The 60948-nt window shown below is 46.6% G+C and overlaps 1 protein-coding gene across 1 annotated transcript; it reads left to right on the top strand.

Annotated features, from left to right (window-relative positions):
• Positions 1-9127: 9127 nt before the first annotated feature.
• Positions 9128-47442, top strand: LOC142817500 (uncharacterized). The gene is made up of 4 exons (XM_075894516.1): positions 9128-9331; positions 36955-37294; positions 39479-39905; positions 47203-47442. Exons 1-4 carry the CDS (start codon positions 9187-9189, stop codon positions 47440-47442), a joined length of 1152 nt encoding a protein of 383 aa, XP_075750631.1. The 5' UTR covers positions 9128-9186.
• The last annotated feature ends 13506 nt before the right edge of the window (positions 47443-60948 follow it).

The following is a 60948-nucleotide window of genomic DNA, read 5'->3' as shown; positions in this document are numbered from 1 at the left end:
CCCGGGTCCAACCCAAGTGTCCAACCAGAAGCGCCGCTGGTCGTGAGGTTAGAACCCTCCAATGGGGTCGCCGCTGGGACGCGTCATTCTTTCTCATCGAATCTGGAGAGGCTGCGCTGCAGGTGGCTGCACCCAAGGACGAGTGACGTCGCCAGGCATTGCGTCACCCCCCCCCCCCAGACAGGAAGACGCCGGTTGTTTACTCGACGGTCTCGCTGGCTGCGCTGACTCACTGCACGTGCGCGCCAGAAAGGCGCCGCGCGTGTTTACGCCGTTGAGTTGTTCGCGTCAGGTGGGCTGGCCTTGACACAGATTGCCTTTTTCAGAGGCACGGACGTTCGCTGTGGACTCGCAGGCATAACACCACCTAAGGTTCTTTAAAGTGCACCCAAATCTGAGCACACGGGCCTACAGCATTTCCGCCTCCATCGGAAATGCAGCCGCCCCAGCCGGGATTCGACCGCGCGAACTGCGGGTGACGGGATGCTTAGCCACTAGACCGCCGCCGCGAGGCTGTATATTTATGATTGTTGTTACACCTCTAGAACAGCAAATTATGTACTCGTACATTTATGTAGCTATGGTATTGTTCGTGTGCATGTTTGCAGTGCTTTCAAGAGTGCTGTACATTGCATACATCTCACGGAGGTACCCTTTTTGTTACGGTCCTTGGTGTGACTGACAGCGCTTCCAAAGAAATAAATGAATTAATAAATACCATATGATAGCTTTGCCCTGGTACTAAGCCTGAAAGGAGAAAAGGTTAGGGATGCCTTCCTTGCTTTTTTACTCTTTCTTTACTCCTCGCTTTTTTTCTCTTTCTCTTCATGTTATCTCGTTTTTCGGCATATTTATCTCTACTTCTTTATCCATTTCTCACTTTCTCGCTCCTTTATCTTCTTTTTTATTCTCTGTCTGTTTATCACTTCCCCTTCCTTCACCCTTTAACTCATTCTCTCTCTCCATTTATTTCTTTTTTTTCTATGCCAGTCTTGTTCCCTGTGTTTTCTAACTATTCGTGGTGGTTTCTGTATATTTTTTGTATATCATTTCTGTCTATCTTTTCATGTCTTTGTTACCTCTCTATCTTTCTCTTCCTTTCCGGTTTATTTCTTATCTTGCTTCTTCATTTTACCCCTTTCTCCTTCTGCCTCTCACGTGTCCGTTTTCGTTTTAACGCCCTCCCTCCCTACTGAACTTGGTATTGGGGCTGGCTCAGTTTCTTTGGCGCATACTTGCCCAAGTATTTCTTCGCGTTAAAGATCACACACATACAAACACACGCACGTACACGCACACGCAACGCGCACACACACGCACCTTTGGCACCTGACTACCATAAAAGAAGCGGGACGCTCGCAATTTCGGCATCACAAATGCTCACGCTCTTCGATGTGTGTCTCCGCGAGAGAGTCTGCTCCGTACCTGCTGCACCAGGAGAAGAGTGTCTTCTCGAAACATAGCTCCGCAGGCAGCTCATTGTGCATGCAACTGTTTTTGCAGGCCTGCAGTGTGGTGAACCGATTGGGCGAGCGGTTGCACACTTGCACATGATCCGTGCGCGTCCGAACACACGACCGAGTCCCGTGTCGGTAGTAGACGTCATGGCGAGTCTCCGAGCAGTAGGTGTAGAAGGCCACACCGCACCTGTGGCGCGTCTGAACCAAGTAAAACAAAATGAAATAAAGCTCTCATAGCACGTAAGCAATTCGGATAACTTGGAATAATAGCAATAATAATATTTGGCGTTTTACGTCCCAAAACCATGATATGATTATGAGAGACGCCATATAGTGGAGGTCTCCGGAAATTACAGTAAGGAAGTTTTGTACGCATGATATGAGCACCACTCTAGTCTAGAGGCCCAAGTTCATTGTTGCAGGGAAGCTGGTTTCAAGGACTCGTCCTTGTGGGTGGATTACTGAGAACATTGAAACCATCAAGGCGCTACATATACGGAGGAACGCAGCAACACGGGTGATCAAAATCGGAAGGTAGCGGTAACGCCCTAAGTGCATTCTATTTCCCACAAGTATCGGAAAGTAGGGGCCACGTATGACGTTAATGTACTGTTTTCTGCTACTAATAAAGCAGTCAAGATAGGATCCGCAGTTCAAGGAAAGCTAGAGGCACCGGGAAAAAGCACATGCTGCCAAATAAAATACATGAGCAACTTTGTCCCATGTCAAACTGCTGCCGTGTACCAGTTGCATTTGTCCTGCGGTCGTAGATATATAGGGCAAATGGGCCGGTGCACTAATGTGATGCTCCCAGACCACAAGAATTCATTAGAAAAGTCTTGTCCAAACATTGTTTTGAGTGGTAGTGTGTACCGTTTTTGGTTGACACAGAAATATTATTTGTGCATAATAACACCTACGCAAGAGAAGGGTATGGGGCATTCCACATATCTCGAAAAGCTAGTGGTTGCTTAGTCAACCTTCTCTGGCATATTATCGTCAAAAAAAAAATGGGCCTGTTAAACGACGGTCACTAGGAAGCTTACACGAGGTTGTGCCTTATACGGTTGTACAAGTATATTATCTTTGACAATGGGCATACGCGCTCGCTTTTAAGACACGTACATGCTGTTTTTTCAATAAACGAATTGCAAGTTCAGTGCCGGGTGCGTCACTTCTCTTCTTTGTCCTGTGTCGAAGCGCTGTTTTGTATAATGATCATCCATGGTACGTGTGGAAATTTTGGCACAAAATTATAAATTATGCTTTCATTTCGATTTTCACATCTATTAGTGAGCCTATGAAGGTCAAATTGATGACGATGAAGATATTGGAGAGTATTTTATCAGTATAAACTCATCACTATTTATTAATTGTTCGTTTAATATTAAGAGCATACGTTATTTGCGTCGCTGATCGCACCTCATTTCACATTGTCTTCTACACCTCATTCAGTCAAAGAACTTTATTTAATCCTGAGGAGGCGAGATCACACCGTCAGGGGGTATACCGCCTGCGGGCCGCCCTGACGAGGTTCACGTTCTCGGCGACTTCGTGGGCTCTCTTGACAGCTCTAAGCTGCTGGTCCTTTGAGGAGCTGGCGAAGAGCTGGAGATAGTCTTCCTCCGCAGAGGGAGACCCTGAGCCCCAGTGCAAGTCGTGACACTGCCACAGCATGTGCTGAAGTGTGCACCTCAGATGTGTACAGTTCAGACAGCCTGGGTGTATTCGTTCTATCGGTTTTGAACATAAAAACGAACATGGATACGTGTTCGTCCGTAACACTCACAGAGTGATTTCCCGCAGTCTGTTTAAGTGTGGGTGTGGAAGTGAAAACTTCCGACAGCACAGTTGATAGTGCTTACAGACGTCGTTAAAAATTAGAAGATCCCTTTGCCAGTGCCCTCCCTCACCTTCCGAGTGCCCACTTCTGGCGTGGTGGGTGGGACCTCGCGCCCGGGAGTGTGCAAGTTCGTTGACGTTAGGGATCGTTTCGTGAGCATCACTGCCCACGTGACCAGGGGACCTAATTAGATGCTTTCACCTGTCCAAGATGCAAGCAGAGAGATCGCGAGTGGCTTCCTTGCACACCGAGCCTTTCATGAATGCTCTATAGTGGCAACTGGCGTGTCTGAGAAGATAGTGGGACCTTCTACACTTGAGTTTGTAATACAGTGAACCTATATTATACAGCAGTTCGTGTACGCTGCAAGTATGCCTGGTTGTACTTGTCAACTAATACAACCTAACGAGTGAAAGCTCGTAGCGTAGAGATTACTCACGGGCTTCTGTATTGGAGCCAACAGAGCGCGTGGTCGAGACTTGGATGCAGAGGCAGTGGAGGTCGTAGTTACCGGGAGCCGACTATAGTTGGTGTACCGAAGTTCGGGAGCAAGGGCGGCTGTTAGCGTCACTTCAACGCGCCCTCGTTTCATCGCTCTCATGAGGTTGACGGCGTCGGTATCCGAGGAAGCCGCCACCGATGCTCTGTGCTCCCGCAGATTTCGACTTTCCAGAGGAACGACACTACTCGGTGCGAAGTATCTCCTCCTCAGCTTGCGCGTGGAGGGCTTCGATGTCGTCGTTGAATTCACATAAGCGACCTCGCGCTGTTGGGCGCTGCGCTTGGTAAATGCAGCGGTTGCAGGAGCGTTGACGCGGCCGATAGTCGTGCTCTGGTCACTGGCTTCCTCGGCTCGCCGTTTGATGTCGACGAGGACGGCCACGACGCAGACCACAGAAAGGGCAATGAGGAACGTAGACAGTGCGCACCGAGAGCACGTATTCGGCGGATCGGGTTGGTGGACAGGGGCAACCCCGCGTCGCGCTCGTGAGGCCCACTCGAGCTCGCCTTCGGCCTCGGAGTCAAACGCCCGTTGTCTCGCGTTCGGCAACTTCGAGGGGAACTCGCTCGATGACGAGAGTAACTTCCGCTCGTCGCTGTAGGCCTCCACATTGAACTGCGAGCCGTACGGCAACGTCGTCATCGGGTGGTGCAGCCAGTTAGGTTCGTCGTCGTTGTCTCCGAATGCCTTGTCGGCGACATTCTGTTTCGCTCGCTGTGTCCTGACCTTCGCATCAGCTTCGTGCCTTGGCGGCGACCGTTGATCACGCACGCCGCTTTCGGTGGACCAGTAGCCGGGTTCGTTGCTGGACTCTGACCGAGCTTCGTAAGCCTCTCGAAGAGTGTATTCTTCCGAAGACCGTTCGCTGATTGCCGTGAGGTCAGGGTGAAAGCGAGCCGGGAACCGCGCTTCTGGCCAACGTTCTGAATCCATGGGAGCGTCAATTTTGTTTTGCGAGAGGCGATACACCGACGACAATCCCAGGAAAGCTCAATCGATCAGTTCGCTAGTCGCTGTTGAAATGGTAAGACCCACTGTCAGATATAAGTCAAGTCAAAGCCTCCTAGATTTCGCTTGCCTGCCGAATTATCGGCGGTCACGTGGAAAGCGGCCGTCGTCGTAACTATGGTGATGGCGCCGCCTAAGTAGGGGTGTCTTCAGATAAGTTTTTACGTTTTTGGAGCTTAAATGAAACAAAAATAACGTAAAGAAGTTTTAAAATGCGTAAACGTAATTATAATTAACCCTACGTAAGTGACGCCGTCATTCAACTGGCAACTCCTTCAATACACGGCGTAGCCTCTAAAATTAGTAGCAAAAGCCAAAATTGCTGATCTCAAAGGCCAAGTACAAAGACCCTTACCGCTACGTAGGCAGCGTCACGATAGGTGATGGGCGTTTTGCGCTCAATTGGCAGGCAATGGAAATGTAGGAGGCTATGGTCAAGCCTACATGCTCTGAAAAATACAAGAAAATACACAAAAAGATGAAAACGAAGAAAAAAAGTCCAACTAAAGAGGAATAGCAGAAACGGCCCCACTAACACGTTAATGCAAAATTCACCTCAGGCAGTCGCATAACTATACGAGCCAAATTTTGACGAAATGCTCTGTGGGGAGGCTGGATACACGAAGATGCTGCAGCATTCAGCCGCGTAGTAGTACGTCTTGAATGAACGCTGTTACTCATTAGAATCGAGGGGCACCCCTCGGGACATGTTTCACTTACCGAAAACATGTTGTTATCGCCTTCGTGAACACTGTACGCCTGTATTTATATGCTAGCCGCTATTTTGAGTCATTTGTTACTCAATCAATGTTCATTACTAGTGATTTACTCTACAACAAAATTGAAATGTAAAGCTAGTAACTAAACATTCTCCTTGCTGCAGTCAAGGGAGGCGAGGGCGATGGAACTAGCTCTCCCGGAACCCTTCTTCTTCAGGCGGTGGCCATACTACATCTGCTAGCCTTATCCTCATGTTTTGTTCCTATACAGCCCTCGAAACAAGTGAAACTTGTTTGCTGCTTCACTTAATAGTCAGCGCACCCAGTTGGTTTACGTAAAACAGCGATAATAACGTTATATATATATATATATATATATATATATATATATATATATATATATATATATATATGGGAAATAAGTGCATACTTAAGGGCTCGTTTTTTCGTGTTTTGACACATTATGGAGATCTAACAGACAATAATGCCAAGGAATGTATAGGAAAAGTTATTAGATTAATTGTAATGTAAATGTGAAAAAAAAAACAAAGTGGGTGAAAAGATAACTTGCTGTGAGCAGGAATCGAACCTGCGATCTTCGAATAACGCGTTTGATGCTCTACCGCTGAGCTACCATGGCTGCTATCCCCCCAGCCATTTTATTGGGTTTATATGTGAATTTAAACGTGGGAGTGTCAGTCAGCGCCACCTGTAGCCATGGAGGCGAGTGTGGCGCACTCTTTTATGAGCATGTGTGGTGTCACGTTGCACGTCACGAGCTGGCAGCTGACCAATAGCTCCTCGTATACATCCTAACGGCACCAACTCTGCCAGTACGACACCCTCGTTAATGAATAAGGGAAATAAGTGTATACCTAAGGGCTCGTTTTTCCGTGTTTTGACGCATTATTAATGAGATCTAACAGACAATATTGCCAAGGATTGTATCACATTTACGTTACAATTGGTCTAATAACTTCCCCTGTACATTCCTTGGCATTATTGTCTGTTAGATCTGATTACATACATACATACATACATACATACATACATACATACATACATACATACATACATACATACATACATACATACATACATACATACATACATACATACATACATACATACATACATACATACATACAGGCTGCCCCAGCTATATGCCAACACGCTCCGCCGCGGTGGTACAGTGGTTAAGGCTGCTGACCCACAGGTCGCGAGATCAAACACCGGCTGCGGCGGCTGCGTTTCCGATGGAGGCGGAAATGTTGTAGGCCTGTGTGCTCAGATTCGGGTGCACGTTAAAGAACCCTAGGTGGTGGAAATTTCCGGAGCCCTTCACTACGGCGTCTCTCATAATCATATGGTGGTTTCGGGACGTTAAACCCCACATAATCTATCAATCAGCTATGTGCCAATACACGCAATTACGACGCGACGAAATGCATGTTGCTGGCCGTTGCCTGAAGTTAGTCAGAGTATTTTTTGTGTTGTCAAATATTGTATAATTAGATGTGTTTCATCAATTGACCTCTGAAAGAACAAAGATTGATAAAAAATTTCAGTGAGAAACTTGTATATCAATTAGCAAAACGTCCGATTATACAGTTTCGAACTTTATATATGTATTTATAGGTGTTTTTCTGCTAACTACGAATGCCCGCGATATGCAAAAAAAAAAAAGAACAGCTCGTGACAAACCCATTCTCGAGCCAGTGCGCACGATCATTTTAGTGCTCCCTAACGTTCCCTGTACGAACGACCACAACATGTGCCTGATTGTGCAGTCTCGACAGGCCCGCAACGATAGTGGTGGCTTGGCGATGAACACGTTTAGTTATCAGCCCCCAAACGCGATGACCGCTTTGACTGCTTATCGCTGTCATGAACCGGTGCGAGGGAAGCATACGCGGAACGTTATGCAGCACCAAAATCACGATGTGCATAGGCACACCAGTGGGTTTGTCCCGCAATATTTTTTTTTATTTCGCGGGCGTGTGTAGTTAGCAAGAAAACACTGAATATTAACATATATAAAGATCTAAACTGTCTAATCGAGTGTTCTGCAAACCAATCTGCAACTTTCTCATTGAAATTTTTTATGTATCTTTGTTCCTTCAAAATTTACTCAACGAAACGAATGTGTTCAAAAAATATTGTAAAACACGGAAAATAGTCTGACTCCTGGAAACGGTGAGCAAGATGCATTTGGTCGCGTCGTGATTGCGTGTGTCGGTACATTTTTAAACTTTGGCTAAAGATAGCTTGGGCATCCTCTATATACATATATATGACGATGATTTGTGTGGCTATCAGTCAGAAAATTTCATAGACCACTTGGTATTACACGGGGTTCAACAGAAACAAATTACTACTGGCGCGTTTGGTACGCAGTATCGTTATCGGGAACTATCTGTTTGCAATTATGTTCCAAATAGAAGAGTGAGAAAGAGACAGAGTACCCGGAGAAAGGGAAAACAAAATACCGCTGGAATTGAGCCCATCAAAACAGCAGCGCTGTTTATTCACGGGGACGCCGTGTCAGTCAGTTGCGAACGGAAACTATCGCCATCATGATCGTGCACGCGCTCTCTTTTTCCTTTTTTGCTTCGCCCCCCCACCACCCTAAAAAAAAAAACCGGCACCGATTTTACTGGGTGGAATGTTGTGACTCTGGTGGGCGCAAAAACGAGGGCAGGGAAAAGAGAGAAACAGAAAGAAGACTGATTGATTTGTGGGGTTTAACGTCCCAAAACCACCATTTGATTATGAAAGACGCCGTAGTGGAGGACTCCGGAAATTTTGACCACCTGGGGTTTTTTAACGTGCACCCAAATCTGAGTACACGGGCCTACAACATTTCCGCCTCCATCGGAAATGCAGCCGCCGCAGCCGGGATTTGAACCCGCGACCTGCGGGTCAGCAGCCGAGTACCTTAGCCACTAGACCACCGCGGCGGGGCAGAAAGAAGACTAAAATTCTTGTTGCGGTGGGATTCGAAGCTGCCTATCCATGAGGCGAAGGTGATCGACGTAACCACTAAGCTATGCAGTCATGCTAGCAGAGCATACCGTAGCCTTGTATAATATAATATAGTATGTTATAGTATAGTAGTGGAGTACTGCATGACATGACATAGCGTGGCATAGCACAGCATAGCATAGTAAAGGGGTGGGAATGAAAGTGAGAGGGCAGAAGAAGAGAAGAATGAGGGAAGAAAAGAAACCCTCTAATTACTCGTTTACTGGCCAATCCCCCCATATTGGGCAGGAGCCAAATATTTAGGCCTTCATCATCATAAAGCATAAAATTTTTTGTATAATACGATATAGCAAATGGGTGCGAAAGGGAAGTGAGAGACAGGAGGAGGGAAGGCAGAAGGCCCGAATCTATTGTTTTCTTAATTACACAGCCACTATAGAGCGTGGCTGACATAATTTTTGTCTTCACAATTAGTGACATTGTTCTATGAAGCCATACCAATAGTTCTTTTTAATTTTTTAAGGAACTATTTTTATTCTTTTTCTTTCATGGGATCGCCATATTCATTGTTGTGGGTTGCGCCATTCCACGTTCGTGCGATTCCAGCCAATCGACAAAAAAGTCCGTTCTCTTCACGTTCAGCGATCAAAAGGTCAAGAAGACACGAACATGCCTTTACCCCAGGCCTATTTCTTTCAGCCGCATGATAGCAAGTTTCTGAGGGCTATGCGATCTGGTTTGCCCGCTCCGCTTTCACAGCAGGGATCATTCGCAGACACGGAGCGAAGCCTGGCCGGCGTCACCACGAAACCAGGTAACGGCTTACAGTAACAATATAGTGCACTAACTTTTATAATTCAGCCTCTGATGTACAGGTAGGTGTGCGATGGTATGCTTGGCAGCAGTGGTGAACAAAAAAATAGTTTTTTTTTTGTACAATAAGCTCTAAGCCTGCCCTTTTCAAGGCTATCACAATGATCTTACTTGTAAACACTGTGGTCATCCCTCCGTCCACTTTATAGTGTATGTACCATCAGCGTCAAATGAAATCTGAACAGCGGCAAGCCTTTGCGATAAGGTGCGAGCCGTCCAGTTATCCCCATTGACAGGCGCGCGCATCCTGTTCGGCAGCTCTGCTGATATATGCGTGCCTGTCCGTAGTGATAAGTGTACGGCACGCACTATACCATCGCAAATGCTTGCCGCTGTTCAGCTTTCATTTCACGCTGATAGTAAATATGGGCACTTAAACGTGGTAGCGTCAGCCAGCCTCCACCAGAAGCCATTACCGCGTATCCGGAGCATTCTTTTTCACCTGTTGGTGTCGCGTAGCACGTAATCTTATAAATTGGCAGCTGACCACCCGACCTTGCCACTTCTTGCTATCGTTTCCTTTCATGTGCATAGGAACATTTAGATATGTTCCTGACCGTTTCTCTATACAGAGAAAAAAGGGCGAAGAGTAGCAAGTTAGGCCCTGCAGATGTGTCGGTAAAATTATTTGTATTGCGCTAATGAGCCCCCTTCCTTTGTGTCCATCAAGTCGCGAAAATTCCGCTAGATGTGGTTGTTAATCTGGTTAATATATAAAACCGTGATAACTATATCTAGTTACAATAAATTAGTACTTATATATACCATTCGTGCATAACCAATGATGTGTTTTAATTTTCTCACGTCACGCTTTATCGTCTTCAATTTTCGGACACAATGTAGCCTCCATTGAAGCCGACAACACGGCTGCGACCTATTTTGATACAATACTCGGGAGCTGGGAAAAGTGGCGTCATGGTATATTGTCGCAACAACTACAACTTCACGGTCTTTGGCAATCTGGATAACTGACACAATACATCTTCACAGTATTATATCAGTTTCCTACAGCAGCGTACGCGTGTTTGCGACGAAAGTTTTAATCAGGTCTCGCGACTCCTGAATGCTGACAAAGAACGCCCTTATTTTGGTCACCATGGAAGATTTAAAGTAACGTCTATAGTTTTTACAAAAAAAAGTGCAAATGGATGTATTCGCAGGTATTCCCCGCCCTAATTAGCTTTCTTTGCGTCTGTGATTGCGATGCATTATGGTGAAGCTGATCTTGCTACTCTCTTCAGGTTTATGTCACTACTGTAGCAGCTTTATTGCATAACTGGTGCAAATAATGTGTATACCAATGAATGTAGCTTGTATGGAGTTGCCAGTGGTAGTACTTCACTGTACTTTCTCACACATCGTGCGCACACAGGGGCCAACCGTATTATTGTAACACACTCACCATTGGGCATTTAAACACCGACGGACGTCCACTGGACAACCGCTTCTGGATGTCTCGGTTGCCCACTTGTCGTCCACAAATCGCCGATAGGTGTACATCCGCAGGACCATAAGGCACATACTAATTGGCAATTCAGAGGGTATCCTGCGGGTGTCCAGGGAAGATATGCGGATGTTCAACGGACACAATTCTTGAGAGGCACAGCTGATCGAACAGCGGCGTGCGGCAGACTCGCAGGGTACCAATTTACGCTTCGGCCTGCGGCGCCTGAAAGACCCCCAAGTGGTACATTTGAAATTTGTTTGCACGAGCAGTGATGTTTGGGCCTGACTGACGTACTCATAGAGCAGATACGGACGTTTTTTAAACAAAAACAAAAGCATCCAGAACAAGTATTTATTTGAAACAAGGGCAATAGAGAGGAGTCAACAAAAATTAACTAAGAGGACAAACGTAGAATTACGCGCGATGTGAAGAATAACTACAAAAGAAAGTATCCTCTAGACGAACAAAACAACAGCTACAAGTAGACACAACGCGAAATGTTAATACAATAACTGCACATAATTGAACGATAGGAGATACAAGGATGAATTACAAAAAAATTACGGCATATTCACGGGGTGAATGATGATGAATGGGCGAAGCTCCGGAGGGATTCATCGGTAAACTGTGAATCTTCCGTGTAATTCGCCCAGTTGATCATCATGTAAAGACGTGAGAAACGCTGTGTGTGTATATACACAAATCAACTTTTATTTGTTCTTAGACGATGGATGGCTTGCGATGTCCCTTGCCTCGCGTGCTCGCACATCGTGATTCTGTCTGCGAGCGCGCGCTGCTGCCGCCTTGCGCTCTGTCCGCTGTGCAGCCTTATCCATCCGGCGACTCCGAGCGCGCGCCAACAGCGAACGGATGGATGGATGGATGGATATGGCTGTACCCTTTAGATCGGGCGGTGGCTAGCGCCACCAAGCCGTAATACCTAATGAACCAAAAACTATATTTATTTTTTTTTCCTTAAAAAGTGAGTTTGAGGATTCGTACTTTGCAGTGAAGAGTTTAATTTTCACTCGTGTCTTGACTTTAGCCACCAATCAGATAACCTCATTCTGGTCAAGTCTACCCGCTTAAAGTTTATTTTGCCCTCCCGGTCCCTAAACCCCAGTGCTTTGAAAAACTCTGCGCCATCATCCTGAACTATAGGGTGAAGCCCTTTACAGAACATTATCAAGTGTTCGGCAGTTTCTTCTTCCTCTCCACACGCACTGCATAATGTGTCTACCCCTTCGTATTTGGCCCGATATGTCTTGGTTCGCAGTACTCCCGTCCTGGCCTCAAACAGTAGAGAACTACCCCGAGTATTATCATAGATCCTTTCCTTGGCAATTTCCTGCTTAAAAGTTCGATAGATCTCTAGTGCGGACTTCTTAATCATGCCCATTCTCCACATGTCAGTCTCCGTTTCCTTCACTTTCTTGTTAACCGATAGTTCTTTTTGGTTTGGCCACCTGCTGTTTTCTAAGTATTTACCAGTCAACTTCCTGGTTCGCTTCCTCCATTTTGTATCAACATTCTTCATGTACAAGTAGCTGAAAACCTTCCTAGCCCAGCGCTCTTCCCCCATTTCTCTCAATCGTTTCTCAAATTTTATCTTGCTGCTAGCTTCCCGGCCCTCAAATGATGTCCATCCCATATCACCTTGTACTCCCTGATTTGGTGTATTCCCGTGAGCTCCTAAAGCAAGCCTACCTATTCCACGTTGCTTAATTTCTAATCTTGCTTGAACTTCTGATCTCATGCACAAGACCGCATTGCCGAACGTCAGCCCAGGAACCATGACCCCTTTCCATATTCCTCTCACAACATCATACCTATTGTAATTCCACAGTGCCCTATTTTTCATGACTGCTGCATTCCTGTTACCTTTAGTCGTCACGTATATTTCGTGTTCCCTCAGATACTCGGTCCCATTGCTTATCCATACGCCCAGATATTTGCATTTATCTGTTATCTCTAGCGTGACCTCCTGTATTCTAAGCTCACTACCTTCGTTGTCATTGAAAATCATGACTGCTGATTTTTCCTTACTGAATCTAAAATCTAACCTATCTCCCTCATTACCGCAGATGTCCATCAATCTCTGCAAATCTTCCTTGTTGTTGGCCATTAGCACTATATCATCTGCGTACATTAATGCTGGTAGTGCCTGATCAAAAAGTTTTCCTTGTTTGACTAAAGAGAGGTTGAAGCCCAGTCCACTTCCCTCTAATTTTGCCTCTAATCCTTGTAGGTACATCATGAATAATAAGGGTGACAGGGGGCACCCCTGCCTAAGCCCCCGTTTTACCTCTGCAGGCTTGGATACCTGTTTTTCCCACTTTATAACTACCTTGTTACCTTTATAGATACCCTTTAAAAGATTAGTGACTACATGTTCCACGCCGTGTGTGTCCAGAATTCCCCACAATTCCTCTTGAACCACGCTATCGTACGCTCCCTTGATATCCAAAAATGCTGTGTTCCTTTTCTGTTATTTCGATGCACTGCGTCAGTGAGAACAGATTGTCTTCCAACCTCCTGTGTTTCCGAAACCCATTCTGCAGTTCCCCCAGCACCCCCTCATCCTCTATCCACGCCTGCAGTCTTTCCTTTATAATTTGCATCGCCAGCCTGTAGACCACTGATGTCACTGTTATAGGACGGTAGTTGTTTATGTCAGCTTTGTCCCCCTTTCCTTTATAGATCATGCTCATCCTGCTAAGTTTCCATCCATTGGGAACTTCCCCATCGATTATTATTTTGCTCACTGCCTCTCTCAAAGCCTGCTTAGACTTCGGGCCTAATGTCTTTATCAGCCTAATTGGAATGCCATCTGGGCCTGTTGATGTACTACCAGGAACCCTTTTCTCAGCCCTTTCCCACTCTTGTTGTGAAAATGGAGCCATTGCACTACTTGATTCGTCCTTGTCTATTGTGGTGCATAAAGTACCTCTTTGTTGAAATTTTTCTGTCACCCTTGTTCTTATATATTCAATAGCTTCGTCCCCTTCTAGCCTAGCACCTTGGGCTGTAGTTATAAAACTCTGATCTAGGCTCGTCTCATTTCTTAGGAAGTTTAGATGGTTCCAAAATTTCGCAGCTGCCTTTCTATCTTTTTTATGTACTTCTGCCAGCCACTGAGCTCCCTTCTTTCTAATCTTTTCATTGATCAGAAGGGATGCATCCCTTCTACAGCTTAGAAAGGTTGCCCATTTTCTTTCAACATCATCTGTCGGTTCACCCCGCTGCTTAGCATGTCTGTGTTCCTTAGAGGCTTCCTGACGTTTTGCTATGGCTCTCTTAACTTCCTCGTCCCACCAACTTTTGGGTTTGTGTCTTCTTTTCCGGGGTGATTTGTCACGCGTCTTAGCAAACTCTAGCTCAAAGAGCCTAATTATATTCGTGTATGTCTACACTGTCTTATTATCCTCCGTGATTACCTTCTCAATTTGTTTAGTGGCTACTTCAATTTGCCTTTCTGGATAAAAATTTTCCTGTAGTTGCTCATCTTGTCTCCTTCCCACTTTCACTGCTCTTCCAAAACTTAGCTTGATACGTTTGTGATCGCTACCCAGACTTCTGGAGCCACCTTCATCTATGTGCATTCCCCTGAGCTTATCATACATCATATGTGACATCAGTGCATAATCTATCGTCGACTGAAGCCTTCCTACCTCCCATGTTATTTGCCCTTCACACTTCTCGGTACTGTTGCAAATGATCAAATCAAGCCTTTCACACATATCCATGATCATTTTGCCTGTCGGGTCGGTATACCCATCTATATCTTCTATGTGCGCATTCATGTCTCCTAGTATAATTATCTCGCACTCTCTTCCTAACTCCTGAACGTCCTTTGATATACACTCTACCATTGCCTGGTTTTCCTCTCTGGCCTTTGCTCCCGTCCACAAGTACACGAAATCAAGGAGTGTCATTTGACCTGCCACTTTTCCTTTTAGCCATAAATGTTATGTTGCACTCCTGCTTGACCCTTTGCCAGTCTGTACTTTTATGAATGAATGCCCCAATACCACCCCCCTTTCTGCTGCCTTCTGTTCTATTACAATATTCCCACGCGTAGTCCGGATTGTTCGGAGGTTGTTCCATGTCCCTGAGATGTGTTTCTACAAAACCGTATACCATCGGCCTCTTTTCCCTTAGCTGTTCTTCTATCTCTTCCCACTTCAGCCTGTTCCTACCACCCTGCATGTTAATATACCCTATGTCTGAATTGGCTCGGCGCTCGTGGCTCCGTCTATTTATGCCCCGGACTCTACCTATCTTAGATATTGGTGCCACTTTGGAATCGTATCTGTCCATACCACCTGTCGAAGAGTCTCCCTCGTTGTTTTCCTCGTTACTAGCTATCCTGCACCCCGAAGGGCTCGCTTGCCCCCCAAAAAAGCTACTGCGCGTCCTGCAAGTCGCCAACCCACCTCATGACCTAGCCGCCCATCGTAGTGAATTTTGTCTCGTTGAAAACCCCCCCACCTATGCACCTCTCTGTTTATTTCCACCACCTCAAAGCCTTTCTCTCGACTCATCCGCCATATCTCTTGGTTTGCGTTGACCACCGCTCTTTGCAGGTTGCTATCACGCACCGGTACCTCCGGTATCGTGCATATAACTACCTGTACCTTAGGAGAAGTGGCGCGCATGTCATCGACGCCTTTCGCCAGTGTGGCTGCTAGTCCTTCTGCATCTTCATTGAGGACATCGTTTAAACCGCCTGAAATTATCACGAGGTTTCGTCTATCAGCTGTCGTTTTGAGCTTTGCGCTCGCTTGCCTCATGTCTGCTTCCAGCTTGCGTCCTGGGAACGCCCCTACCGCAACCCTCTTGTCACCTCTTACCCTCTCTTTGATGGCTTCTGTGCATCGATTTAAATTCGAGTCCCCGGCTATTATCACATGCTGTGACTTTTCAGCTGGAGCGTTCTGCACCTGGGGGCTACTTGCACCTGTGACGCCGGCTGCTTTGTTCCCTCCTTGCCCCACCACTACCTCGCTGAAGCTGGGCCTTGCGACAGTTGGACCGGCTAAACCTGTTTTTTCCAAACTTGCTTGCTTTTCCTTCTCCACCGTTCTGGTTGCCGGTTCCCTACTGTTCTCTCGGTAGGTCGCTTCTTTGTTCAGCTTCGCTAGCGCTTCCTCGGCGGACTTCAGTCTTTCTCCCATTGCCCTCGTTTTCTCTTGCTCTGTCACCACCGCAGTCTCGAGCTCGGCGATTCTCCTCAGCAGTTCACTCTGGACAACCATCATTTTCTCCATATTTTCCTCGACCTCACATTGCCTACACTTCGCGTCAGCCTCTTCTCCTTCCGCTTCTACGCTTGGACCACGGACCCGAGCTAACGGGGGAGTTTCTACTCCCTCCCACGCCTAGCCGTGCGTGGCTTTGCCGTGTCCGGGGAAAAGGGGATCCTGGGGGTTGAGCCGACGCTGGGTGATTGGACCGTTAAGGCCCCCCGGCAGAGGCAACACACCCCTTTGGCCCCGGCTTCACGTAGACGGCACCCCTGGGCTGACCCACCCAGGGGAAATCGGCAGTCGCCTTTTCCTATCTCTCTCTCCCTACATCTTCGTCTTTATCTCTTACTGTTTATCTGTCCTGTCTTCTACTCTCTTCCGTTTACTTCCAAACTTCCTGGCGGCTAGGGTTAACCCTGTGCAAATAGCCTACCTTGGTCTAGGCGCATTGGGTTATAGTGGCGTTGTACGGCTGGCGTCTGCAGGTTTCAGCATCTGTAAACCTGCAGCGTCCCCTCGTTGGGCTCCGTGGTGGGTGGCCGCCAACGCTACCGAACAACATACAATTAGCATGCACAAAGCATTCCCTTTACTAAGTGATCGTGCCTCCTCAAAGCGGGTACGCACCGAAGATATCAACTTTTTCATGCGGCCAAGACAAACCTTTCCTCGATTCCATGTTATACACTGTGAAAAAACTAACAAGCAAGCCAGAACAGTATCCCCCTTCGTAGTGGCTAGGTCCTTAACCGAAACTCTCGGTGCCGGGTACAAGGTTACCAAAATGGCCAGTGGAGATCTACTCCTTGAAATACATGAACAAAACCAATTCGATAAACTGAACACCCTCACAACGTTTGGAGACACACCCATCAGTATTACGCCACACAGGTCCATGAACTCATCTCGCGGGGTCGTATCAGACGTAGATTTGCTTGAGCTGACGGAAGCTGAACTTCTGGAAGGATGGAAGAGCCAGAACGTGACAAACGTACAGCGTATTAGGATCAGAAGAGATCAAAAGGAAATCCCAACCAAACACTTAGTACTGACCTTTGCTTCGAGCGATTTGCCGGAAACTATTCAGACTGGGTACACAAAGACATCCGTGAGACCATATATTCCCAACCCCCGCCGTTGCTTCCAATGCCAGAAATATGGCCATGGCTCCAAAACGTGTCGTGGTCGCCAGACTTGTGCACAATGTGGAGTTCTAGGCCACGTGTCTGAGAACTGCAAACAACCACCACACTGTGTAAACTGCGAAGGAAACCATGCCGCATATTCACGCTCCTGCACATACTGGAAAAAAGAAAAAGAAATAATTACGTTGAAGGTGAAGGAAAACATTACATTTAAGGAAGCACGGCGAAGAGTCGCTCCATTCTATGGAGCTACATACGCTGATGCGGCGCGTCAGGGGGCACCGCCGCACCAGCCCTCGCCACTCCCTCGGCCCGCGCATACCGAGCCGGTGGTTGTGGCACCTGCCCCCAAGGCGGCTGTAGCCCAGGCTACACCGCCTACTCCCAAACAGAGACCGGAGACTCCAGAGTCCTCCAGTCTCAAGGCCTCACCTCCGCAGGTGAGGCCCGAAATTCGAACTAGCAGCCCGCACGTGCGGGCATCCAGTGCCTCCGAGGAGGCAATGGATACGTCGGCACCCTTGGTGCCGAAAGAGCGGCGTGGCTCCTTGGAGCGCGCCAAGAAAACAAAAAAGCCGATAACAGGGCCTGGTGACGGCCCTGTTAAGTGAAGTCAAACTCTGTCTAAACAGCCACTCGCTTTTCGTACACACAGCACTATTTTACATTCACCATGAACACTCAAATTATACAATGGAACGTCAGGGGCCTTTTCAGAAACCTTGACGACATCCAAGAACTCTTACACGAATACTCACCAAAAGTGCTGTGTGTACAAGAAACACACCTTAATTCAAAGCACACAAATTTTCTCCGTAAATACGTTATATTCCGAAAGGACCGTGTTGATGCTATGACATCATCCGGAGGTGTTGCCATCATTGTGAATCAAGGAATTGCATGCACACACTTACAACTCCAAACATCCCTTGAGGCAGTGGCTGTTCGAGCAGTTCTTTTTGATAAACTGATCACAATCTGCACTATCTACATTCCTCCTAGCTATCAGCTGCAAAAACGTGATTTACACTCTTTAATTGATGAACTTCCGGAGCCCTATGTTCTCCTTGGAGACTTTAATGCGCATAGCAGGCTATGGGGTGACTCGCGGTATGACGCGCGAGGTCGATTGATAGAAGAGTTCCTTCTCTCCTCAAGCGCGTGTCTTCTAAATCGAAAAGACTCAACGTATTATAATCTCGCCAATAACACCTACTCCTCCATAGACCTAAGCATAGTATCCCCATCTCTTGTGCCCCTACTCCAGTGGAAAGTCATCAGTAATCTGTACGGAAGTGACCACTTCCCCATAGTTTTGAGCACAAATACAGTAACTGAGTGTCCATCACGTGTTCCCAAGTGGCTCATAAACAGAGCCGACTGGGAACACTTTTATACCATCGCTCGTCTAGGTTGGAATGACATAAGTACTTTGAACATTGATGTTGCTGTCAACTACTTCACAGCATTTTTGATTGATGCTGCAACAAAATGCATCCCACAAACAAATGGACACCCTGGAAAACGGCGTGTGCCATGGTGGAACTCTGAATGCCGAAACGCGCGCAAACAGCAAAACAGAGCTTGGAGGCTGCTTCGGAACTCACCGACAGCCGAAAATCTTGACACCTTCAAGAAAATAAAGTCTCAAGGCAGGCGAACGCGTCGGCAGGCAAGAAGAGAAAGGTGGCAGAAGTTTTTGTCAGGGATCAATTCATACACACAGGAAGCTAAAGTCTGGAACATGGTCGGTAGGATAGCAGGAAAACAAGTACACACACTTCCACTCGTAAACACTCAGGGTGACACCTTGGAAGATCAGGCAAACTTCCTCGGTGCACACTTCGAACAGGTGTCCAGCTCATCCCACTATACTGACACTTTCCAAAAATACAGAACAAGAATAGAAAAGCAGAAACTCGAACACAAATGCACTGGATACGAGGCATATAATCAAGCGTTCAGTCTAGCTGAGCTCCGAACATCCCTAAACTTCTGCAGTACTTCTGCCCCAGGTTCTGACCGTGTCGTTTATGAAATGTTGAAAAACCTGCCGATCGAAACACGAAAAACCTTACTTTGTTTGTACAATGCTATCTGGTTTTCTGGCACTATCCCTAACTCCTGGAAAGAGGCTATTATAATTCCCGTTTTGAAAGAGGGCAAGGACCCTTCCTTACCTTCCAGTTATAGGCCTATTGCACTCACAAGCTGCTTGTGCAAAATCTTTGAAAAAATGATAAACTGCAGACTTGTACACTTTCTTGAAATAAACAATTTGCTCGATCCATTTCAGTGCGGGTTTCGAGAAAGTAGATCCACCACAGACCACCTTGTTCGTATCGAGGCACAGATCAGGGACGCCTTCGTCCATAAACAATATTTTCTCTCTGTATTCCTCGATATCGAAAAGGCTTATGATACAACATGGCGTTTCGGAATTCTAAGAGACCTGTCCCACCTTGGCGTGCGCGGAAGAATGTTTCACATAATCGAAAGTTACCTGTCAAACCGGACATTCCGTGTCCGAGTGGGCACGGTTCTTTCCCAAACATTCGTCCAGGAAACAGGCGTGCCACAAGGTGGTGTACTTAGCTGCACACTTTTTCTCATCAAGATGAATTCCTTGCACTTGTCCATCCCTCGCAATATGTTCTATTGTACATATGTCGACGACGTTCAGCTTGGCTTCAAGTCATGCAACTTGGCCATGTGTGAGCGGCAGGTTCAGCTTGGTTTAAATAAGGTCTCCAAATGGGCAGATGAAAACGGATTTCGACTTAACCCACAAAAAAGCACATGTGTCTTGTTCTCTCGAAAGAGAGGCATGCACTCGGAACCCGACATTCAACTTAACGGGCAACAACTGTCCGTCAAAGCCGAGCATAAATTCTTAGGCTTAATCTTGGACAACAAGTTGACCTTCGTACCCCACATAAAGTATTTAAAAACAAAATGTTTAAAAGCCATGAATGTTATAAAAGTGTTGTCACGTACTACGTGGGGTAGTGACAGGAAATGCCTCATGAACCTGTATAGAAGCCTTATTCGCACCCGCTTAGATTATGGGGCCATTGTTTATCAGTCAGCGACTCAAAGTGCTTTGAAGATGCTGGATCCCGTGCACCATTCGGGCATCCGCCTTTCTACGGGTGCTTTTCGCACCAGCCCCGTAGAAAGCCTTTACGTTGAGTCAAATGAGTGGTCCCTTCATCTGCAAAGAACCTACATGTCCTTTATATATTTCCTTAAGGTGAAAGCAGACAAGAGGCACCCCTCATACTCTACTATTAATGACTTATCGAGCTCCATTCTTTTTCAAAACAGGCCTTCAATGAGGCAGCCCTTCTCAGTTCGCCTGAAGGGTCTAGCTGAAGAAACTGCAGTATCACTTGAACACAGTTTAATGGCTCCTGTTGCATACCCGCCACCGTGGCAGTGGCAGACTATAGATTGCGATGTGTCTTTTTTAGAAGTTACAAAACATGCGCCTATTGCCCATATTCGAACATACTTCTTGGAACTTCAATACAAATACACACGTCCTGAGTTTTTCACAGATGCCTCTAAGTCTAACTCTTCTGTGTCCTACGCTGCTGTTGGCCCTTCCTTTTCGGATGCTGGCCCTCTACATCCAGGCACAAGTATCTTCACAGCGGAAGCTTACGCGATACTTGTGGCAGCTAAACACATCAAACAATCACAAATACAAAAAGCAGTAATTTATACAGACTCCCTCAGTGTGGTAACGGCTCTGCACAGTCTTAAAAAACAAAAAAACCCTGTCCTCGTTTCACTTTACTCCATTTTATGCACCCTCTACACACTCAACAGACATGTTGTTGTGTGCTGGGTGCCAGGGCACCGTGAGATTCAAGGCAACGTGATGGCGGATCAGCTTGCTGCATCCGCCCACGAAAGCACCGCCGTTACACCGACATCAATCCCGGTCCTTGATCTTAAGCCGTCTCTCAAACGAAAACTCAGGGACTACTGGCAGAGCAAGTGGGATACACACACACAAAACAAACTACACGTTATCAAGCCACACCTTGGCCATTGGCCACCAGTATCAAAATCGCGTCTAACAGAGGTAACACTAACAAGATTCAGGATAGGACACACATACACGACACACACACACCTTTTGTCTGGTGGCAATCCACCATTGTGTGACAGATGTGGGGAATACTTAACCGTCCTTCACATGTTAATTCAGTGTAAACACTTAGAAACTCTTAGAAAACAACATTTTCCAATACTCTACCGACAACATATACCTTTACACCCTGCAATGTTTGTCGGTAGGGAACCACTTTTTAGTCATAATTCATTGTTAGCGTTTTTAAAAGAAATTCACAGCTTTCATGTCATATACCCGGGCATACCGTAGTGGGACCTCTCCAGAGAGGTTTTTGCTGCGGTGGCTACACAAAAAAGCACATGCCTCAGGGCCCTTGGACGCAAGGGTTTGAACGAGTGAGGCACTTGTGCTATTGCCATACATATCCACCATCGTCTTTTATTATCACCAACTTTTGTCATCTGTTCACATCACACACACCTTTCACGGCATGGTCATGATTTTATTACCTGTATGTTTTTACCCGCCTTACTGCGAGGAATTTTATGGCCCTTATACAGCCGCTTATCACAATCATTGTCCATATTTTTTAGTAAGATGAACTGGCGCTCTTTGGCCGTGAATCGGCCCTTGCGCCATAAAACATCAAACATCATCGCTTCTACGCTTGGGTCCACTTTCAAACCCACTCCACATCCTGAACACTTTACAGTCTTTTTAACCATACCTTTCTTACACCAATTGTCCCTATACTCAATAATTACTTAACTCGATCCCTGCACTTCGAAGAAAAAAAAAAGGAAAGTCTAAGATCTACTACAAAAATTTGCGTGTTCAATGAACGCGCACCTCCCCCATGGGGTGGCAAAAAAAACAACAAAAACAAAAAGTTTCAAACACACACACCCGCACTAACTAATAAATACCTGGTGTCTGGCCCCCGAAAAAGCCGTACCATAAAATAAGTACTTTTATTACAACGCTCCCCCTAGCGTACGTCGCCGCACTAAATCGAACGATTGCCTTCAACCAATGACACGCGCCATAAGTGACATCATTCCTATTTTATAAGATCTTGCGTCTTTCATCAACTACAAGTACCGCTTTCTAGTTTATAACATCTTGCATCTTTTCATCATCAGCTACAAGTATCACCATCTAGTAAACACTACAAGAACTAAACGAGAAGTGGCTACATACAGGAGACGGTACCGCCATCTAGTGAACACTGCAAGAACTAAACTAGACGTGGCTACATGGATGGATGGATGGATAAGGCTGTACCCTTTAGATCGGGCGGTGGCTAGCGCCACCAAGCCGTAATACCTAATGAACCAAAAACTATATTTTTTTCCTTGAAAAAAAAAGAAAAAAAGTAAAAAGAAAAAAGGGAAAAAAAGAAAAAAAGAAAGAGTTTGAGGATTCGTACTTTGCAGTGAAGAGTTTAATTTTCACTCGTGCCTTGACTTCAGCCACCAATCAGACAACCTCCTTCTAGTTAAGTCTACCCGCTTAAAGTTTATTTTGCCCTCCCGGCCCCTAAACCCAAGTGCTTTGAAAAACTCTGCGCCATCATCCTGAACCATAGGGTGAAGCCCTTTACAGAACATTATCAAGTGTTCGGCAGTTTCTTCTTCCTCTCCACACGCACTGCATACTGTGTCTACCCTTTCGTATTTGGCCCGATATGTCTTGGTTCGCAGTACTCCCGTTCTGGCCTCAAACAGTAGAGAACTACCCCGAGTATTATCATAGATCCTTTCCTTGGCAATTTCCTGCTTAAACGTTCGATAGATCTCTAGTGCGGACTTCTTTATCATGCCCATTCTCCACATGTCAGTCTTCGTTTCCTTCACTTTCTTCTTAACCGATAGTTCTTTTTGGTTTGGCCACCTGCTGTTTTCTAAGTATTTACCAGTCAACTTACTGGTTCGCTTCCTCCATTTTGTATCGACATTCTTCATGTACAAGTAGCTGAAAACCTTCCTAGCCCAACGCTCTTCCCCCATTTCTCTCAATCGCTTCTCAAATTTTATCTTGCTGCTAGCTTCCCTGCCCTCAAATGATGTCCATCCCATATCACCTTGTACTCCCTGATTTGGTGTATTCCCGTGAGCTCCTAAAGCAAGCCTACCTATTCCACGTTGCTTAATTTCTAATCTTGCTTGAACTTCTGATCTCATGCACAAGACCGCATTGCCGAACGTCAGCCCAGGAACCATGACCCCTTTCCATATTCCTCTCACAACATCATACCTATTGTAATTCCACAGTGCCCTATTTTTCATGACTGCTGCATTCCTGTTACCTTTAGTCGTCACGTATATTTCGTGTTCCCTCAGATACTCGGTCCCATTGCTTATCCATACGCCCAGATATTTGTATTTATCTGTTATCTCTAGCGTGACCTCCTGTATTCTAAGCTCACTGCCTTCGTTGTCATTGAAAATCATGACTGCTGATTTTTCCTTACTGAATCTAAAATCTAACCTATCTCCCTCATTACCGCAGATGTCCATCAATCTCTGCAAATCTCCCTTGTTGTTGGCCATGAGCACTATATCATCTGCGTACATTAATGCTGGTAGTGCCTGATCAATAAGTTTTCCTTGTTTGACTAAAGAAAGGTTGAAGCCCAGTCCACTTCGCTCTAATTTTGCCTCTAATCCTTGTAGGTACATCATGAATAATAAGGGTGACAGGGGGCACCCCTGCCTAAGCCCCCGTTTTACCTCTGCAGGCTTGGATACCTGTTTTTCCCACTTTATAACTACCTTGTTACCTTTATAGATACCCTTTAAAAGATTAGTGACTACATGTTCCACGCCGTGTGTGTCCAGTATTCCCCACAATTCCTCTTGAACCACGCTATCGTACGCTCCCTTGATATCCAAAAATGCTAGCCACAGGGGCCTGTGTTCCTTTTCTGCTATTTCGATGCACTGCGTCAGTGAGAACAGATTGTCTTCCAACCTCCTGTGTTTCCGAAACCCATTCTGCCGTTCCCCCAGCAACCCCTCATCCTCTATCCACGCCTGCAGTCTTTCCTTTATAATTTGCATCGCCAGCCTGTAGACCACTGATGTCACTGTTATAGGACGGTAGTTGTTTATGTCAGCTTTGTCCCCCTTTCCTTTATAGATCATGCTCATCCTGCTAAGTTTCCATCCATTGGGAACTTCCCCATCGATTATTATTTTGCTCACTGCCTCTCTCAAAGCCTGCTTAGACTTCGGGCCTAATGTCTTTATCAGCCTAATTGGAATGCCATCTGGGCCTGTTGATGTACTACCAGGAACCCTTTTCTCAGCCCTTTCCCACTCTTGTTGTGAAAATGGAGCCATTGCACTACTTGATTCGTTCTTGTCTATTGTGGTGCATAAAGTACCTCTTTGTTGAAATTTTTCTGTCACCCTTGTTCTTATATATTCAATAGCTTCGTCCCCTTCTAGCCTAGCACCTTGGGCTGTAGTTATAAAACTCTGCTCTAGGCTCGTCTCATTTCTTAGGAAGTTTAGATGGTTCCAAAATTTCGCAGCTGCCTTTCTATCTTTTTTATGTACTTCTGCCAGCCACTGAGCTCCCTTCTTTCTAATCTTTTCATTGATCAGAAGGGATGCATCCCTTCTACAGCTTAGAAAGGTTGCCCATTTTCTTTCAACATCATCTGTCGGTTCACCCCGCTGCTTAGCATGTCTGTGTTCCTTAGAGGCTTCCTGACGTTTTACTATGGCTCTCTTAACTTCCTCGTCCCACCAACTTTTGGGTTTGTGTCTTCTTTTCCGGGGTGATTTGTCACGCGTCTTAGCAAACTCTAGCTCAAAGAGCCTAATTATATTCGTGTATGTCTACACTGTCTTATTATCCTCCGTGATTACCTTCTCAATTTGTTTAGTGGCTACTTCAATTTGCCTTTCTGGATAAAAATTTTCCTGTAGTTGCTCATCTTGTCTCCTTCCCACTTTCACTGCTCTTCCAAAACTTAGCTTGATACGTTTGTGATCGCTACCCAGACTTCTGGAGCCACCTTCATCTATGTGCATTCCCTTGAGCTTATCATACATCCTATGTGACATCAGTGCATAATCTATCGTCGACTGAAGCCTTCCTACCTCCCATGTTATTTGCCCTTCACACTTCTCGGTACTGTTGCAAATGATCAAATCAAGCCTTTCACACATATCCATGATCATTTTGCCTGTCGGGTCGGTATACCCATCTATATCTTCTATGTGCGCATTCATGTCTCCTAGTATAATTATCTCGCACTCTCTTCCTAACTCTTGAATGTCCTTTGATATACACTCTACCATTGCCTGGTTTTCCTCTCTGGCCTTTGCTCCCGTCCACAAGTACACGAAACCAAGGAGTGTCATTTGACCTGCCACTTTCCCTTTTAGCCATAAATGTTATGTTGCACTCCTGCTTGACCCTTTGCCAGTCTGTACTTTTATGAATGAATGCCCCAATACCACCCCCCTTTCTGCTGCCTTCTGTTCTATTACAATATTCCCACGCGTAGTCCGGATTGTTCGGAGGTTGTTCCATGTCCCTGAGATGTGTTTCTACAAAACCGTATACCATCGGCCTCTTTTCCCTTAGCTGTTCTTCTATCTCTTCCCACTTCAGCCTGTTCCTACCACCCTGCATGTTAATATACCCTATGTCTGAATTGGCTCGGCGCTCGTGGCTCCGTCTATTTATGCCCCGGACTCTACCTATCTTAGATATTGGTGCCACTTTGGAATCGTATCTGTCCATACCACCTGTCGAAGAGTCTCCCTCGTTGTTTTCCTCGTTACTAGCTATCCTGCACCCCGAAGGGCTCGCTTGCCCCCCAAAAAAGCTACTGCGCGTCCTGCAAGTCGCCAACCCACCTCATGACCTAGCCGCCCATCGAAGTGAATTCTGTCTCGTTGAAAACCCCCCCACCTATGCACCTCTCTGTTTATTTCCACCACCTCAAAGCCTTTCTCTCGACTCATCCGCCATATCTCTTGGTTAGCGTTGGCCACCGCTCTTTGCAGGTTGCTATCACGCACCGGTACCTCCGGTATCGTGCATATAACTACCTGTACCTTAGGAGAAGTGGCGCGCATGTCATCGACGCCTTTCGCCAGTGTGGCTGCTAGTCCTTCTGCATCTTCATTGAGGACATCGTTTAAACCGCCTGAAATTATCACGAGGTTTCGTCTATCAGCTGTCGTTTTGAGCTTTGCGCTCGCTTGCCTCATGACTGCTTCCAGCTTGCGTCCTGGGAACGCCCCTACCGCAGCCCTCTTGTCACCTCTTACCCTCTCTTTGATGGCTTCTGTGCATCGATTTAAATTCGAGTCCCCGGCTATTATCACATGCTGTGACTTTTCAGCTGGAGTGTTCTGCACCTGGGGGCTACTTGCACCTGTGACGCCGGCTGCTTTGTTCCCTCCTTGCCCCACCACTACCTCGCTGAAGCTGGGCCTTGCGACAGTTGGACCGGCTAAACCTGTTTTTTCCAAACTTGCTTGCTTTTCCTTCTCCACCGTTCTGGTTGCCGGTTCCCTACTGTTCTCTCGGTAGGTCGCTTCTTTGTTCAGCTTCGCTAGCGCTTCCTTGGCGGACTTCAGTCTTTCTCCCATTGCCCTCGTTTTCTCTTGCTCTGTCACCACCGCAGTCTCGAGCTCGGCGATTCTCCTCAGCAGTTCACTCTGGACAACCATCATTTTCTCCATATTTTCCTCGACCTCACATTGCCTACACTTCGCGTCAGCCTCTTCTCCTTCCGCTTCTACGCTTGGGTCCACTTTCAAACCCACTCCACATCCTGAACACTTTACAGTCTTTTTAACCATACCTTTCTTACACCAATTGTCCCTATACTCAATAATTACTTAACTCGATCCCTGCACTTCGAAGAAAAAAAAAGGAAAGTCTAAGATCTACTACAAAAATTTGCGTGTTCAATGAACGCGCACCTCCCCCACGGGGTGGCAAAAAAAAACAACAAAAACAAAAAGTTTCAAACACACACACCCGCACTAACTAATAAATACCTGGTGTCTGGCCCCCGAAAAAGCCGTACCATAAAATAAGTGGATGAATGGATGCTATGAGCGTCCCCTTTATAACGGGGTGGTGACAAGTATGCCACCAGGCTCGACAAAAAAAAAACCCTTTTTTCTTTTTTTATGTTGGCCTAATGCCTCTACTTCGATAAATTCTATCTTAATGGAAAAAGAGGTAAATTTTCAGCTTAAGTTCTCTGCCATTTACGGCACACTGTCCATATTTTATTTTTCCAATGTTTATTTTTGTCCTTTCTCTCTAATTTTCTGCCACCAATACTCTAACCGTCTCTTACTTATTTCAATCGCGGGTGTGTTCAGCTTTCCATTGTTGTCCCTAAAACCCAAGGCTTCCTGTAGGCTCGTGCCCAAACGTACACCTGGGTGGATATCTCCACATTCAATCAGAACATGCTCCGCCGTTTCCTTATCTTTCCCGCAGCATGTGCATTGTTCTTCTTCTTTACTGAATCTTGCTTTATAACTACGCGTTCTAAGGCAACCCGATCTCGCTTCAAACAGTAAAGCGCTTCCCCTTGAATTATCGTAAAATGCCTCCCTCCTTATTTCATTTTTGCCCTTTCGGTAGTTACTCAAAGCCGGTTTTTTCTCCATAGCTGCCATCCAGTAAATCCTCTCCGCCTCCCTGACTTTTCCCTTAACGCTCTTTGTTGACATATGGCTTACAATACCAGCCGTATACTTACTAGTGAGTCTTCTAGTTCTTTTTCTCCACTGTGTGTCCACGCTCTTCCTATACAAATAACGGAACACCTTCTCTGCCCATCTACTCTCCTTCATATTTCTTAGCTTTTCTTCGAACCTTATTTTGCTCTGCGCTTCCCTCGCCTCAAAACCTGCCCACCCCATATCGCCCTTTACAGCCTCGTTTGTCGTCTTCCCGTGAGCACCCAACGCGAGGCGTCCCACAGTCCTTTGATTTACATCCATTCCCGATTGCACCTCTGCCCTCATGCACACCACTGAGTTCCCAAAAGTAAGCCCTGGAACCATTACACCCTTCCACAGACCTCGAAGCACCTCATACCTATTGTATCCCCACAACGCTCTGTGCTTCATTATTGCCGCATTCCTCTTTCCTTTTGCTGCCGAGGCTTTTTCCTGTACCTCCATGTATCTATCACTCTCATTTACCCATACTCCAAGGTACTTGTATTCACTTACCCTCGGTATTTCTTGGCCTTGTATGGACACCGTCTGATCACAGGGATCATTGAATACCATCAATCCACACTTGGTTACACTGAATCCTAGTCCAAGAGCTTCACCTTCCCTTCCGCATATATTCGCCAGCTGCTGTATATCATCTCGACTGTCCGCAAATAAGACGATATCGTCCGCATAAAATAAACCTGGAAGCTTCTGCTCAATCATCATGCCGCCCTGTTTGTGTGACAGATTAAAACCAATGTTGCTACCTTCTAGCGCTTTTTCCATACTCACCATGTACAGCATGAATAACAGCGGGGACAAAGGACATCCCTGTCTCAGACCCCTGCTAACCTCAACGTTCTCTTTGCTACGCATTCCTTCCCACTCTATGCAAACTGTATTTTCTCGGTATATCTCCCTCAAAAGCTGTATAAAGTCGTCGCCCATGCCCATTCCTTTCATTATATCCCACAAAAGTTCCTGATTAACGTTGTCGTATGCCCCAGTGATGTCTAGATAAGCCACGTACAAGGGCCTATTCTCTATTTTAGATATTTCTATACACTGAGTGAGAACAAACAGGTTATCGTCTAACCGCCTGTCGACTCGAAATCCGTTCTGAAGTTCTCCCAAAATATCGTTATGTTCGGCCCATGTTTCTATTTTCATTTTTACTGCTTGCATCGCCACCCTGTATAGTACCGATGTAATGGTTAGTGGTCTATACGAGCGAATCTTGTCCTTTTCTCCCTTGCCTTTATAGATTAAGTTCATTCTACTTTGTCGCCAACTGTCCGGTATTTGTCCGTCCTTTAAGCTTTTTTCTACTGCTTTTAACAATGCTTCTTTAGTGTTATGTCCTAGTTCGTTAATGAGGCTAACGGGAATCCCATCTAAACCCGCGGCAGTGCGCTTTGGAATTTTTCCTTCGGCCTTTTTCCAGTTGAAATTATCAAGTACTAGCTCTTCCTCTGTTGCTTTCTCCGCCACACTTTTACTCACCGGGGAGATCCCCTGGACGCTCTTTTGAAACGAATCGGCTGTTACCTTTTGGATGTAACCTAGCGCTTCGTACCCTTCCCATTGATTTCCTCCTTCATCTAGAATATGTTGTTGCGTTGTGACAGACTTCCTACCTAGCGCCTTTATGTGGCTCCAAAAAATCCTAGGCGCGGCCTCCTTTTTTTCGTGTATCTCTGTCATCCAGCGTTCACTTTCACCTTTAATTTTTGCCTCTACCAATTTCTGTACAAGGGATTTTTTCTCTAAATATATTTCCCATATTTTTTTGACTTCGTCCTGCGGCCGCTTCTCCTTTTTTGCCTTTCTATGCTCCCGTGATGCTTCGCGTCGCTTCTCGATCGCCTCCCGGATTTCCTTGTTCCACCAACTTTTTGGCTTCCTTTTTCCTTTCCAGCAAACAGTTTTCTTCTCTTTCCCTATCTCCTTCGTCATTAGATGTAACAGCTCACTATACTCCCAGTCCTTGCCTGGTATTTCGCCTACTTCTTCCTCGACTCTTGCGGCTATATTTATTATTTGTTTGTCATTTAAATACGAGCTGCCAGACTTTGATTCCATGCTCATATTTTCAGTTTCGTATCCCATTTGTAATGTTATTCGTTTATGATCACTACCCAAGCTGTTAATGCCTTCCTCGTCTATCCTCATTTCTGTCAGTTTGTGGTAAATTCCTTCAGTCATGAGACAATAATCAATACTTGATTGCTTGTTTCCGACTTCCCATGTGATCTGGCCGTCACATTTAGGCCCCGTGTTAACTATCTCCAGACTATGTTGCTCGCAAAGATCTAGTAATAACTTCCCATTGGTGTCTGAATATCCGTCAAGGTCATGTATGTGGGCATTCATGTCCCCTATAAGGATGATTTCGGCCCCATTACCAAATTCCTTAATATCCGCACTCATGCAATCCACTATCTCCTGATTCTTTTCTCTGCAGTTATTCCCCGTCCACAAGTAGGCTACCCCTAGCCACGTTTCCTTTCCACCTACTGTGCCCAGAACCCAGAGGTGCTCTGAACACGTCTGTTTCACTCTAACCCATTTGGCTCCGCGGTGAATTAGCATTCCTACACCCCCACCTTTCCTTTCCGATATGGTCCTGTTACACCCTTCCAAAACATAATTTTTAATATGTGGTGGCTCTTCTAAGTCTCTAAGGTGTGTTTCTGTAACCGCATACACGCCTATCTGTTCTTTGTTTAACTGCTCCTCAATCTCTAACCATTTTGCCTTCTTTCTGCCACCCTGCATGTTTATGTAACTAATTGCAACACGCGCCTTTTTCCTTTTTCTTTTACCTTTTTTTCTGGTTTTTCGCAATTCTACCTGTCAAAGCGTCCTCCTGGTTGTTTTCCCTGTTACGAGCTACCCCGGACTCCGAAGGGCCCGTGAGCCCCCCAAAAAAGCTACTGCGCGTCCTGCCAGTCGCTAGCCCACCTCGTGTCCAAGCCTCTTATCGAAATGAATCTTGTCTCTTTGGAATCCACCCCACCTGTGCACTTCCCTGTTTAAATCCACTACCTCGAAACCCTTCTCTCGACTAATTCGCCATATCTCTTTGTTTGCGTCGACAACCGCTCTTTGCAGGTTGACGTTGCGTACTGGTACTTCCGGTACTGTGCATACTACAATTTGCACCTGGGGGGACACGGTGCGCATGTCATCCACCCCTTTCGCCAAGGTCGTCGCTAGTCCTGACGATTCTTTTTTCAGGACGTCATTTAACCCTCCCGCAATTACAACTAGGTTACGATTGTTAGCTTTAGCTGTGAGTTGTTCACCCGCTTGACTCATTACTGTCCCCAGCGTTTGTCCTGGGAACGTCCCTATCGCAACTCTCTTGTCGCCTTTCACCCTTTCTTTGATTGCCGCTGCGCATCGGACTAAATTTGAGTCACCGGCGATGATGACCTGTTCAGACATTCCTTCTGAAACCTGCACCTGGCTGCTGACTAGGTGACTAGCGTGAGTCACGGCTGCTGGTTTGCTCCCTCCCTCAAAACTACTTCCCGGTAGCTGGGCCCTGTGGCCAATGTATCTGCCTTTGTCATGCCTGTTTCCTTCATCTCCCCCGCACGGGTGGTCGTCGCCATAATGCTTCCGCCGTCACCTGCGTCTTCGTTCCCTTTCACGACCTTCGATAGGCCCTTCTCGGCTGCCCGGAGCCTTTCTTCCATGGCTGACGTTTTCTCTCGCTCCTTCGCCAATGCATTCTCCGGCTCTGCGATTTTCTCCATGAGCCCACTCTGGACCGCCATCATATTTTTCATTTTCTCCTCGAACTCCTCGAACTCGCACTGTCTACACTTGGCGTCATCTTCTGCTTTCTCCTCCGCACTAATTTCCACCTTCCACCCTACCCCGCACTCTGAACACTTTACGGTCTTTTTGACCATGGCTAGCTCAGTTTACCGATGCCCACGTGTTAGAAAACTGTACTAAAATACACTGGTCTAAGCCAAAAAGAACCACAATAATAAATAAATACGCTACACTTCACAGCACCTGCGCATGCACGTGGTCGGTCTACGCGCAGGCCTCAGCCACGTGGTGGCTGGAGAAAAAAAAGACACAGTACAAAATACTAAAAAAAACGTACACCGTACTAGACCTAATCAAGCTTTACGCTAGCGCCTTACGTTCTCATGACGCTACATACAGAGGCAAGCTGGAAACATGCAAAAACACTTATCTGTAGCTGTCATTCCGGAGCTCTCCAAAAACACGTCCGACCTCTACACGTCCGACCTACACGTCCGACCTCTCGCTTTGAAACATCTTTTATTACAACGCTCTTTTATTACAAGTACTTTTATTACAACGCTCCCCCTAGCGTACGTCGCCGCACTAAATCGAACGATTGCCTTCAACCAATGACACGCGCCATAAGTGACATCATTCCTATTTTATAAGATCTTGCGTCTTTCATCAACTACAAGTACCGCTTTCTAGTTTATAACATCTTGCATCTTTTCATCATCAGCTACAAGTATCACCATCTAGTAAACACTACAAGAACTAAACGAGAAGTGGCTACATACAGGAGACGGTACCGCCATCTAGTGAACACTGCAAGAACTAAACTAGACGTGGCTACATGGATGGATGGATAGATATGGCTGTACCCTTTAGATCGGGCGGTGGCTAGCGCCACCAAGCCGTAATACCTAATGAACCAAAAACTATATTTTTTTCCTTGAAAAAAAAAGAAAAAAAGTAAAAAGAAAAAAGGGAAAAAAAGAAAAAAAGAAAGAGTTTGAGGATTCGTACTTTGCAGTGAAGAGTTTAATTTTCACTCGTGCCTTGACTTCAGCCACCAATCAGACAACCTCCTTCTAGTTAAGTCTACCCGCTTAAAGTTTATTTTGCCCTCCCGGTCCCTAAACCCAAGTGCTTTGAAAAACTCTGCGCCATCATCCTGAACCATAGGGTGAAGCCCTTTACAGAACATTATCAAGTGTTCGGCAGTTTCTTCTTCCTCTCCACACGCACTGCATACTGTGTCTACCCTTTCGTATTTGGCCCGATATGTCTTGGTTCGCAGTACTCCCGTTCTGGCCTCAAACAGTAGAGAACTACCCCGAGTATTATCATAGATCCTTTCCTTGGCAATTTCCTGCTTAAACGTTCGATAGATCTCTAGTGCGGACTTCTTTATCATGCCCATTCTCCCCATGTCAGTCTCCGTTTCCTTCACTTTCTTCTTAACCGATAGTTCTTTTTGGTTTGGCCACCTGCTGTTTTCTAAGTATTTACCAGTCAACTTCCTGGTTCGCTTCCGCCATTTTGTATCGACATTCTTCATGTACAAGTAGCTGAAAACCTTCCTAGCCCAACGCTCTTCCCCCATTTCTCTCAATCGCTTCTCAAATTTTATCTTGCTGCTAGCTTCCCTGCCCTCAAATGATGTCCATCCCATATCACCTTGTACTCCCTGATTTGGTGTATTCCCGTGAGCTCCTAAAGCAAGCCTACCTATTCCACGTTGCTTAATTTCTAATCTTGCTTGAACTTCTGATCTCATGCACAAGACCACATTGCCGAACGTCAGCCCAGGAACCATGACCCCTTTCCATATTCCTCTCACAACATCATACCTATTGTAATTCCACAGTGCCCTATTTTTCATGACTGCTGCATTCCTGTTACCTTTAGTCGTCACGTATATTTCGTGTTCCCTCAGATACTCGGTCCCATTGCTTATCCATACGCCCAGATATTTGTATTTATCTGTTATCTCTAGCGTGACCTCCTGTATTCTAAGCTCACTGCCTTCGTTGTCATTGAAAATCATGACTGCTGATTTTTCCTTACTGAATCTAAAATCTAACCTATCTCCCTCATTACCGCAGATGTCCATGAATCTCTGCAAATCTCCCTTGTTGTTGGCCATGAGCACTATATCATCTGCGTACATTAATGCTGGTAGTGCCTGATCAATAAGTTTTCCTTGTTTGACTAAAGAAAGGTTGAAGCCCAGTCCACTTCGCTCTAATTTTGCCTCTAATCCTTGTAGGTACATCATGAATAATAAGGGTGACAGGGGGCACCCCTGCCTAAGCCCCCGTTTTACCTCTGCAGGCTTGGATACCTGTTTTTCCCACTTTATAACTACCTTGTTACCTTTATAGATACCCTTTAAAAGATTAGTGACTACATGTTCCACGCCTAGTGTGTCCAGTATTCCCCACAATTCCTCTTGAACCACGCTATCGTATGCTCCCTTGATATCCAAAAATGCTAGCCACAGGGGCCTGTGTTCCTTTTCTGCTATTTCGATGCACTGCTTCAGTGAGAACAGATTGTCTTCCAACCTCCTGTGTTTCCGAAACCCATTCTGCAGTTCCCCCAGCACCCCGTCATCCTCTATCCACGCCTGCAGTCTTTCCTTTATAATCTGCATCGCCAGCCTGTATACCACTGATGTCACTGTTATAGGACGGTAGTTGTTTATGTCAGCTTTGTCCCCCTTTCCTTTATAGATCATGCTCATCCTGCTAAGTTTCCATCCATCGGGAACTTCACCATCGATTATTATTGTGCTCACGGCCTCTCTCAAAGCCTGCTTAGACTTAGGACCTAATGTCTTTATCAGCCTAATTGGAATGCCATCTGGGCCTGTTGCTGTACTACTAGGAACCCTTTTCTCAGCCCTTTCCCACTCTTGTTGTGAAAATGGAGCCATTGCACCACTTGATTCGTCCTAGTCTATTGTGGTGCATAAAGTACTTCTTTGTTGAAATTTTTCTGTCACTTTTGTTCTTATATATTCAATAGCTTCGTCCCCTTCTAGCCTAGCACTTTGGGCTGTAGTTATAAATCTCTGCTCTAGGCTCGTTTCATTTCTTAGGGAGTTTAGATGGTTCCAAAATTTCGCAGCTGCCTTTCTATCTTTTTTATGTACTTCTGCCAGCCACTGAGCTCCCTTCCTTCTAATCTTTTCATTGATCAGAAGGGATGCATCCCTTCTACAGCTTAGAAAGGTTACCCATTTTCTTTCAACATCATCTGTCGGTTCACCCCGCTGCTTAGCATGTGGCTACATGGCTACATACAGGGGATGGCTACATACAGGGGACGGTACCGCCATCTAGTGAACACTGCAAGAACTAAACTAGAGGTGGCTACATACAGGCTACAGGGGACGCACAGCCCACGCCCTAAGGAGCTTCGCCCCTAAAAAAAGTTGTGTTCGAGCTTCTGAGTATATCTGCGACGCAGCGCACACTGAGACGATATTTAAAGCGGGGTGTAAAAAAATGTAAATTGGAAGAAATTCATATAAAACATTGGCCCGGATCTACATGTTTCACTGTAAATGTCGTCGAAAGACGATAGTCTTGCGTCTGGAGAGAGTGAACAAAACGTTTATTTGATGTTCCGCGGGAGAAAATCGGTGAATGGTATTCTGCAGGCGCTGCGTTAGAGTGCCTTGAGCGTGTAACAGAGGCGAACAAGTGCATCTAGGCAAGTTAAACACGAGCTTCATCTGGCAGTTATCTTCGAAGACGAAGGCATGCATGACCACGGAGAAAGATGCGCGCCATTCACGAAGGTGATAAGGTGAAGAATGGAAAGCGACAGGTAGGTGCCACCACCGTGCCGTCGTATCAAAGCGTGGAGAACACCTTGAGCCTCGCGTTGCACTGTCAGCGCAGCGCGTTAAACGCTACAGTCTTTAGAGTGTTTTGTGTGTGTCCTCTTTTAGTATAAAGGCAGACATACAAAACATAGACATGTTGTTATAGCGCTTCAGATATGCGCAATATTTGCTTTTTTAATTGACAATCGCACAACTATGAACGCTAAACCATGAGAAATATTGGTGAGGGCTGCAAACGGGGTTGGCCGTTCGGTGCCGTTTGAGGTATCGTTAGAGTGGACAGACAGACAGACAGACAGACAGACAGACCAAAATTTTTACGTCGAAGGTCCCCAAGAAAGACTATCGTCTTTAAAAGTTTCATACTGACTAGTCCAGTTCTGGGTTCACGTAAGGAAGTTGCCGCTGATGGTCTAACCAGATAAAGCAGACAACGAGGGTGCCCGGTGTTGCAGCCTTCTCAATACGTTGCAGGGGACACTCCATGTTCGCCGCCTACGCGAGACTCGTGACACCGACAACCCCGCTTCTCGCTGGTTGAACGTCAATTGCTGAACCAGTCAAATTCACTGCGGAGCGTACGCATCTCACTTGAGGTCATTAGTGAGTTTTAGTGCTGGGTACCCAAGCGGCTTGCGTACCCAGGATGTTGGGGCGGTGGTATTGCGCATGTGCGAAGCCCCAAACAGATGCGTCGCAAGATCGCTGGGGCGATGGGGCCATGCGTCCGCGCGGCCATAAACAACGCTGCCACCACTGGCCTCCTAGCGGAGATAAGCTGCCCCGGCATACGCATACGTGCCCCCTTCGCTGCGGCTGTAGGGAAGACGCAATGAAGCTGTTGCCGAGTCGTTAGTTTCTGGAAGTGCTTTCCCCCTTCAAAGGTGCCCTCCCTTCGTTGAAGGGGCGTGCGGTAGATAATGTTCGAGGTTTGTGACAATTATTTCGGCACTTTTCCTTTTTTTTTTGCAGATCTTATAGTTCTGCACGAATGAATTTCGTTTCGGTCAAGCCGAATTCTACGTTTTATGATCCCGTGCCACTAACGCAATAAGAGAGTGGGTTAACGTTCTTTTCGTCAGGAGAGCCACATTTCCTTCATTATTTTCGCATGGTACTCCTAATAAGGTCATGGAGCTAGGCAGGCCAATGTAAGTAGGGCGGCCAAAAAAAACGTTCCAGCGTTTAAAAGGGCATTGTCGTCTGCAATAATGACACAAAGGCACCGATTGCGCTTCATTGTTGGCACATCACATTGCTTCCGCATTTCATAGTCGTCATCGTTCATTCCAGGAAGCGCACTGCCGCCTGTGCCGGAAGACGGTGGATGCCAAGCTTCTAGTGGCCAACCGAGCACTCTGTGCACGTCAAGCACGACGAGCAAGGCGTTGCCTTCCTTTGTGGGTAACTCTACGTCCACACGGGATGATGGCGGATCGTTCGAGTGCAGCAGCAAAGCGCCGTACTGGATACCAGACGGCATCAGGCATTACTTCGTGCATCGCCACTCGTTGGCGGGAATGGGTGGTGGCGGTGCCGATAGCAGCAGCAGCAGTCGGCGCACAGACTGGGCGCTGCGCGAAATCGGCCGTGAATGCGAACTTCCTACGGGCGACGGTGACAGCTGGTCCAGGTAAGCCCATGGTCACCTTGCAAGGAAGCTTTCCACTTTCCAATGCAGCGCGAAAAATGCATAACCCAGCTGACGGGGCCGATAGGGAGTCACGATGCACGTTCGTCGTGACCCCTCAGATCCTTTAGCGCAAGGGAAGAGTTTCCGATGCCTGAAGCTTTGCAAAAGCGCCAGCTTTGAAGGATTGGATTGCATTGACGTTTAAATTAAAGAATTTCAATGTCGCTAAACTTACACCTGATCAAGCACGGCATGCAGCGATTGGTTTAACGTCATAGCGTATAGGCCTCTGCATTTAGCATGTCACCTCTTTTTCTGACTGGTAGCCGGAGTTTGGTGGTGCCAGTGTCAGAAATAAAGCTCCCTAATGTCGTCTGAAATAACCGAGCCAGGTGTCTCTTAGTCAGTCTCTAGTGTTACACGTGTTGTTTTTACAGGAGCTGTTGAGCGAGATAGGCAAGTCGGGAGGTTGTAAAATGGTCCGGAGAAACAGCGCAAGCATTGTTTTTAATGTTATTGGCTTTCTTAGCATGTTTGACGCATTCTCCACTCATTGACTGCCTCTGGATCTATAACCGTGGTCATTTTACGCTTTCGTCACTATAGGTACAAGCATCATTGTTAGCGCCACTTGACGCGACTCCGTTTATGTACCCCAAGGTTTAATCGAGTGGGTATGAGTAGCATAAGTATCGCTTGATATGGGTAACTGAATGTATGCAGCTTGTGACAATAATTGTCATGACTTATGAAGTATACCCTCACTGTTACGCGGTATGCAATCATGACATAAAATGGCTCTTGTAATGACCTCGGAAATCGTACATAGTGGAGGCGTTGCAAATTTTGGATAGGTAAATGTATTACACAGCAGCTTGCGAATGACTGACGCAGGCAAGCTTATGCGGTTCATCTTTTACCAGCGAAGCTGTTTTAGCTCAGCGTAAAATGTGTCATCACGCTCGAAAACCATCTTCATCATCGGTGGGTGTGTGCCACACACATTTCGGGCAAATCTCTCTACTTGTCGCCACGACGATGCTTGTATGGCCCTCACAACACGCACCCGTTAAAGCGCGTCAGAGCACGCCTTTTTGACGCGGCGCGACATCCTCTCCCTAAAGAGAGAGAAAGGGCGCGAAGTTTCACGTAGCCACGTGCCCTCTCCCTTTATAGGGAGAGGGTGTAGCGCCACGCAAAAATGCCACGCACTGACGTACTCCATTAGGGTACGTGTGGTTAGGCCTTAATATGCCTAATAGGCGAGAGCATTAGTACAAATAGAAAAAGAGGAGTGAAAGAGAGAAACAAAAAAAGAGGGGAAGAAAGACATCGAGAAATAGATTCTTGGGGAAAAAATCTTCTCGAGGCGGGATTCCAATCTGCGCCCACTCGGTTTGAAGGCAAGAGTCCTAACCACTCGACTGTTCAAGAACCCTTGCAGAGTATAGCATAACCCAGCACAACACAGTGTCGCAAAGAGGGGAAAAGGAAATTAGCGTGAGGAGAAGAGGCGATGGGCTGATTGAGGGGTGAGAGTAAAGGGTAGCACACAAATAATGAAGAAGAGAGAAATAGAGATTAACAAATTCAGAAAGAAAAAGAGAGTGAAAGAGAACATTTCCGAAAATAGATAAAATGAATTAGAGAGTGCGAAAAAAAAATCACCGATGATTATGATACTCCTTATGGGAATTCTGAGTGTAGGTGTTTAGTTGTTTTGAATTTGCCATAACTTGAGATAAACAATTTGAGAGAGACATGCACGTATGTACAGATACATATCAGTATCTATTTTCTACAACTCTTTCTCTCTCTCTCTCTCTCTCTAGGCAACATACTCTGCCAGTCCGTTATTCTAATGAAGGCAGCTTTGTGGTCGTAGTAGGGAGCGCATATATGTTCCATTTGGTGAACCAATGCCTAGTTTTCAAAAACGAGGTATGTCAAAGCGTTTTACGAGGTCACCACATCAGTGGGATGAGTTACGACGCAGAGCAACGCTATGTTCTTGCGTGTATTCGGAAGGGTTGTCTTGTTTTTTCTCATGTCTATGTTAAAATCACCGACTACCAACATCGATGTTTTAAGTCAAAATCACAACAACTAACATTGCTGTTCGCCGACTAGAGGAACGCAATATTTCGCTGATATAAAAGCCACCACAATGGAACGCCATTTCAGGTGGACCACGGAATGCTTCGGCACCGGAAAGAACGCCGTCGTAGCGTGGGTCGCCACAGCCATAGCTCTCGTTTTGCTGATCGTGCTCGTGGGACAAGTGGCTGACCTTCCACGCGGCGAAGAAGGAGGTGCTCCCGCGGTGGCCGCATACCGTCGGGAACAGTCCGCGGGAAATCATCGCAGTGATTTTCTGCTGTCGCTGCCGCATGACAACCTCGATGTGGATTATCCCGATCGTAACAATGATGACAGCACGACCACTAGGTTGGAAGAAGGCGAAAATGCTCCCGACGACAAGGTCGGCAGCGACGAAAGAACAGATGCCTTTGCGACGGCTACCGATGGCATGCCGAGCAAAGAAAACGCAGCTACAAGTGATGTGACTGAGAAGCCGCATGAACCTGCTCGGTCAAGCTTACACGTATCGGTGAGAACACATTTCGTAGAATTATACTTACAGGACAGGACACTGCTTTAGCGCAGCATTCGTCGTAGAAAGCATGTCTTCTCGATGCGGGTGACAGGTTATCTCAGGAAAGTAGGAGGGGGGGGGGGAGTTGGGAGTGTATTCTATAGGAGTAGAACGGTGGCGTTATCTTCAGAAATCCATACGACAATACAGCTCTGCACCGCAGGGAAGCGAATTGGGAAGTAAGGGCTAAGTTACAACTGCGATGGCAACAGATTGTAAGCTACAGATACCGGTCAGTGCGTCCCAGCTTTCAGAGCTTGAAGGGGCACTAAAGTCAAATAACAATTTATGTCACAGCGAAAGCTTAATGTATGACAACATATAAGACGACAATGTTATCAACAGCAGTGTCCTACTTACCAAGAAATTAAGGTAAATGCACAAGAATACATGCGCCACAGACATTTTCAAAATGATACTGAGCACGCTGGACAAACCGCCTACAATTAATCCATAGTAATAGATCTAGCTACACTAAATAAGAAACCTTTCGTGCATCGAGAGACGCAATAAAATGCTGGTTGTTTGTTTCTATTTGATTCACGGAAAAAAGAACCGCCGGACGTCACTATGGGGAATGGCGCGAGCGATTAAAAATTCAATTTTCACGTGATTACACTGGACAGGTCGTGCCATCTAACAGGACACAGTTGAACCAAAACACGTCTGCCATATTGATTGATTGATATGTGGGGTTTAACGTCTTATAACCACTATATGATTATAAGAGACGCCGTAGTGAAGGGCACCGGAAATTTAGACCACCTGGGGTTCTTTAACGTGCACGTCTGCCATATCGAAGTCAATGGCAGGAAAATGATCATTGGTCGTTGTTGCTGCTGTGGCTCCCGCTGCCTTCGTTCTGTCTACTAGTGTCGGTTACCGCGCAGTAAAGCTGGACAACGTTGTTCACGGCTGCAGTGACTTGAGATGGTCCGCTTCTTGAGGCGGGTAATATTAAGTGCACTAACCCAATGCGGGCCACCAAAACGTTATTTTATTTCAGAATGCCCTCTCTTGGCACAAACGTAATACTATGTATACGAGGTTTCTGGACCGCTATTTTAACAATCAACTTCAACTTATAATAGTTGGCTTTAGTGTCCCTTTAATGTAGAACGTCGATGGATTGATCGAATGCATTAAAATGCGTGGGTACTTCTTGATATTTTTGCGTAAGAAAATTTAAGTAATTAACTTTCTTGTGAATTTTTTTCTGTTTTGTTATCAAACACAAAGAAACGTTTATTTAGGTCCGGTGAAAAGGCGTGGCAGGACAGAAATGTGTCGATTAGGTTGCATTATGCAACCGTCACAAGGGGACATCGTCGACGAAGGCTCCTTGTCACCGTCAGACCAGCTATGTTATGCTCTGCGGCCTACACAACAGTGGAGAAAAGTGGCACAACCTGGTGCGGCCGAGTATTAACAGCTAAAAAGCCGGTGCCCGTGATAAAGCTATACAATCGATACAGATGCAAATTTATGCGCATCTTTCTGAAAATGCAAATGTGATGATGTACTCCAATTTTCAGACGGACGATTGTGACAATGTACTCCTTATCACGAAAGCGTTTTTTTTTGTTTACTGGGCAACAGTTAGAATTCACATCACCCACGTTCGAAATATGCAACGTGCACATCAAAGGTGACGCTACTTTACCCAGTTACGTCTGTTTCGTTGGAACGTGCATTAATGGAAGGCGGCGGCATCAAGCGTTGCATAAGTGCGTGAGACCACATGGAGCCTCGTACTTGAGGGATACCACGGGCAAGGCGATTATATCAGTGACAGAAAGAAGTAACTGGTGGAAGTAACAGGTGGTTCAATGGGGATAATTCGGAGAATGATAGTTCGACAGTTAGGCAGTTAGGCCCATGGTGATACGCCATACTGCGACAGATAGGCCCTTGTCGCTTTCGCGAATGAACTCCACGTCTAGGTGAAAGAATTGGCCTGACTGTCATAACGCTTTCATAATAAATCTGTACTGTAAAAAAAAACACCTTGTAGATTGAGGCATTCTGGTGAGATCAGCCCTCTGGCGAGAGAGTGTAGGAGCAGGCTCGGCTATATATCGTCAGTCGCTAAATAACAAACAGAAAAAATCTTCATTGTTTTTTCAAGTTTTGGTTAAAATGGACTTCCCTAATGTAGAAAAAAAAAACGTCACAAATTTTCCACTTTTGCACGATGACAGAAGCTGCCTCAGTGAATTGCGGGAACAGCATGACCGCTTCTGTCATTTCTTCATTCACACCTGGCCTCATTTTTCTGTGTGCCGCAGGTTTGCAGTGTAATTACAGCCAATGCTAAATATGAGTTCTAGCAAAAAAATAACCATTCTATTTCACACGTGGTTGACGATCCAAATGAGAACTCTGATGCTGAAAGGGTTAAGCTGAAACATGTTTTCAACCTATCCCTTATCATCCCCATCCATTATCATTCCATATCATCGCCAATTAGCAACACCACCACGAACACGTGACAACAAGTTATTCATCGCGAAAGTGGCTTAAAACATATCGTTCCTGCGTCACACTGCATCGAGCAATTTAACGCGAACTCGCGGAGCGCCACCGAATGTCTTCAACAGCTTGTGCCATGCTCGAGTTTTGCGACATTGCGCAGGTCGAGAAGTCAAAAGAAAGCTACCATGCCGTCAAGCAAAACAAAAATGTCATTAAATAATACCTGTGTTGGACGAGATCAGAGATGATTGATATGTGGGGTTTAACGTCCCAAAACCACCATATGATTATGAGATACGCCGTCGTGGAGAGCTCCGGAAATTTCGACCAGCTGGGGTTCTTTAACGCGCGCCCAAATCTGAGCGCACAGGCCTACAGCATTTCCACCTCTATCGAAAATGCAGCCGCCGCAGCCGGGATTCGATCCCGCGACCTGCGGGTCAGCAGCCGAGTACCCCAGCCACTAGACCACCACGGCGGGGCTGCTGAATTCAGAGGGCACACCGGAACTAATCGATTTGTGAAATTAAGGGCAGTCAAATTAGCGAGCATTTACACTACATCTATGTATGTATGTATGTATGTATGTATGTATGTATGTATGTATGTATGTATGTATGTATGTATGTATGTATGTATGTATGTATGTATGTATGTATGTATGTATGTATGCATGTATGTATGTATGTATGTATGTATGTATGTATGTATGTATGTATGTATGTATGTATGTATGTATGTATGTATGTATGTATGTATGTATGTATGTATGTATGTATGTATGTATGTATGTATGTATGTATGTATGTATGTATGTATGTATGTATGTATGTATGTATGTATGTATGTATGTATGTATGTATGTGCATTTGTGTGTGTGTGTGTGGTTGTGCGTGTGTTTATGTAAGTACATTCATGTTTGCATGGCCGCATGATAGGTATTGTTGTGTTACAAGTTAGGTTTCCAGAGAGTTACACTAAAGTCGTTGTAGCGCGACTAGACAAACTGGATGACGAGGCGCCACGGGCGCTATCTTTATAACGGGAGCCAGAGAAGTAGGAAAACAGCGTAATCATCGTATAATGCATACGTACTATCGGCATCAAATGAAACACAAAGAGCGGAGCACGTGGCACAAGCCTTATCAATTCATAGTGCGTGCCGTCGACCAGTCATAGGCACAGACAGGCCCGCACATGCGGTGTGGCAGCCCTGCCCGATCCCCCTATATTTCTGCTTGTGTTCCAGGTATGATATTTGAAAGGAACAAAAAAAAACTAAGGTTAAACTATTGCAGCCGAAGGCGAGTATTGTAGCACGGTTTGTCATCACTGAGTCCATCATCACGGAATCTCTGGCTAATTTTATTTATAGTAGACAAAAGTCTGTTCATAATGCTGACAATTTCACGCTGTTTCACTTCGTGCCGGTAAACCGAAACAATTTGCGCTCTTTTTTTTCGAAAAAACGCTTGGCATGCATTTCCAGTAAAAGTGATGTGTTTTCGAGTCGGTCTCTGAAAGAAGGATGCAGGTGAAGCGGCGCTAGTGAACGAAATACGATGATCATTTGAAAATCAACCGCGAACCGATGATATTTTTCTTTTTGTTTTATCCTGCCAACTCACCAATTGCACTGCGATGCTGAAATAAAAGCAAGGAATTGCGAGTGATACGATCAAAAGTGCTTGGCACGCCTACGATGATGACTATTACCACCATACGAAAAGTAGAGCAGAAACGGAGATAACGCACCCTGGGGGATCGCGCAGCGCTGCCAAACCGGATGTGCACCCCTGTCAGTGGTGATGACTGGACGGCCAACACTATACTCTTTCTAATGCTTGAAAAACACGCTTTGCTGTTCGGGTTTCATTTAACGCCGATAGTACATATGTCCTCTATTGCAAAAAAAAAAAACGATGTATGAAAATGTCGTGTCTCGCTACCAAAAAAAAAAACAATAGTTGGGTCGCTGACGCAAATTAAGTCCTTTTTAATTACTGTTAATTGTCGTTTGACAATGGCCAAAGTTACATTTCTTTCCCCGACAGTATTATGTAGGTGTAATGAACAAAAAGACATTATGACAGCGTTTTAATATTACGAAAAGACTTTTTTCTAGCGCCATCTCCCATGCCATTATTATTCAGTGTAGCCCTTGTGCTGCATCGAAAGGCATGCTCGGCGTACGCTCGTCTGCGATGACACACCCCTTCACGTGTTTTGGTGTTCTCGCTTTCTTGTGTTCTCTGCTGTGCGTGAAGTTGCGAGGTGCGTTTCATCATTGGGGAACGACTGTGTCTGGCGGGCAGCGGAACATCGGACAACATTTAACCCCGAGTGCTTGCCTCGGTACCTGCGTAACGATGTGCTCTGCCAAGATGCACCAGCAACAAACGCATGCCTGACGTCCAACATCTTCTAGATAAGAAACAAGTTCAACGGTTCAAAATACTGGGCTCACTGGATTTTCATCTATCAGTACTCCTGCGGCCCGCTTCTCTTCTCCAATACGCAGTGCCTACTGTTATTCGTGTTATCGGTGAGCATATCGCCAAGTTCTTTATCGTGTTACGATTCGCATGCCTGCATTTGCGTAAGTAACGGTGATTTATTGGAGCACAATGCAAAACAATATGCGTGTAGTGACCTCACACTTGTGACGATTGCCATTGTGTGTAGTGCATGGAATAAAATTAATGCATTGCAAGCTTTGAACTAAATTGAATTGTGGTAATTTAGACTTGACTGGGCGCCCCGCCGTAGTGGTCTAGTGGCTAAGGTACTCGGCTGCTGACCCGAAGGTCGCGGGTTCGAATCCCGGCTGCTGCGGCTGCATTTCCGATGGAGGCGGAAATGTTGTAGGCCCGTGTGCTCAGATTTGGGTGCACGTTAAAGAACTCCTGGTGGTCGAAATTTCCGGAGCCCTCCACTACGGCGTCTCTCATAATCATATGGTGGTTTTGGGACGTTAAACCCCACATATCAAATTAGACTTGACTGGGCGTCATTTCCTCTTGTTAGAACTGAAGAACACAATTGGTGTGCACGCTGAAGATTCTGCGAATGTGTGAAGCAAATAATTAACGCTGAAAATGTGACAGATATACGCTTCTGCTTGCTTTATTCCCTCTGTGGAAGATGCCACGAACGCCCAATAGAAGTTTCGAGACTACATGTTTCATTGTGAAATGAACGCGTGTGGAAGATGCCACGAACGCCCAGTAGACGTTCCGAGACTGTTTCCTTGGGAAACAGACGCGAGTTGACCAGTAGTACACTTAAACATCACTGTCCAGTTGTGAGCTGGTATTAGTTGAGCGCGTTGACTTCAAAAGCACTCGTGGAGAACCCGCCGGTGATCGCCTTAGCGCCAGTCCTTAGCGATATAGGGCCTACGAAAACTAAATTGACCTCGAATTTTCGTGCTAGTGCCAACAAATTGACGTAACTCGTTTACCAATTGTTGCGTCACATCCGCTTCATTTTTTCCCCACCGGAAGTGTTATTTCCTCACTTAGATGGCGTTACACCCCATAAGCAGCTGCTGAGCCGCCATTTCCTGAGCGTGTGCGTTTCTATGGAAGCTTCGCCGCCAGTTATATTCACCTTGACCCTTCAACCTGTTTATCGGAAAGAAAATAGCGTTTTTGTCATGTCAGCCGCCAGTTTGATTTGTATAGCCTTGTGTGCCACTTCTTACGCCTCTCTCTATCATTCATGAAGTGTTGTGTGTACTTATATAGGATCACGTGCAATAAATTTTGGGTTTTTGTTTATTTGTTTGACCATACATGATTACCGTGGTGCAGGAGACGAAAGGCACCTCACTGATAAGTTACTTGATTGAGGCCTCTAGCACCATATCGTACTTTCTTAACACAGAGCGACTGCATTGGCAAAACAAACAAGGACAAGAACACAATATCAATGAGGACAATTAGGAGAGAGCTTATACAAAATAAAAGTTATAACAAGGCTTCGGAAATGGTTTAGCTTGCATGTACGTGTCATTGAAAAGCAAATAAACAAAAGCAATAAAGAGATCAATAGTTGTGCGGACACCAGTGTTTCATGTTAGAGCATAAACATACACTCACGCACATGAATGAAGTGCGGAAGATTTTAAGGCCAACTACTCCTGCGTTCACAATGGGTCGTGCTTGAGGCCCACGGGACGGCTTAATGCTCTCCCGTAGTAGTGTACCAAGTTCTCTAAGGTCCGCACTCACAAGCCTACCTCGACCTTACCTCACGTTTTCCTCAGCTTTTTGTACCCTCTGCATGCGTTAGAAAGGCGCGAAAATGCTAACCGGGCGAAAGATAAGGACAAGACTGGGTCATTAATACTGCCCTAATTTGTTCATCAAGCGCAATAAAGGTGGAAAACCAGCCCCGCCGCGGTGGTCTAGTGGCTAAGGTACTCGGCTGCTGACCCGCAGGGCGCGGGTTCGAATCCCGGCTGCGGCGGCTGCATTTCCGATGGAGGCGGAAATGTTGTAGGCCCGTGTGCTCAGATTTGGGTGCTCGTTAAAGAACCCCAGGTGGTCTAAATTTCCGGAGCCCTCCACTACGGCGTCTCTCATAATCATATAGTGGTTTTGGGACGTTAAACCCCACATATCAATCAATCAAAGGTGGAAAACCAATGAGGGAACCTCGAGGAAAGGATGAAGTTGGTTTGTGAATACGAGCCTATATCGTCAAGCACTTTTTCTAAACAGACAACCCGATGCATATGCAATCCAGTCATTGCCATTGTATTATTTCACAGATGCAGTCAGCATGTCCGAGTGCACTATTCTCGCTGTGCCCCGCTGGAAGTTCCGAGTTCTATCACAGCGGCTCTGTGAACGCTTGCGTGGCGATCACCATCGACAGGATGGGACTTTGCGCCCGGGGCAGAAATCGATTCTCTTCTATGGGTGCCTGTCAGCGAAAGTGCATCGACGGCGATAACGGCGCTGCTCCGGAGTGCTACCAGAGAGTCATATTCGAGGAATGCCAGAGGTGAGATAAGAATGAAGTCAAAACTTCACACTGTGGAAGCGAGACTCGTCACAAAACTTTCAACAGGAATTTTAACCTAGCTTTATTTTCTTTTTCTCGACTGTCTGTAGCCGTAGACGTAGTTTGGATGTGGTCTCCATATTACGAAAAATTTTCTTTGTTGGGGTAAAAAAAAAACGACATAGCATTGAACTGTTTCAACAAAGTGCATTGCAATAATTTTACACAATCAAAAAGGCTTTCATCTGGCTTATTGGCCAAGTCAGAACATTCCTGAAACTTCCTTTCTGTATAAGTTTTGCACCTATAGGAGAAAAATTGAAGAGATTCATGCGAACGACGATAAAACAAAGCCCATTGCTATAGCGTCAATTATTGTGGATCTTATTATTTTTGTTTTCTTGTTTTAGTGCCAGTTGTTGAAAAAGACACATTATTTGACGTCAAGTGCTGTTGGCCCTTTGGCAAACACACTCTGAATGTGGTCACCAGATGGACGCCATGGAGATAAACATTGGCCCCATATCTGCATGTAATTTGCAAATGCTGTCGAAAGATGACAGTCTTGCGTGTGGAGAGACTGAACAAAACATTTATTTGATGTTCTGCGCAAGAAAATCGGTGAATGGTATTCCAGAGGCGCTGCGATAGAGTGCCTCGAGCGTGCAGCGGAGGCTAACGAGTGCATCAAGTCACGTCACACGTGAGACATGAGCGCCATCTGGCAGTTCTTTTTGGAAAACAAAGCACATGGCCCTGAGACGGGCGTGCGCGCCCGTCTCAGGGCCATGTGCCATGTGTACAACGTAAGGCGACGGGTAGGTGTCACCACCGTCTCGTCTTAGCAAAGCATTGGAAACACTCCCCAATCCGTGCAAGCGTTGCATGGTCAGCGCAGCGCGATAAGCGCTACGGCCCTTAAAGTTACTTATGTATGCCTTTTCTAGTAAAAGACGAACATGCAAAAATATATATGTGTTATGGTTCCTTAGATATGCGCAACAATTGCTTTTTCATTGACAATCGCACACGTATGAACGCTGATTCTTGAGCAACATTGGTGGGCGCTGCGGATGGGGTCGGTCGGTCGGTCGGTCGGTCGGTCGGTCGGTGGCCGGCGCTGCTGCAACCATTACGGTCGGTACGCATACGCCGCGGAGGGCGGGACGGTCATCGGACCGTCCGACCGACCGACCGACCGACCGACCGACCGACCGACCGACCGACCGACCGACCGACCGACCGGCTTTTTAATTGACAATCGCACACGTATGAACGCTGATTCTTGAGCAACATTGGTGGGCGTTGCGGATGGGGTCGGTCGGTCGGTCGGTGGCCGGCGCTGCTGCAACCATTACGGTCGGTACGCAAACGCCGCGGAGGGCGGCACGGTCATCGGACCGTCCGACCGACCGACCGTCCGACCGACCGACCGACCGACCGACCGACCGACCGACCGACCGACCGACCGACCGACCGACCGACCGACCGACCGACCGACCGACCGACCGACCGACCGACCGGTGGGCGAGACGACTGTCCGTCTTTTCGGTTGGAAGGTCTGTGCTGATAGTTTTGGTTGCCTTGTTTACATCAGCTTTGAGCTGAGCCGTCCACGTCTCGAGGCTCGGTGGGTTATCGGGAGGAGGTCGTTCTGTGCGGGACTTACGAAGGAGGTCCCAGTCAACCCACGTGTACGACTTGGTCTTCCTGCTTACTGTGGGGAGGTGTACAGCCAATATGAAGTGGTCACTACCGAGATCTACCGTGAGGTTGGACCAGCGGGCGTCGGAGATATTCTTGACGAAGGATAGATCCGGTGTAGTATCTCTTTGCGTGGACGTACCAGTGCGAGTGGGGAAGGCCTTGTCTGTAATGAGAATAAGGCCCATGTCATTCGAAATTTTCCAGAGCTCGTTACCTTTGGGGGTGTCGTATGTGTAGCCCAAGCGCTATGCGCGGCGTTAAAATCGCCTGCAATCACTAGCGGGTTAGGCGCAGCGAGACGGACAGCTTTCTGGAACAAGCGTGTGAATCTTTGTCTATGGTGGCTGAGACTACTGTATACATTGAGCATGTACACGCTTTGTTGTGATATGTTGCCAGGGAGAATTTCGACCATAACGTGCTCGATTTCGGGCACATTGAGACTGTGCGCTGTGCAGGTAATCTTGTTAGCGACCAGGGTGGCAATACCGCGTCCTCCCGAGGGGCCGGACAACCGCTGGTATCCGGAAAACGTGGCGGTTGGTACTACATTCTCTTGTAATAGCATGATGTAAGCTTTGGATTCGTGGCTACGGAGGTATTGCGTAAAATGTGTTACAGGATGATTTTTCCCATCACCTTCAGGGCTCACCGACGCCGACATTGGCATTTTAGGTTTGACGAGGCATCAGATAAGGTATTCGTCTTGGCGAATGCAAGAAAGCGATTCGTCAAAAAAAAAAAAAAAAACAGGTGTGCTTTTTTTTTTGTTGACACTGTTCCCCGAGCCTTGCGGCGGTGGTCTAGTGGCTAACGTACTCGGCTTCTGACTCGCACGTCGTGGGTCGAATCCCGGCTGTGGCTGCTGCATTTTCGATGGAGGCGAAAATGCTGTAGGCCCGTGTGCTCAGAAATGGGTGCACGTTAAAACAAAAAGCCCAGGTGGTCAAAATTTCCGCAGCCCTCCACTACAGCGTCTCTCATAATCATATGATGGTTTGGGACGTTAAACCCCGCATTTTTATCTGTACTGTCCATCAACAGAGAGCTTTAGTACTGCGCAATGGTGCTACGTACGCATCACGCAAGCGCCTTGCGTTACGTGGCGTCATTTGCCACTAATCGGCTTTTAGTACGCCGTAGTACCCGCGTACGTAACGAGCGTGAAGCGTGTTGCGCCATCTGGTAGATAAAAATAGAAGCACGTGTTGTTGACAGCCAATGTGAGCCAATCCAAGTGTTATAGCCAGATTATGGCCATATTTTAAGCCACAGAGCCCGTCGGTGCTTGCCTTCGATGCCGACATTTTGCAAAACGAAGTCTCGCGCTGTCGCGAACTTGTTCGAGAGCGGCGCGATCACCTCATACGTACGCATGCACGCATCTCATGCGTGCGTACGTAGCGGCTGCGTACGTAACGCGATACGTGCGCGCTGCGGTCTGCGCATGCGCACTACGCAGAACGTGGCGTCCTTACGTACGCAACGCCGCCACGTACGCAGCGTACACAGTACTAAAACTCTAACATTGTTCTTTATTTAGCCGCCTATTTCTTGCTGGTCACAACAGGCGAGACATCCTGAAGACGTGGTGGTACTCGGATGGTCGGGCGTGCCGCCGCTGGCACTTCCCGCGCGGCCTCTGCCCGTCCGATGGAGCGCACGTCTTTCACACGTCTGCGGAATGCGCCCGAAGTTGCGGCGACAGGCGGCGTCCCTGCCGGGTGCCAAAGACCACGCAGTGCAAAGTTACTCTTTTGCGCTTCTCTTACTTCGCGGACGCCGTCTCGAAGGGCTCTCGATCGAGGCGCTGCCGAAGGGTGCCGGTTGCCGGCAGCGACAGAAGCCACCTGTGCCTAGGCGGGGCCAACCGGTTCCGCACGATGGACGCCTGTAGGCAGAGCTGCAAGCGCGCCCGGCACTAATGCGCACTATCGCGTCCTATATATGACAAATCTTTAAATGCAATTCGATAGATGTGCCTAAAAAGTCTACTGGTTATTTTGTTTCAGAGCGGTATCTGCTCACGTATGCACCACATTCGCTAAGTGCGGTCAACCGCGAATATTATGACACGTATTCATAACCAGTCCTGGTTAAATTTCAGTTGCGAACCCGCAAATACACGAATACGATAACCCAAGCATAGACGCTTTCATTAAGACTCGCTGCTACGGCGCCCTCAGTTTGAAATGTAGATGCAACCACACCTCTAACTTGTTTGGTGCTGTTCTCTCAGTCCTATGCACCGTGCGCTGTCTTGTGTTTTGTAACCAGATTTGTCACAATTGTCACAATGGTTGACTGGCCGAGTTGGTGACTCATAACGGTTTGAAACAGGATCATATATGTTGAATATATAGGGCATTTTCAGTTTGGAATTGTCATGAGGTACAATGTCGCATTGTAATTCCGTAAAAAACGGGACCGTTTGGCTGCTGACGAAATATTATACACTGAATGTGCCTTTCGACGTCTTTTTTTTTTTGTAATCTCGGTTAATGTGCTACTTGAAAGACAGAGGTTATTGCTGGTAATTGAAAGGCTCGTTAGAAAGTCAGTTTACCTGCATGTCATCATCATTATCGTCATTATCATCAACAGCGTGACTACGCCCCCTAGAGCGCAAAAGCCAGTCCTATAGACCTTTCCCAAAACGCCTCGCTAGGCACGGCTATAGTCCCCTTTGAGCTGCGCAAATTGGAGTGACCCCTCAAAAATGCACTGACAAGGCTGCGCCTTTGGCCTTTGTACTCTCGCGCGCAGCCCATCATGAGGGTGTTTTTTCCCTCCTGTGAAAAGGTGCATATTTGCCGCCAATCAACACGGTCCCGTGCTTGCTGCGGCCTCGTTACACACGTGAACTACTTAATCTCACCTGTGCATTTAACATTCCAACTCCTCACGTGTCGGCCTACTGTTGTTATCCAGTCAGTTATTGTTAATGACCAGTGGTTATCTTGAAAGAAATTTACTTTTCTTAGTGCGCAGGTAACGTTTGAGAAAGAAGATAGAGCAGTGAGATAGGACAGAGCGCACACTTACAAGCAATCTTATTCCACAGATGGCAGGAATATATATACAGTGAAGTGGGCGAGGAGGTCACACACAGAAGAAAAGACAAATGATAGCGCATGCGCCAGGCCACCTTATTCCAATCTTTAATTGACAACTAAACTGAAAAGATACTTGTATTCATTATCTAACAGAGTTACGGACGGGGTACTGACACACTCAGTTCTCGCTTAACGAATAAAAAAAGCTGCATGTATTCCACGTGCCCTGTGGTCCTTATATTTCGCAATTACTTGGCATACATCAAACTTCGGGGTGCACCCACAATTCGCACAGTGACTTGCCAAGTGGCTGCCCACTGATTCGCGCATCAGATTTGCATGCTATCTAAGGTGATCGTTCAGACAGTGCCCCACCTGATTGATGTAGCATCGACCACATGATAAATAAATCGAATATACAACGTCTATAATACATTCTACAAGCATCTTTGCATGCTTCTTGTTGCACCCGACACCTTAAGATTATTCGCTGTTAACTCTTTTACAAAGAAAGCTCAGCTTATTTTTTGCCCTGAAGACAACCTTGACCCCATTTTTCTCCACGATTCTTTTTAAGCAGTGGGAAGCTTTGTGCACATAAGGAATGGCAGACGCTTTCGGCTTTGGCTCGTCCTGAGATGAGTGCCATGCATTCTGGCCCTACCCTAATACATTCAGAAGTGATTCTGCTATGCGCGAGAGCAAGTGATCAGGAAAGCCTGCTTTTTAAAGTCTGTTAACCTGGTTGCCAAAACTGCTCTGAACCTGGTGATGACAAGACCTTGACAAGATGCCATCATACATGCTTTGGAAATTCCTCGCTAAACAAGCTTGGAGTGCGCTGAACTAAATGGTAACAGGGCTTTCTTGGATGGAGGGATCGTATTGCCAGCACACTTGTTCTGGCAGAAATAGAAGCTCTGTATCTAAATGTCTAAGTTTGTTATTGTCAGGAAACTCCGTCGTCAGCTGCAGATCGGTCATGTTCCGAGTGAAAATGCTGAAAATCTAGTCAGCGTGCTGCCTTCTGTCAACCTGTTCTGCAATATAAAAGATTAAAAAAATCATCAACGTGGGGAAATACCTTAACGGTATGTGTCTCAGCAAGCCTTCTTTGTATGCAATTGTCATAATGAGCTAATAAAATGTCACTGAGAACTGGAGCTAAACATGATCCAATACACACGCTCTTTCTTTGAATGTTCCATTTGTCATTTCTCGTGACGAACGTCGACTGCAAATCAAAGTTCAGAAGTTCAAAAAAGCTACCTACGTCAGTTCCACAAAGTTCACAAAAATCATTCTCACCATATCGCTGGATGCACTCTTTCACCTCCTTGTACAGAATTTCCTAAGGTAGGGAACCGAATAAGTCCTTAACGTCCACGGAAAAAGCACAGGCACTTTGGGGACATTCATCGCCTAGAGAGCCTGAGACGTCCTGGGGTTTTTTATATGATGAATGAATCTTCAATGGTCAGGGCTGTAATATGCATTTGTAGATACCTCCCAACAACTTTTTGCCAGGAGTCACGCTCCAATACGATGACCCGAAAAGGACAGTTTCTTGTGTGTCTTGGCCGTGAAGAAGACAGCGAGGCTTGTACCTTTGCACGTCCTCACCGACAAGGCCAATCTAGTGAGCCCCGCTATTTCGCCCAGCTTCTCGCTTAACTTTAGCCGGAGCTACTTTCGGTAGTTCTCTGAAGTTCCCTGATAACGCTGCTACCACCTTGTCCTCATAGAGTGGCTTAAAAACCAGGACAAATCCTCCTTCCTTGTCAGACTGGAGTAACTTGATGTTCGCTTTTTTAAGAGCAGACACGGCATGCTGAATTTTTAAAGTTCTTTCCCTCATGGGTTACTTGGGCAGACACTTGACTCCCTGTTGGATGAAGCTCTCAAATTCATCAACTTTTGCTCTTCCCGAAGCTTGCCTGACGAGACTGACCAATTCAGTCTTATCAAGCGGCGGATAAACGCAGTATTTAGGACCTAGTTCTAGAAGGCACTACACGTCGTTGGGAATCCTTTCGTTGCCATGAACGACCATTTTCTGGCTCAAAACGAATGGTTTCGGGTTTTTTTTCCTTGGTAGCCTAATCACCATAGAACGCCAAAGAAATGCAGAAGTTTGCGAGGCATCCCGTAGATTTCGCCACAACATTTCATTCGCTTTCTTGAAAGAACCCTGATTCAGGTTAATGACAAGAAGGCAATCTGTGAAGAATCTCACCTGTCTCCAAGCCTCTCCTTTAGCATCTTGCACATCCTTTTCTTGTGGCCCCAGGAAGGTTCCAAGCCACCAAAAAGGCGTGATACTTCCGGTGGTAGGTAGGAATTCTTCAGGTAAAAGGCGTAAAGCCTGGCTTTGAACGTTGAATCAACGATCAAACTCACGCAAGCCTATCTCGAACAGGCAGGGAAGCGAAAAGAGCCCGATGTACTTGAAATATACTGCAAACGAGTGGCTACTTGGGCTGGTTGGTACTGCATTTTGAAAGAAATTTACTTTCTTTGGTGCGCAAGGAACATTTGAGAAAGAAAATAGAGCAGTGAGATAAGACAGAGCGCACACTTACAAGCAATTTTATTGCACAGGTGGCAATAAAATTGGCATCTGTGCAATAAATGCATAGGATTTATGCAATTAAATCAGATGTAAGTGTACGCTCTGTCCTGTCTCACTGCTCTATCTTTTTTAAACGTTCCCTGCGCACTATGAAAGTAAATTTCTTTCAAAATGTAATACCAATCGACCCAAGTAGCCACTCTTTTGCGGTTATCTTGACTACGCACTTGATGCCCTGCCCGCACCCACTTCTTGAGTTTGACCAAGATATCCTTAACAGCTCTTTGTTCTCTGACCTACTCCAATCTCTACTCGCGTCTTATGTTATACCTCTAATGTGGTCCCATAAGGCCTTGTATGCATTGCTTGTGAATTTTTGGTTAGCTCTGGCCATTCAGTGATTTCTGTGGTCGTACTCTTTGCTCGTTTTTGGCTGGTGGTGGTGATTGGGTTCGTATGCTCACGTCATTCATGCACCTCAGCGTCACGCAGCAAATGGTGTTGGGCTGGACCCAAGAAATAAGGGCTCATGTTTTTTTAATGTAAGAAACAGTAGAAGGAAGCACGATTGGCATGATTACGCCATATAATGGCTGGAGTCCTGTACTTCTTTGCATTTGTTCACAATTTTTGCTTTGGTATGTGTTTACGTATATATACTGGATATACATACGCCTCCGTAAAAGTGTATCCGGATGTCAGCTTCAGAGGGCCAATATATTCTAGTCCTTCTCGGTGGCTTTGTCATCGTGTTTGAGGACGCCTGTTCGCATGTACACGAAAATTTATGTAACAGCTTCAAAGCACACAAGACACTCGATAGTGTCCAGCCAATCTCGTAAATATTGTTATAGAGTTCAGAAAATTGTATGTGTGTAACGCGACGTTCATCAACATGCTGGTAATATATATTTTTTTTCAAGTCAAGTAAGTTTTGTTCAGTTCTTTTGCATCGTTAGGAATACGTATTACGTTCAGAGGTCCCGTAGTTAGGAGAACTCACTGGGGGATATCCTATTACCAAAGCACATATATTAAACGTCTCGTGCAGTACGAAAAAATATATATTTTTCAAAATTTACGAGCAAGCTAGCAACAATGCAAGAATAAAAAAATAAAGCAAAATGTGTGTGAACAATGAAAGCAACAACAAAACTGGCGTGGTTTCACTTTGACTGCAGGAAGAAATGAGCGCTAGGTTCTTTCATAAGTGGTCATTCTTTATTCCGCTACGAGCACGAAACGCATCGCGATGGTCGGCAACGGGCTCGCTGGTGTTTTATGTCACGCACAGGCAGTGCGAATCTAGGGCCGGCTTGAGAGTCAGATGCTGTAGCTCCCGTCGGAGGGCCGGTCGCTCACCGTTCTGTCACTTGGGATTCCGCCCCGGTGATGAGGTGTGAACTCTCGACTTTGCTCAGAGGACTCGCTTCACAGCAATTAGTCCAAGGTGAATTCGAGTGGCCCGCAAACAATTAAGCACGATTTCTATACCGCAAGGACTCCCGGGCCATTAGCTAGCCAACTTTAGTTGTGATCTACATTTTTGTGGATATTTATTGCCGATAGCCTTTCCTACCTTTCGCCGTCATTTTGTCAATACTGTTGTCTTTTGCCAAGCTCGCTTATGAGCAGTACGTCACCGTTCGTGTCAGCGGCTCAACTTTCGCTCACTGTAATATACAATCGCTCGATGTTGACCTCGTTGCCTGGCGACAGTGGTGGCTGGCTGGCTGGCTGGCTTGAGCTGTATGACGCCACTCGCCGAAAACTCCGAGCCTTGTTGCTGGTGGCTTGGCACGCTAATATTGATATGTGTAGAGTTGCAGTTGCAGACGCTGCAGGCAAGTGCGACACAATCGGTTCTGAGCCCGAGGCACTTGCACCTTTTCTATATCTAAAAGCATCCTCTAGTTGACACTGGCACCAACACGTACGTAACATTAACTCCCGGCGGCAAAAACACCGTCTTGGTGCGTCGGATCAGTGAACGTGACGTAGGGCTTTAGGCGGGAAACTTGTACAGTCTCAGTAGCTGGTGAGGTGGACGAAGTCTTGGGAGTTAGCGGTGAGATCTCGTATGTGACTTCGGTAACTCGGCGAGAACTCGGTGAGGCCCGACGTAGCACGGCAGAAGTTTTTCACTCAAGCGAACGTGACGCCAAGGCAGCCAGAGCAAGACCAGGTAGCCAGGGCTTAAACGTCGTGGTGGTGACTGTCGTAATGGCGCTTTTTGTTGGCTTGATATGCCTGGAGTCGATCATGGGCAACGCAACGTGCCGTCGCCGCGCGAACTATGGCTTCGTGAGCGTGAATTGCGGTTGAGTTTGCCTCAGAAGGAAGTAGCGAATCGAGTGGCAAGAGCGGGTCACGGCCATACAGCAGATAAAATGGAACCAGTAATATCATGACGGGACGAATTATAGGCAAATGTCACGAATGGTAACGCACAGTCCCAATCAAGGTGGTCCTCAGACACGTGCATGAATAACATGTCCGTGAGTGTACGATTCAAACGCTCAGTAAGTTCATTTGTTGGCGGATGGTAAGCCGTGCTGAACTTCTGAGATGTTGCACAAGAGCGGAGAAGGTCATCGACAACTTTCGAAAGGAAACATCGACTTCGATCAGTCAGAAGCTGACGCAGGGCACCATGGTGTAAGATCACTTGATGGAGAAGAAAGTCAGCGACATCGATTGCACAGCTGGCAGGAAGGGCTCGCGTAATAGCATAACGTGTCGTATAATCAGTCACTACGGCCAGCCACTTTTTACCCGCAGACGACGTCGGGAAAGGACCAAGGAGTTCCAGGCCGACACGAAAGAATGGTTCACTGGGGATAGGTATGGGCTGAAGGTACCCAGCAGGAGAAAGAGAAGGCTTTCTCCGGCGTTGGCCGAGTTCGCAGGAAGCGACTTAGCGCCGAAACGAGTGGTATAGGCCAGGCCAGAAAAAACGTCTGTGCACGCGATTGTAAGTTCGGTAAACACCCAAATGGCCAGTGGTGGGAGCATCGTGTAATTGCGAAATGATAGTTGGACGCAAATTTTCAGGAACAGCGAGGAACACCTCAGCACCATGTGGTGTCATATTGCGTCGATATAAAGTACCGTCATGCAGAACAAACATACGGAGGAAGCTGTCCCGTGGTTTTGAAACGAGGCGTTGTATAAGGGATCGCAAATATGGGTCGTGGCGTGGCTCGTGGGTGATTGGTCGAGCGACAAATCGCCGAGCGACAAAACGCAGATACCTGAATCAGTTTTGAGGGTGTCAGGTGGGTCGACGGTAGAACCGGAGAGGCAGTCGGCGTCCTTATGTAGCCGTCCAGACTTGTAGGACACTGAAAATGTGTATTCTTGGAGGCGTAAAGCCCAGTGACCGAGGCGCGTCCCGTATGATCTTTGAGTGAGGAGAGTCAACATAAGGCGTGATGGTCTGTTACCACAGTGAAATGCCGTCCAAACAAATATGGGCGAAACTTGGCAATGACCCACACAAGGGCTAGAAATTGACGTTCTGTGATTGAGTAGTTACGCTCTGAGGCCTAAAGAAGGCGGCTTTCCCTGTCACTGGGACGAAATAGCGCCAATATCATGGTCACTTGCATCCGTACGGACTTCAGTGTGAGCAGATGGGTCAAAATGGCCCAGAATGGACGGATTCACAAGGTGACTCGTAAGCTTGGAAAATGCCAGAGCTTGCTCAGGTCCCCAACTGAAAGAGCTGTCCTTTTATAGAATACCGGTAAAAGGGCGAGCAATGTCGGCGAAGTTCTCAATAAAGCGTCTGGAATATGAACACATCCCCAGGAAACTTCGGACATCAGAAGGGGTACGACGAGTTGGAAATTCACAGACTGCACGCACTTTGTCGGGTTGAGGCTGTATGCCAGTAGCGTCCACCAGGTGACCGAGAACGCGTAATTGACGACGGCCGAAATGACATTTCGCAGAATTCAGCTGTAGGCCCGCTCGTCGGAAGACGACAAGGATGGCCGAGAGCCGGTGGAGTTGGCTGTCGAAAGTCGGTGAAAAAACAATAACGTCGTCGAGATAACACAAGCATGTGGGCCATTTTAAACCACGTAGAAGAGAGTCCATCATGCATTCGAATGTGGCCGTAGCATTACATAGGCCGAAAGGCACCACTTTGAGTTGGTAGAAACCATCAGGAGTAACAAACGCCGTTTTCTTGTGATCTCTGTCACCGACTGCAATTCGACAGTAGCCAGAACGTAAATCGATCGAAGAGAAATAACTAGCACCGTGTAAGCAGTCTAGTGCATCAACAATATGCGGAAGCTGGTAAACGTCCTTTTTTGGTCATCTTGTTCAGATGACGATAATCAATGCAGAGCTTCCAAGTATTGTCTATGTTTTTACTAAAACGACTGCGGATGCCCAATGACTGGAGGAGGGCTCGATTATATCCTTGGGCAGCACTTTCTCTGTTCCTCTGTTCGTAAGACGTGACGTCCTGCCGCCGACACACGATAGGGACGTCTGTGGATGGGCGGAGCGTCACCAGTGTGGATCGGATGAGTAACGATGTGTTTTCGACCTAGCGGGTGGTTGTCGAAATCAAATATGTCTTCGTAGGACAGCAAAACGCGACGGAAGGGGTCAGCGTAAGAACGGCGTAGGTCAGGCGCTATCTTTTTGGTGAACTTCTCGTTAGATGGCGTCGTCGGAGCCGAAGGCTGAGCAAACGCAAGTAGTTCTTCATAGCTTAGTTCACATACTCCGGGGTCGTCCAAAGGGGACAAGACAGCATGAGATACGCCCTCAGGAAGAGCTTGTGGTGACGGAGCCAAAGTTCAGGAGAGGAAGCCACGCGTGGTTGTTGGTGAGCGTAATGATGGAGCTAGGGAGAGCTATTTAATGTTCTAGCGTGACAGCGTAAGGTGGAGACACGACGTAAGCACTATCCTGAAGTGGTGGGCACGGCGACATGGGGATGTAAGTCGCAGCACCATGTTGCAGCAGAACAAAGTCAGTGGAGTGAAGTCGGGGCTTGACATCTACGCAAGCGTCGGCACAGCACTGGGGTAGCTCAATCCTCCTGGTTGAACAGTCGATAAGTGCAGAATGAACTGTCAAAAGGCCTATTGCGAGAATCGCCTCGTGGGGGCACTCGGCAGGCACTGACGTTGAGGGGTGGTAGAATATCACGTTCGCCAGCATAATTGTTGGGTCCCTACAGTAGCTGTTGGTGACACGCTGGTACATTGACAGCCACTCATCGACGTCGACCTTGCCAATACTGGTGAAGATTCCCGGGTCACGTAGTGGAGGCATGACGTATTGCACTGGTGCCTGAGTGACCGGTACACTGTCATTAGCCACAGCAGCGGAACCAATGTGACGTCCGTAGCAGAGATCCAGCTCCGACTTCCGTAGAAACGCACCCAGAACTTCCACCAAAATGATGCGTGTAGTGTTGAAGTTGCAGTTGCAGACGCCGTTGGCAAGTGCGAAACAATCGGTTCTGAAACCGAGACACTTCAACCTCTTCTATAACTAGAAGCGTCCTCTAGTTGACACTGGCATCAACACGTACGTAACAATATTGTGGCGTACATGCACGAAGACGCGCTGCGGCCATGCATGCGCTGCGGCCAAACTTGAGCGTAGTATGTTGATGAAAATGTGTATGGTTAATCATCTGAGATAATATAGGGAACCTAGTTACCTGCAATATTTTACGTGCACATTTATACAACACTAGTGCTAACAGCCGAGTGAAATCCCTTGGCATCCGTCGTCCGCTATTTCTATAGAGGCCAGCAGAGCGAGTGAAGTCTGACAAGGCGGAAAGCGTGGGAAACCTAAACAGGCGATAGACGTGCGTAATGGAGTGAGTTGAGCCTAGTTCAGAAAGAGAAGCAACGTCGAGAGGGGGCAGAATTTTTTTCTAATTTGCCTTGCACGTATTTGCTGTATCGATTCACCTTCACGCTTTCTATCCCATGTGACTAACTGTTCTGAATTCCTTAGAACAGTTTCTTGGAACTTTGCAGGAAGCCGCCGTTGTGCAAGGCGTGCAGACTTTTCTGTTCGTTGGCCTGTATGATTCTAGTCAGCAGTCCGTTTCATCGGAGCAGCTTCAGGAAGAAAGTTGTACGAGATTCGACAACGGGTTTCGCCCTGTTTTTGACATTGGGCAACAAAT

The sequence above is a fragment of the Rhipicephalus microplus genome, chromosome 5 (assembly GCF_043290135.1).
Source record: "Rhipicephalus microplus isolate Deutch F79 chromosome 5, USDA_Rmic, whole genome shotgun sequence".
Classification (NCBI taxonomy): Eukaryota; Metazoa; Arthropoda; class Arachnida; order Ixodida; family Ixodidae; genus Rhipicephalus; species Rhipicephalus microplus.
The sequence above is the reverse complement of the archived record's forward strand: the minus strand, read 5'-3'. Positions and strand labels throughout refer to the sequence as shown.

Excerpts from the sequence above, each read along its gene's own strand:
- LOC142817500 (XM_075894516.1), top strand. The coding sequence starts at position 9,187 with ATGCCTTTACCCCAGGCCTATTTCTTTCAGCCGCATGATAGCAAGTTT. Across the intron at positions 37,295-39,478 it reads GACGGTGACAGCTGGTCCAG|GTGGACCACGGAATGCTTCG; the intron begins GTAAGCCCATGG and ends ACGCCATTTCAG. Across the intron at positions 39,906-47,202 it reads GGTCAAGCTTACACGTATCG|ATGCAGTCAGCATGTCCGAG; the intron begins GTGAGAACACAT and ends ATTATTTCACAG.